At 38.9% G+C, this 72,089-nt stretch overlaps 1 protein-coding gene across 7 annotated transcripts; it reads right to left on the bottom strand.

Annotated features, from left to right (window-relative positions):
• Positions 1 to 12,145: 12,145 nt before the first annotated feature.
• On the bottom strand, positions 12,146 to 63,732 carry pcdh19 (protocadherin 19). 7 transcript variants are annotated; one of them, XM_086157734.1, is made up of 5 exons: positions 60,468 to 63,732; positions 57,680 to 58,025; positions 37,111 to 37,169; positions 34,142 to 34,314; positions 12,146 to 14,922 (listed from the first exon to the last, which is right to left on the bottom strand). In XM_086157734.1, the coding sequence occupies exons 1-5, from the start codon at positions 62,603 to 62,605 to the stop codon at positions 14,363 to 14,365; spliced, it is 3,276 nt and encodes a 1,091-aa protein (XP_086013860.1). In that variant the 5' UTR covers positions 62,606 to 63,732; the 3' UTR covers positions 12,146 to 14,362. The 7 variants fall into 7 exon arrangements, with proteins under 7 accessions (XP_086013860.1, XP_086013859.1, XP_086013865.1 ...); XM_086157733.1 differs by having other exon boundaries at positions 34,142 to 34,327; positions 37,112 to 37,169; XM_086157739.1 differs by having other exon boundaries at positions 57,893 to 58,025.
• Between the last annotated feature and the right edge of the window lie 8,357 nt (positions 63,733 to 72,089).

Raw genomic sequence — 72,089 nt, 5'->3', positions numbered from 1 at the left:
ACGTGTAGGATAAGAAGCAGATAATGAACGAAAATGGAAACCCCCCCCAAATTCTAGGACATATAGAAAGCTTCATCATGGGAGAAAAAAAAATGTTTTTATTTCTAAAACTTGCTACAAATGCAACTTATTCATCAGCATTGTTTATTGCAATACAAGGTCTTGAAGGTGAAAGAAATTAAAAAAAATCAAAGAAAACCCTTTCATTTGTTGTCCAGCTCTTTACAGCCAGATTATTAATTATATTCCCAATATTTATGATTTGTAATAATTCCTAAAACATAGAGAAGAACACTTTATTGCCCCAATAAAGTGTTCTTCTCTGGGAGAAATCATATCTTGTCACATAAAATGTGACTGACCAGAATGTTGTTTTGTCTGTTATTTATGTATAGAATTCTAACTTGTGTACTACAATGCTTGAAAACTTTCATTTTATAACTAGATAACCGTACAGTTTTTTATTAATCATGGCTAAGCCTTTAGTAGATTTTATTTTATGTCCAAACATTGCAGCAGTTTTTACTCATCAAACTTTACTCATCAGTTTTTATGATCTGTTGAACTATTTGTCATATATCCTAGTACTAATCTGTGCCAATGAGAGACAGAGAATACACACATACTGTAGATTTGACAATTCTAATATTCACAATAAAACCTTTGTATCGCACGCTTTGCAAGGAGGCATAGAATTTTGGTAGTGCCAAGCCAGACTCTTCCGTTTGATACAAGCATGATAAAAACTTTGTGCTGAGCAAAAACAAACCAAATAAAAAAAGACTTTGAAAACATGTTGTCTATGATGATTATAGATTATATATTTTTCAAACTGTTACCATACTGAAAATTTGTTGATCAAACTCGCCCATGTGATATTCAATCCCACTTAAACAAATTAGAAGTGTACGTTTGATTTTTTTTTTTTCGAAGCAGGTCATGACGGACATGACTGTTGTCTTTGAGGTCTTTGTGATTAGGAAAAAAATCTGACTCTATTAGACTGAGGCATAATATTGTTATTCCAATTTTTAACAGCAGTTTCAAATGTCACTTTTTGTTTTTGCGCAGCTATTTTCCTTTTCAGTTATCTAAACACCATCAAAAATGGCTCTTTGATAACAGTGGTTCCTGTACTAATCTTTGAAAACCAGAGAGGAAATATGGAGTGGAGCAGCATGCTGCTCAAGTCAATAAATTGGATGTGTTATTTAAAAGATTGTTACTTCACTTGGCTTTCAGAGTACCAAAATGAGAAATTTCTTGTACTTCAATTGATTGTCTGGGTAAGACATTGATACTTGGACATACATTTGCTGTAAACTGCTAATCATTAATTAATATGTTTAAAGAAATCTGGTTGAACCATACACAATAGCACATACAACAGAAATACAATCCTTTACAGAAAGTTATCTAATTTTCCAAAGTGGCATCAAGGGGGATCTTTCAGCTCCAACTGCGGGAGGGTGACAATATATTCTCTTTGACCTTGACTTGTCCTCTTTTCACATCCTGTTCCTGAGGTGATTCGGGTCATAAATTACGTTCCTACATGTTCTCACTCCCAAGCCTGCATCACTTGGAGAAGTATTGCTTAGTAATCCCCGGAATTTTCTCCTCAGAATTGTGAATGCAATTCAACTCTTTTCTCCCTGCCTATTGTAGACTACAATAGCAGTGATTTAAAAACAATTCGAAATAAATATTATCCCTGTGTTCAATTTCTTTATGAGGTTTAATGTGGAATTCTAAGTTAGCGCAAAATGAATGCCCTAACAAAAATGTATATAATGGCAACCCAGTTTATTCATTCATTTATTGTCCGTACCTCATATCTTGGATTCAGGGTCATGATGGGTCTATGGGCTTTCCTATCAGTTATTGGGAGGGAGGCGGGTTCATCTTGGACTAGTTGCCAGTCAATCACAGAGCCACATCCAGAGAAATGACCATTCACACATTTAGAGTATTCAATCGAGTTACGACAGGATTTTGTTGCATGGGAGGGAACCAGAGAAACTGGACAAAAATCATACAAACACGGGAAAATATTCATACTCCTAACAGAAAAACTTTAGTCTTCAGTGAGGCAGAAGCACTAATCACTAATCACCGCTAATTTATTTTGCAATGAAATTCAGACAACTGATTTCAGACGGATAATATTCTGGATATTCAGTGGATTTAAATCAGCACTGATGGAAAATTCTACCCCTGCGAATGACAACCCTCTACACTTAATAGATCTGTTTACTGTGGTAGGTAGTTAAAACAATTTGACAGTCTAAAATAAATATATAAATTGAAAATTATTATCACTGAAAGGTAATTAACGGCAGAAGCTGTATCGTTTCCAATTGTTCCAGAGGTGCTGATGAAGTGCCCATTAGAAACAATGATGATTCTTCACAAACGTCTCTTCATCTTTGTAACTAGTAAATCTTCATCTTTTGCAACTAGTTAATCACTAAAAGGAATAAATGATATTCACTACTTGATCACACAGCCGGGGAGTTTGCTGACCCATTTTCAGACAGTGTGCCCCAGTAATAAATAAAATAAAATTTGGCGGAAATGAACGTATTAGGAGAAGTTGGGGGCTTAAAGTAAAACAATTTAGAACGGTTTGATGTCTGTTAATGAATCAGAAAGGATTCCTCAGCCCTGGTTCTTATAAATTGTGTACAGTCAACAGCATTTGAACAAATGTCATCAGCATACATGTTGTTTTGATAGATTATAAAAATGTTTCATGTGGAAAAAAATACAACTCATCCAGAAATTGATTGGGATATGACTATAATTCATCTCAAAGAATGACGAAATAAGGATATATGCTTTTCAGTTCAGGATCGCCAGAGGCAAAAGCTCGATTGTTTGGTTTTTGTACAGCTTTGGTAATCACAACTCATTTTACATTATGCGTGTCCAAAAAGGTTTGAGTCAGCTATTTCTGCAGGCTCTCCCAGGAAATGGAGATGTTCTTTTTTGGTGTTTAACACACTGGGACTCCAAGCAAGAGATTTATATTAAAAAAGTAATTTAATAGAAGTTTAATTATTTATATTTGATTGCAGGGTTATTGTGCCGGACAAGCGAAAGGAAAAGTGCCCATTAGATTAAGCAATTGAAGATTATTCAAACAATCCTGAGGTGTCAGTTATAGATTCTTGTGAAACCATGGATGCAAATTTCTGTGTATGAATGTTCGACATCAAGCACTTCACTATGGCGCAAAGCTTCGGACAACCATTACTCAAACAAAAAATAAATGAATTATAAAATTGACAGCAGCTTAATGCCAGTGGGGCCAATTTAACAAGCAAACATTGTAAATCACAGTTTTCACTTAATTGTGTTGCACACAGATTGAAACAAGATCCTAAAACAGATCACTAATTATGTTTTGACATTATGGTTTCCAAACCACTCTTTTTTTTTCTTTTTTTTTTTAACAGAAAAAAACAGCGAAATTATACTTTAAGCAAGACTTTCTGTCCTCCAGTCAGACATCAGCTCCCCAGTGTGCCAATGGAAACACACACACACACACACACGCAAATTCCCACTGCATGATCCCTAGGAACCTTTACCTACTACACTTATTAGCAAGTAACAAACTACTTCGAGTCCAGATCAACGGTCATATTAATGAAATTAATGAGCATGACAGATGCCACAGTTGATGTCACAGTAATTTTGTAAATGTTAAACTAATTTGTATTCAGCCTTTTGTTTTCAATGCATTATCCAGACAGTATTGCTCATACACCAACATATATAGTAAATAGGTAATCTTAACATTTTGCAGCTGCCATGTAATTCCCTTATGATTTGTAGTATGAGCTTTTAAACCAGTAACTCAATCAAAATCGAATATGGTGCAAAAAAGTATTTAAGTATTTTTAGACACTGTCCAGTAATAATGAAAATGAGTGCTAAATAGTAGATATCGTTGAGGACAAATAAACTATTTTCAGTTTTTCTGAAAGTAGTTTTTCTGTTGTACTGTTTAAATGACCCGATTGTGTTGTCTGGATCAAATTATAGTTGATATTTCTCATAAGAAAAACAAACAAACAAATAAATTAAAAAAAAAAAATCACCATTTGGATAATTTTTGGTCACATTTTATCATTTCTGGACAGCTATGTAACTATACTAATTTCAAAGAACTACATGTACTCTGAGATCAACAGAATTAAGTCAAGCATGTTTGAAAAAGAGATTTGGTACGACAAAAGGGCCTTGACAAACTAACCCTCACTTCTCCAAATATTTCAATTAAATGTCCCTTGAACAATTTGAACCTTTTATGGCAAATGTCAAAATGATTTGGGAAAAAAATAAGTAACTTGTCCATGCTCTAAGTGAATATTTTTAAATTTGAACCGGTATTATTTTGCTCCGAGGGAAATCAAATATGTAGAAAATAATTATATTAAGGTGAAAATGTCAGTGGATAAAAGAAAAAAAAGTTGGAGAAACCGTTCTGAATGTTTATTGAGCTGAACAGTTACTAAGGAGGCTCCCAGATTTACACTTTGTAAGGAATTTGATGGATGATAGAGGATGTAGTTTGCTTTACAGCTACATTGTCATTGCAAAAAGGAAAAAAATAGGTTGTCACAGCCTTGGGAGGTGATCGTCATTTAATGTATACAGCGCTTGCTGTATTGCGCCTTTTTTTCTATACTGAGTCTCATACTCCAGAATTTTTCTCCTACTCAGTCATAACTACTGAACATCACGTCTCATGGAGGTCATACCTTTAAACACCATTAAAAAAAAAAAAAAAACTAAAAAGTCAAACATGGCACCCTCCATGGCAGATGTGTTTGCTCGCATGTCGGCTTTTTCTCAATTAGAGCGGACTCCTCCACCCTAAGGACAACTTTTCCCATCCTTGCACCTGCACTTTGAGTTGCACACCAAGCTGCACTCAACTGTCTTACTGTACTGCTGCTGTTCCATTGCACTGCTCATTTTCATATCTATAGCCATATTTATAATAATGTTTACATGGTTCCTACCAGCACATATCCACATATAAATAAAGTTGTTCTCATTCACTCTCTCTCATATCCAAATACACCGCGGACAGCAATTGAGAATTTCACTGTACAGGGAAACAGGTTTCTACACTCTGCATGTGACATTAAACACTTTGAATCTTGAATAAACACAATGTATTGTATTTTTGTTGGACTAAACAGTGCATTCGAACAATAGAGGTAGCAATAGACTAAAAAACGTATTGTCGCCCTCCAAAATTTCAAGCAATACTGGCTTGTATGTCCGCTGGAAAAACAATTCAAACTCCTCCTTGGTATTCCACCCAGGATCCTTGACGGATGACATTGCTAAACCAATCAATCGATCAATCAGTCAGCAAGAGAAAGTCAAGCACGATCCAGTTTTCCTGGTCTGAACCTTTCCTGGGCCACCTTAGATTTTAGCCATCTTTTTTTTTCATTTATAAACTAATATGTGGCCCATTTCATTCACAACTTTGGCAGCAGCAGCAGCTATTTTGTGTTAATAAAAACACCTGTAAAATGACACACAAGGAAGTTGCTTTCGTCCAGTTTTCAGACCAAACTTGTCATGCTTGAAATAACTTATAACCTGTCAATATTTGGTAATGCTCTAGACTAAAATCAACGGTAACCATGGTGTCAAGTTTAAGATACTAACAGTCTGTTAAAACAAACCCATCTTTTCAGTCTGATTGTCTCTGCAATTAATCATCAACAAACATCCTCTAGAAAAACAATGAACAAATAAATAACATCATATTCAAAACACATAAAGTCATTTATATGACCACATAATACCAATCTTCTCCCAATAAAGTACTTGTAACATGATTTCATATTTCAGAGGATTTTACCAGAGCAACGAAAACTTCAATGTAGAAAGAGGGAAAGAATTCAAGATTAGACAAAAGATAAAAATAACAGACCAGATAAAATTGTGTTTGTCGTCTGTTGGATGAAGAAACAAGTAACAAGCTATAAATGCATACAGCTTGATCAGTTGTTACAGTATGCTCATAAAGTTACACTTTGAAAAACTCCAAAGTTTGATGATACTTGACTTTTTACATGAAAATATTAGAACATAAAAAGTTTATAGCAATAACTTAAAGAGAAAGTAAATTTTACAGTCAGTTCCCAGGACCACAATAATGTAGCGGCATCAGAACATCTAAACTGTTTATCAGCTTTTTTTGGTTAAGGCTTCATTTCAAAACACCCAAGACCAACAGATTTGTTTTGTTTTCTCTGCTTGGATTTACATTCTTCCTTTGAAATTCTAGATACCACTTTCTACCACTTATGGTCCTAAGTCTGAAACAGTTCACCCACACACTGTGCACCTTTAGTTGAAAGGGCACAGAGGTCAGGTGATGTACTGTGCCAGGGTAAAAGAAATCACTACCAAACAGAGAGTGTAGGTCAAATAATCACCCTTTCGATAATGCATGCCCATGGAGAGGGCTGGTGAGATTCATTGCTTTGCTCCTACCAACAATAATGGAGGCTTTCAAAGGCCATAGTCTTTAATTTCTAGTCTCTGCTATCAGCGTTTTTATCCTCCAGAGAGGGAGGTCAACTGCCCCTGCTGCACAGTCCCCAAGCCAGCATCCTGGGCATTAAGGGCTGAGTGAGGTGGCCGAGGTCAGACTGTGATTGCTGTTGGAGATGGCAGACTGAGGGGTCCTGGGACTCATCGAACCCTATTTCGACAAAGAAGCCTTATGAAGCTGCTCCCAGGTCAGTTTTATCGGGGCATCACTAATGGTTATGATATGATCTGTCTAGCATCACTTCCAATTAAAGATTGCTGGGGGAATGTTGCAGTCACAGCTCTCCATTTCACCGAAGTCTCAATAGTGCTTCATGAATGTAGACTATTGTTTGAGTCTCTCATTTCACTGCTGAGAATAGTCCCTTTGTGGCTCTGACAAAGGGAAGTAGCCACTGACCAACCCTGATAAATAGTTGAGGTAAGGAGATGGGGGAGGCTAATCAGTCTTCTCACTGATAGTAATGACTGGACCAGGTCTCATTGTGAGAAAGACACGCCTCTTCGATAGAACAGAAAGCTATGACAAAAGGTAATTCCTCGCATTCCTTTTTTTTCTTTGATAGAATTGCCTTTCAAACAGAAGAAACCCTTCCAGGAGAAATTTTATAATCAATATGAACTTCACTTGTTATCATAATTTGATAACTCCTCGAGGTTGTGAGACTACACACAACTGATGCGAATAGTTGGAAAGGTCTGAACAATCAAATCCCCATCCTGGCTCAGTCAGAGAGCTGCACAGATGTGGGGAGAAGACTCACCCCACCTTTTGGTAGATTTGAAAATCTGGCTTTGGTGATAATTATCTCAATGAAAGGTGTAACAAGCTCGAGCAGACATCTGTCTTTGAAAAATGTAATTGTAATAAAAAATTCCAAGGCTTTGCAATCGTGTATATATAGTCAGATAGCGATTAATGATGGACAGTTCAAATGAATTTAAAATAGAGTAGCCCACCTATTCGGTGACTCTTAACTATCCCTCCTTCCCTTTCAGCTGCTCTCTTCAGGGGTTGCCACGGCGAATAGTGTACCCTAATCTAACCATATCCTCAGCTCTTCTTACACCAACTTACTCCATGTCCATTTACTTGGTAATTCCTACTTCAGCATCCTTCAAGCCAGGTACTCACTATCCCTCCGCTTATTGTCCAGAGGATCTCAGTCTGAACTTTATCTCCACAACATCTAAAAAGTGCTGTCTCGCTGATCGACTAATTTCAGATCCTATCACTTTTCAGCCTTCACCATATTAAGCAAAGCTAAACTATCCATACAGAAATTTCACAGATCAAAACAACCTGTGGGATTTGAAAACAAAAAATAGGGCACTTATCAAATGCAAGCAAAGCAGTAAAGACAACACAACAAGGTAACCAAGGCAAATGCAATGAGCAGTAACTAGTATAGACAAACCATTTTTGCAGCTCCCAGTCTTAAGTGAGCTTTGACCAACCACACAAACATTAAAAACAATAATCCATACTGCCTCGGCAGTATATTCTAAGACTCCATATGGAGTGTGTTCTCATCGATTGCTGAGCAGTTTTTCTTGATAATTTTCCATCACTTGTGTGTTGTGGCCATACTGGATAAGGAAATAATTCTTGATATTGAATCTATATTTTGTGATGTTCAGACAAAGAGATGAAATTTGAACAATTGCCTTTTTAACCCCAGTAACCAGTGACATGATCTGAGATCAGGACTCTTTTTCTTATTAAAACTGTGAGCCAGCTTTAAATAAATGCCAAAAGGAGTCTAATTTTGCATTTCCGATACGAGAAACTGGCAAGTCGTATCATCAAGAAAGGAGAAAAAAAAAACAGAGAAAACAGAAAAAGTAAAATAATTCAACACAAACATTTCACAGTATATAGTATCAGTGTAGTCACCAACATGCTAGCCAATTTGGCTTTCAAACTTATAACCTATATAAATTCGCAGTGACTCATTTAACTTAAGTGGGCAAAGTTTCATTTGGTAGTGATGGTAAAAATAAAAGTCTAAGAAGTGAGTCATTTTGAATTTTACCTCAATGTTTAGAACATTCTGTCAGCTGTCACCTAAATCCACGTTGAACCTTCACCAGAGGTTAGTGAATAGGAGTAGTTGGTCATAATGAGGAGCAGCTGCAAGCCATTCTGATAGAATGAGGTCACCGGGGAGACAGAGATCAGTGTGCCTGATTGGGCATTTGTTAGGGGGTGGGGGGGCTCATTCAAAAGAACAAGCAACTATCTATTTTGAAGGCATGCAAGGCTGCAGGTCCCCTTTGTGCGTTTTTCATTGAATGCCTTTGTCAGAAATAAATCATTTTAATTGTTCTCTGATTCTTTCTCACACCATTTTGTGCAATGATAATTGAAACATTAATAGGATGCTAATAGGATATGCGCCCGGATAACCTTTGATATAAATCTTGCCGTAATGGAGACTATTCTCCATGACCACTGTGAATCTGATGTCGTTAAGTACGCAGGAACAAGCATTATTTGGGAGATTAACAACTTTAATTCCTGCATTACAAATAGACATTTTGAAAATGAAGAATATGATTCCATGAAACTTTGAACATTTTCCAGCCCAGCAACAAGTTTTTTTGTTTTTTCCTTGTTTTTGAAACACATATGTTGTTGCCCTTAATATGGAAAGTCGGCTGGGTCTTCAATTCACACCAGTTTGTTATGGAAACCCAGGGGTCTAAATATTACTTTGAAAAGGTATGGTTAATTCATCTGACTGGGGTGAGGCGAGAATAGTTGTATTGCCCAAGAGAGGGGAACTTAGCTGAAAGAAACAAGATCCTACTCATAGACTAATGGATGTGTTAGCAAGTGCACTTTCAGCCCAGCTTTCATGTTGGCTTCACCAGAGGGTATGGAGGGAATGGCAAATTAATTATAGAAATGAAGCCAACCTCCTTTTCTTATCATACAGGGCAGCTGTGTGCTTCCTGTTGCTCATTTCCCTCCTCTTTCACCAGTGTTGGAATGTGTTCTGTTATTCATCTGTTTCCCCTTTATCTTCATCACTCCACATAAGCGTGTTCATTTATGCTCTATACTTCATACCCCAAATAAAGGGTCATCGGGTCTTCAGACCAGTCCCAGTTGACACTGGGGGATGGGATGTTTTACCCAAGCTTGGTGACCAGTCAGTCACAGGGCAACATATAGAGACATTAACTAATCACTCACATTCACACCTATGAAAAATTGGCAATCTGAAATTAACCTGTTGCATTGGTGTGACCGGTTTGTGGACTGAAACAAGAGAAACCAAATGAAAACATGGAAACTTAATTGAACCAGCAACTTTTTTTTGCTTCGAAGTGGTCATGTGAACCATTGCAACAACTTTGCTCAAGAGAAATGATTTTGGAAATAAAACATGGAGTCATTGAAAAAAAAAGAGCTATAGAAAGTCCAAAAGACTATTTTCTTTTTTAAATTTAGACCTTTCCACTTAAAGTAAAAAAAAAAAAAAAAATTTGCCAAGTGGGATATTGTGTTGCATCATCGGCCATGGCATCATCGCTGTGAAAGAACCCCAGTGGCCAGGGAGTCTTAAATCACTGTATTTCAAATGACATTTAGGGATCTTAAATATTTAAAAAGAGGCATTTGTGACCCCCTATTGGTATTGAAATGTCAAAATACAGCAATCAAAACTTGTGCAGACCCCTTTCACTTTCTTACTTCCAATACATACTTTTTAAATTGTGGAAATTAGCAAAAATGAATGTTAATGACAGTCCCAGCTCTATACTTATTACTTCAGCCATAGTCTACTCATCAAATTACTGTTAAACATAGTAATAACAACACAGGTTTGTTTTTTCTTTATCCTGGGGTCACTTCCTATTTTGCTTGAAGAGCTGGACTGACATTTTGGATTAACAAGGGAGAGTAGTGAAAAGCTACTCAGGAGGGAGCAGAATTGAGAATATACACAGAGACCTATATTAAGGCATTTGTGCAGGAAAAAAAGTTGAACAAGAATCTAATTTGTCACAAACAGAAATAACTGTTTAATTTAAACAATAAGGTGGACCACACAGATTAATCTGCTGATAGTTAAGATTGAAATAAAGTGGAACACCATCAATAAAATATCCTGTTGATGGAATGAAATATGTTGCAGGTCATTATAATCCAAATTTTAGTCACTCACTAATGGAATAAACAGGTGTACTGCATAGTGTAATCGTTAAAGCAGACATTTCTTTCTGTCTTTCCACGTGTTTTATTTTATTCTATTTTATGGTTCTTTGTCCTAGATCCTTTGTAGCCTGTGAATCACTTCAAACTTAATGTCTCCACGTTACACTCCTTCAGCTCTGTGGCTACTTATCATAAACTGTACTGTTCAATATACATGTGCTATTGCTGATGAGTTTTTACCATCTTTTTACCACCAATCTGATTATATAGCAGAGAAGTAAAACATTACCACACAGTCTGAAAAATAAGAACCAGCCAAATAATCCAGAATGTAATACCTGACAGTGAAAAGCAAACATGCAAAATAAAATGATACAACTAATAAAGAATATTCTGCCAAGTCCCATGAACACCTATTTACGTTAGAACTTGAAATTTTTAAATGTCATTCGTTTTGGAACAGAATGTAATAATGATGCAACAGTTACATGATGCTGCGTAACATGTCGAACATGCCATTTTCATCCATTATTTTCTTGAAAGAATCCTAATACATGTAATAAATAAATGCCTTGACAAAATTGTGTAATGAAAACTCTTAGTTGCTTACCTTTATTTCACTTTTTTAAACATATGGTAACCAGTCAGCATCTGAGTTGGTGCTGAGTGATGTACTCATTAGTCAATGGCTGAGGTGACATTTAAGATGTGTCTTCTTTTGGTTGAGGAGTTCAACCTTGCTGTGTATGAGGCTTCCAGTTACAGATTGCATCAGAATAAAATAAGATTGTGCATAGCTCAGTTCACACTTCAGTTCACAAGGTTTAGAATTAATATTTGTTTTCCTGACTACACTAGGGGAATAATTCCACCCAGCCTACCACTTTAGATGACAGATGACAAAAACATCCACTAAAAGTTTTGAACTGAGACCTCCAAAAACATTAAGCCAACTAAACTTGAAAAAAAAAATAATGAAGTACAAAAAGTAAGCATACAATAAACTGACAGTGAGTTGCAGACACTAAAAATAAATTGGTGGTAAGATGTGTCATTAGACTAGAGTATAGACAGGTCTGTTCTCCACTGTGACAAGTAATCTCTAAAGACATAATGTTCCTATCAAATTGGTGTAAGATTTTATCAAGGCAAATAAAGTTGAAATAATTTCATGTTGTGATTGGATTATGCCAAAGAAAAATATTTTTAAAACTCTAAGAAGACTGAGATATTTGATCTTTTTTGTTAAACCAGTAAAAGGGAACATGAAAACATTGATGTGTTTCCGACTGTTGCTTATTTGAGCAGTCAGCCCAGGAAGAACTCAAAAGTTCACGTTGAATGATGACTTGTGTTGAGTAAAAACAAGGCAACAAACGAGAGCACATTTAATAGTTTAATCATAAACTGCTGTATACATTCAGTGATTATTCTGATTTTCATTTTGCCAGAAGCCAAGGGTGAGACCAGCAAAACATTCAGTTACAAGATCTAGTTTGTTGAATGCAATTTGTCAATTTTCATTCATATTTTCCCATATTGAACACAGTTAACCTGAAAGCAAAAAAGTACCCAAATTGCTGATGTGCAAAATGACTCCCACAAGACCTCAGTTAATTCAACATATTCCACCAAGTCTTTTGTATGCGGCTTGGAAGAGAGCCTGCTTATATTACTCTGGTCCAACCTTTTGTTTGAGATCGACTGAACACAAACGGTATTGGGTGAAAACAGTGTGGAGCAAAGCTAGTCTGTTCTCCTCTCTACCCTCCAGTGAAGCTGAAATAGTACTGTCTAAACTTGACTGGGGCCAATAAGGAACAAGGTGGGAACCTGCATGTAGAGCCCCTTGAGTGATAATTTCTCCCCTCTGTCGATACAAAGATTATGCAACGTTCTGCAATCCTTAAGATTTTGTTTGCATGTTTTTTGGTTTCCTTTGCTATCTCCCTCTATGCTCATTGAACTGACACACTAAGGTTGTGAACTTGTTCTTTTGTTTTTGTTTTTTTGCTTTTTTCCTTCCTTTTTTAACATTTTTATTTGTTTTTTTTTACTTTTATTTTATTTTTTTTAACATATTTTCTGGTAGCCCACACAGAAACTTGATGGCACAAGAACTGACCAATAAGAAACTCTTTACAACAAAGTAGACTGCAAGTCAACAGTTGCCAGGGGTAACACAGTAAGCAAAAAAATAACAATCCAAGTTCAATTTGAAATCATAATAAAAAAAGTTTGAAAAAAATCCAAATCAGATTCTATGTCATAACAAAAGACAAATGAACAAAAGCAAGTTAATTTCAAGTATAACTTACTCAAAAAATAACTACACAGCATTAAATATTCTCATTATACATTTTTAAATTATTTATAAAATATATTTTGGCATATATATTTTTTTATTTTTTTTTTATTTTGTGTTTGTGTAACAAACGCTACTGTAGCTTCAGTTGAACACCAATGTTTATTTTCTTTTTCTTTTTTTTTTCTGTTGAAACCAAACATTAAAGGGATTGTCACAGAACAACAGGTTAATAAAAATGATAATAGTAAACCCTATACAGAGTTTCACATAGCAAGACAAGAGTGACGATCCCTTCTATCCTAGCCCCATAATCAGTAGTCATAAAAGTACAAGACCAGAACACAAAATTCTAATTTGTGCTCCACGGGCTACAATCAATTATGGGCACAGGAGATTTCAAAAGCAAGTCTTTTTTTTCTCATACAACTCAATTTGAACACAAAGATCTACGTGTCCCACTTCCAGTTTTCGTGGCGGATGGGCTGATAGCAAGAGTTCACTTATCTTGATCCATGATAAAGTATAAATACTGTAAAGACCTTACAGTCTGATGACACTTGGATGTCCTCTGGGATATGCAGAGAAAGTCTTAGGGCGGAAGGAAAAAGACTGAAAGATCTCCTTTCTCCTGATTTTTCAGAAAACTGTTGAATAAGTGAGGATAAGTTAAGATGAATCCCATGTACACCTGTTTATTACAACCGCATTATTAACAGAGTTCACTATACAAAAAAAAAAAAAAAAAAGAGTGATTTTGACAGTTGGACCAAACTGCAAAACCAATGAAGGCAGATATCCATTTGTGATACAAAGGTAGTTTAAAAGGCATAACTGTACTTTGGCACCACAGGTGTCCAGAAATTTAGTGGTTGGCTTTGGCTCAAGGGCTGAAGAGCTCCACGGGCCATGTCCTTGCAGTCAACGGTATCCTACCTGTCCACTCAATGCCGATTGGTATATAGAAATAGAGCGAACGAGGAGAAAACACTTCGACTACAATCACAACAACCCACATCTGTTAGCACACAAGTAGCTGCAGCATAATACAGTCCATTGTCCTCATTGTCCAAGCCGAGTGAGGAATATTGTATACTGCAAATAAGTGTGCCCCTAGTTCCAAAGACTTGCTCTTTTGTGAACATACAGCTAAAGCACACACACACACATATATCTGTATATATATACACATATGTATGTATGTATATAAACACACATATATATTCATATATATGTATATATATATAAAGCTTCTTACTGTATAAGCATGTCGATGTGGGTCATTGAGAAGCTTGCTAAAGCACAATGTCCTTCAAGCGCTTGCTGCTCGGAGACTCCTTTACACGGCCATCATGGAGAAGTGTGTTGATCTCCCGTACAGCGGGCTCACTGTCTTTTCCTTCTGGCTGCCGCAACAGACTGTGGTTGGCAATTCGCTCTGCATCGCGGCACTTCAGTGTGTTGTAGGTAGATGAAGGCTTGGACAGTGGGCTCCTAAGGTGCACAGGAGAAGTAATGGGGCTGGCTACCTCACGCCCATTACCAGCTTCACGGATAGCGCCCCCATTGGCCTTGGGGCTACACACCTGAGACTCCTGAGTCCGCTTTCCCTTAATCTCTCCTCGTTCCACATCCTCAGGCCCATCTTTGCCAAAAGTGGCAAAAGTCCTCTTGGTGGTGCCATCCTCATAGTGTGGCACATCCACTGTGGTGGCCTCGATAGACAATGCGATGACATTACGAGCATGCTCGGGTGACTTGGCACGTGCTGGGATAGGGACACGAGGCATCCAACAGCGGTCCGAATGGCCTAGGATACGGCACTCATCTTGGCAGTGAAAGCCTTCAGTGGGATCTGTGGGTGGCAAAACATAGAAAAAAAGGGATGGTTTTCAGGTTGGAAGTCTGTGCTGAAATGAATAAAATATGAAATAGAAAAATAACAGTAAAAAGGTTTTTTAAGGTAGCCCAAGATGTAAATTGTTATGTAAATTACACAGCCCCTGTGTGCCACAAATTGTGAGCTTTCCTATGAGCTTGATTTAAAGTTGTAAAGATAAATAAATACTTTAGGCTAAGACTAGGTATGAAAATCCATTTATCCTATTGAAGTGACGCACACGTTTAAATTGATATTGTCTGCAGTTTCCACACACCATCACCAACTAACATTGTATTCTTTGATGTTTTCAGTAGTGCTGATATACCTTCTTAAAAAAATGTTGTTTTTTTTTTCGAAAAGAAATGAAGCACAGAGCCACACTACCAGCTAGTGATGCAGCAGTATTATTGCAGGAGAATATACTTCTACACATAGCTGACTATAATTAGATAGAAGCATAAAGGACTCAACACAAAATTGCACAAGTTGTTGAACCAAACCATTGATCAGCCTTTACGCTTTGTTCCTCCAGGTCCTTCAAACCTCAGCTCAGTTTAATCTGCTGGCTACACCTGAGTGTTTTGGACACTTCTTGTATGTTAATTACATACATTACATGTTTTGGAAAGTCAAAAGTCAATTTGCAGTTCCTCTATGATTGGGTTTCTTGCTGCAAACCAAAATGAAGTGGGTTGCAACAGTACAATCAGTACAATATTGCAGGAAGAGACACCGGGCATGTTCCTGTGTTGCAGTTCCTCTCCCTTTCTCTGCCTTTGTCATCTCGCACCAGATTATAAATATGTAATGATGTTTGATGTTGGAGTGAAAATTAGATTTGTCTCTTGTCTGTAGAACCGCATTTTTTGGGTGTTTGTTATGTTCAAGGGAAAGGACTTTGAAAACAAGCATCGTATCACATTAACCACCAGTTGTTATGATCTATTCCTTAAACTGTTTTTAATGGCATTTTTAGAATGCTTTGATTAAAACATTTAAAATCAATCTAGTATTTTTTTATTCAAATTGAGACAAATAATCTTGGTTACAACGCATGTATTTCACTTTAAAAATAAGTGACCAATATGAAATAAATTCTCTGCTTCTGTTCTGAAGTGTTTTTTCCAACAACTCCAAGGAAGAGAAAAATAAACAACCTGCAACAGACGTGCGCAATGACACATTCATGAACTTTCCTCTGCTTGCCTCTATATGAGTGCGTGACAGTCTGGATACCAGTGGCTCAAGGTGACAAGAGGGAATTGTGAGGGGTATTGCTATCGACCCAAATGCATACGCCTACATCTGGCAATCGCAGCTTGACAGATCACCTAATTAAAATCACTAATGATCTGTTTTTCTCCATCCTTTCACAGCATTCATGAGAGGCTTCTCTGCTTGGGCCCAGGGGATCGATATTTAAAGATTCGAGACTAGCTTTTCAGTGGCAGGTATGCCAGAGCTGTCTCTCATAAACTATAATCTGATAAAACTGAAAACACAGTCAGTAAATGATTGAATGAATAAGCAATGGGTGTCATAGTCTGTCTGATTCCAAATAGGAGACATTTAGGCTGTGGAGTAGTCACCTTGCCTGTGGGCACAAAACATGAACACCAGCACCAAGAATGCAGATAATAAGTGACCGAAGTCCAAAATGAGACCGGGGTAGCACAAAATTAGTTTCTTTTGATTGTGTGTTTATGATGCACTCTGTGACACTGAAAGATGAAGTCTGCATCAGCGAATGCAAATTTAATCACGCTCTTGCTTAATTGGTAATATAATGTACCACACAGACTGGAAATGTCTAGTCCACAGATTAATTATCACCTAGGAGAATTCAAAACTGGTAGGATTTTTTTTCTTAATTCATACTTTCAAAAGATGGAGAACCATTGCTGTAAAAATTGCAAATATCATAAAGTGAGTAAGTGATAAACATAAATATTTTTTTTTTAACATTGACACATAACTTGATAATGATTTACTTTCAATACATCTTAATATACAAATAATGTTTTTTAAAACTCGTAATATACACATAAGCTTGTATGCTTCAGAACAGCTCTATTTTAGTAATCTCAAGTTTCTCCAAAGCATCTCGTGATGAATGCAAGTTCCTCTAAATTCTTAAGCTTTTTCAGCAGCCTGAAGCACATTCAAAACATGAAAAGCCTTGAGGCACAAAGAAATATACACATGGTTTATGCTCTTTACTTTGCAGTGCATGCATATGCAGTGAATACCGATTTGGCGCCTTCCTTTCAAAGGTCTATGGCAGAGCAACTGGGTTGTAAATGGTATTGTCATGAAAGCCAAGCACAATTAACACTGACACATCCTGCCTCTGCTTAGAGATTCATAAAACGCAGATGTTGCTCTAAAAGGCCACAACAAACAGAAGCAACTAAATTTAAATAAAAATGTGACAGGCCATCGACCTTCAATAAACCACAATCTGTAAAAAGAAAAAAGCTAACTGTAATTCAACAGATGAATGACAGGCCATTCCAGCAGTGAGTCAAGTACTGAACAAAAGGGCACCTCCTGATGTCAACATGAATTCCAAGTCATCAAGAAAACAAGTTTACTGATCAGTCAGGGGAACAGTCTTCAAGTAGGCTAAAATATAGAGCAAAATATCACTGGGGATATTTGCTATTTATGATTTCATACCAAGCAATTAGTGAGGGAGATCTTATTGAAAGAGAACAATTACTGTTACTGTAATTGTTACACATATGCTACATAATGTTACACAATAATGTCTTATCACACTGCCAATAATGTTTACACTACCATTATTTCTTATCAATGTATATCCAAATGGAATTTCACTGTACATGGAAACACGTGCACACTGTGCATGTGACAATCAACAACTTGAATCTTAAAATGCAAGAATGCTGAAAAAAAAAAAAATCAATAAACAAATCAACACATCACACATCAAATTGATATATTTTGCTGTGAAATCAGGCACATTCAATTTTATTGTGGAATTCATCCCTCAAGATTTATAAATGCACTAAGCGGCACTTTGAAAATGGATTGGAAAATAATGAATACTGACAATTTTCAGAATAGGCCGAATACCATTAGTATTGTTGGGCATTTTTTGGTTTTTACAATGATTTTAAAGGGTGTCACTTTTATAAGATATGGGATGGAATATCTTATAAGAGATATAGTAGGAAATGAGTTCTAAGAACCTATAAGACAAAGGTGGTTAACAGGTGAGATGATTCAAAGTTGCTGACCATCCAGGGTGGCCATATAAATCATCTTATAACAGAACGTTTTTGTATTTTTCTTTGTATATGTTGACATTTTTGTTGAACTATTAACAATAGATTTCATGATTCCTTTGGTAACACAAAAATAGATACACCTGAACACAGAGAAAATGTAAAGAGGATATATTTGGTGTGACAGAAAGGAAAAAAAGGTGCAACTGAAACCCTGAAGTATTTTAGTTGTGGTCTGCAAAAGTTTTGACTGTGAGTGACTTTTAATTAACCAGTATATCTCAACTTTAACTAACTTTGAAATGAAAAGCTACCCTCTTCTTTTCCCTTCAGGGGTCGCCACAGCAAATCTACCTTCTCCATCTAACCTAATTCTCTGTATCCTCCTCTCTCACACCAACTACCTTCATATCCTCTGTCACTATGTCCATAAATCTTCTCTTTGGTCTTCCTCTAGACCTCCTGCCTGGCAGCTCCAATTCCAGCATCTGTCTGCCAATATATACACTATCCCTCCTCTGTACATGACCAAGCCTTCTCAGTCTGGCTTCTCTGACCGTCTCTCCAAAACATCTAACATGCGCCATTCCTCTGATGGACTCATTCCTGATCCTATCCATCATTGTCAATCCCAAAAAAAACGTCAACATTTTCATCTCTGCGACCTCTAGCTCTGCCGCCTGTCTTTTCGTCATTGTCACTGATTTTAGATCCATACAGTATCACTGGTCTCACTGCTGTCTTGTACGTTGACAAAGCTATCGAACAAGCCTTTTTCAAAAGGCTATTATTCAAGTCTAGCCATTGGGTGGAAAACGTTGTACCTCTGTGTCGATAAATACAGGAAAATTGACCGCTTTTATAGGACATATTTTTAGTCACATCTCCTATACACAGCATAGACACCCACATTTCCATATACAGTTGCAAGATCAATTCATAGCAAATGTTCTTGCATGTACTTAGGCACACAGGGTGATGTGGTGTTGTATTATGGACAAGTCTGTTATTGGTGCCTTAACAACACTGCACCTGATAATGTCACGCCTACACAGATTTTCGCATGAAGCATGACGATGTATGTTCAATAAGAATTTAAGTTTCTCACAGGACAAGACCACTGAATATTTGCCAAGAGATGTTCTTAATAGTGTTATATTATACATTCTTTAACATTTAACTTCAAAGATTTGAGGCTGCTTTCATTCACTGAAAACACTTCAGTGCACAAATATCGTGAGATGTTGCAGCAAGACCACTAAATATGGTGATTACTTCCAGTGGAAGGACTAAGCATTTAAATTCCGAAATTTTATTTCAGCTACATGAGGCTCAAGTGGGTTGCACAGTATGTCTTTTTAATAAAGAAAAGTGCAGCAATTTAAATTCTCCTGGCTATCTGCAGGAAGGTAAATCCTTTTAAACCCAAAACACACATTATTGACTTAGAAGCAAAAAAAGTCTCTGTCCTTTGCACTTGATTCTATACCTAGATTATGCATTACTAGACTAATTTGAAAGGATTGGACACACCCCAAAGGCTTTTGAACCATACGCTCTAGATCACCCTTGAGCATTTTACAACCAATTAGCATTCCCATTCACAGACTGGTGGATAAGGGCGGCATTTGTGAGCAAACCTGCTCACAAAGAGAGCTAAGTTCATCATGTCTGATCTTTACAAGTCAACCAATCCCACTTCCCTTTCTTCTGTTCAGAACATCTGTTTGGATTGATATGAATTTTTTCAAACTGCCTTTCAGAAAAATCACATGTGGCACAGTCAATAGGCAAGCTTATGCTAATAGTGTAAGCTACCAACTTCAAATGTTGTACACTTTGCTTTCATCTTTGAAATTAATTGTTTTTTTTGACAGTAAAATGTTTCTAAATCTCCTCAATATTAATTTTCTAATGTGGCAGTCACAGATTGATTAAATCTTAATTGCCACTTCAGGGCCAAAATAACACCTGTGAAGCAGAAGCTGATTGTAATATCACAGGGGATGATGTTTCATAAAATATGGCAGCAGCGGTAAAGAGGGTGTGTATCTACTGGTGGCTAATGCTAAAGACCGAGCAGGCTTTGCGTTACCCGGACCTGACAATGGAGATGAGGAAGCCTTTAGAACAGTAGGAGATATCTACGGTCAGCAGAGGTCTGGTCAAGCAGCATCATGCACTTCTCACAAAAGGAGAGTCCAAGCACTGCTGTCATCCCAGCCAGCCAATTCAGTCTGTGGGTCATAAATCAGCCTAGAGGCTTGGCTCCTGTGGGAGTGGCAAGATGGAGTGTGATGGTCTTGTTTTTACAAACAGTAGAGGGGTACCCTTACTGTGCCATCATTCTCTTTACAGCACTGAGTCCTCTCCTTCTCCCCAAAGCATCTGGTTCAGCCTCATCATGCTGCACCCCCCAGCCTGACGCCCTGATATTCATCCATTGCAGTCCCCCCCCCCAAAAAAAAATAATCACTCATATGTCTACTCCTCCCTTCTTCCTTTTTCATCTCATCAGTACTGCTCACACAGTGTAAAGTGATGTAATTAAATATATCATCCATCCAAAGATCTTTTCCTCCCATTTATGTCCATCTGACCAGTCATCCTCTGACTCTTGTTGTCAAATACTACTTGCCAAGGAAATTGGAATCACTAGGCGAGCTGTTTTTGTATGCCTGGTGAAGCAAGAGGTTCATAAGCATTAGCACCACTCAATTTGTAAAGAACTGATTCAATGTCTAATCCATTGAGCCCCAGAGAGAGTGTCTGACAGCTTGGCAGTTACAACATGCCAGCCTGTGCCCTCACAAAAGCTACTACAAAATGTCACTTCAACTTATTTTTTAGCTTGAGTCACACTTGTTATTCTATGCGCTTGCCAATAATTGTTTTAAAAGATGCAAGTTCAAGGAAAATATTTACTTTGGCTATCCCTGTTGTCTTCCTTGCTGCAGGCTCACCCAGCCCAGTGTCTGCATTCTTTAGCAGGAATAAAGAATGCATTTTCAAAGTCATGTTGACAAACAATGCACTGTCTTTTAAATTGGTACAAACAGCATCTGTTAAACAGATGTGCAACAGCAGAGGGAAAAGGAAAAAAAAAAACACATCACAGCTTATAAATCACTGTATCATTGTGGAACTCTCTTGTGCACAAAGCATAGTTTCTGGCCATTGGACTGTATGTTATAGTAGAAATGCACTGTGGATTGGATTATCTCACATTATTACCTCATTGTGTATTATAAATAAAGTATAAACATATACACACATATACATCTATCTCAGCCTCTCTTTCCATTGCCACACTATGCCTGCATCCACCAACTGGGACACCCACATGTTACAGAACCATACTGTCATATTGTGACATGTTCTCTGCTGGAAGGGTAAAGCTTCATACTGATCAGATCTGGGGTGATCTGTAAGGTTTAGAACCGCCAAAATCATTAATCATCTTCATGTATGACAGCACCTCACAGGGCATCATCGCTCCAAACATTCTGAACTAATTTAACCTTACTGGACACAAAGGACTGGGTTACAGAAAACCATGGTCACATAGTCGAGAGCAGCTTTAATACCCTGGTTCAAGGAAGACATCTGGCTGAGGGTCCCAAATCAAACTGAAAGGAATTCATCTATTAAATTACAGTGCAAAAGCTGCAGCATATTGAGACTTGGGAGAAATATGCACTCTCCAATGAAATCCAATATATATGTGGATGACAGAAATGTAACCAAAGGCAAAAATGATGGTTAAGCTCTTACTACGAGGCATTAATTGCAACAATTTTTTTATAATCAATTTCGCTGCAATCAAGAAACGTTTAAAAAGTCACCACTTGATCACTCTAATAATTTGAAAATAAGATATCAAATAACAGCAGCATGAATATCCACCAACTACCGTGTAAGTCAAATGATTTTTATTTTGATTATTTTTACTTTTCTGTAGATCAAAAAAAAAAAGTCAACTTAATATCGATGAAAAAGTCTGCTCTTTGCCCGCAAGTATATTTAATACAATACTATTTTGGTCTTATCAACTGACTGAATTCTTGACATGGATCACAATAAATATATTAGCGTAACCATGATGAAACATCCATGAAATGTCTTTTTTCAAGATAGAAAATATCATAATGTAGTGATATTCTCTGTAGTCTTCCTTTTTATGATTTGAAGTCAGAGCAGAGAAGCACAGATACAAAATGATATGGAGTGATTCAGGGCTAGTGTCAAAGAAGAAACAAAAAATCTACATTTAATTCAGCGTTTGATTTAATGTCCAGCTTTTTTATTGGTATTTTATGAAGACAGTAACCAGGGACTAGCTGAGCCTGTCAAACTGAACCGAAATATTCCCCATATCCAAACTTCCGTTTAAGTGATGGGCTTCAAATTAACCTGTGTTCCGATGCTCCACTTCCAGGTTCATAATTGTATGCACCTTTGAAACACAGCACAGCAGGCAGTTGGCATTCTAGTTGTAGACATGCCGACTCTTAATATTGGCCAGGCAGGCTGCTTGCCTTTGTGTACTTGCCTCATTTCCCCCACAATACATTGGTAGAGGACATCTTTAAATATACTGGAACAAATGCAGCAATACTGTGTTTAAGCTTGACCGAGCTAACAACCTAATTTGCTCCCAAACCCCTGGGTCTAAAGCAAGAAATGGGGGCGATGGGATGGGTGGAATTCTTAAATTACAAATGTGAATGGGGTTGGGTTGTGGATGAAAGCTACAGGGGGGCTTGGAATAGTGGGGAAAAGATTTCCTTAGCCTGGTGAAAGACAACAATATGAATATGACTGACAATTGTCAATGAGAAAAAAAAATCGTATAATATTATAATATTTTATATTATATTATATCATATGATTCTATATTATATTATATTATATCATATTATATTATATGTTTATATTTTATTAACTAGATATTTTAGGGAACATGATCGAAAAGATAAAGGTAAATTATGCTTCAAAATCAAGGTGTATATCTAAAAGAATACATCCTTGCTGAGGCATTCTATTCTGTTTTTTTGCATTTTGTGCTTCTATTTATCATCTCAAACCTTCAGTGTCTGTCAACATATCTAGATCCAAAAAAACGGGGACTGCACACAAGGCCAGCATACCAATTCTTAGTAATTCCTCTTTCTGTGAGCCTCAGTCATGCCTCAAAAGTACAGCCTTACATAATTAATATAACATGCCATCTCATTCAGTCACATTCACTTTGTGTCAGAAAGGACTATGTGTTTTATATTCCATTTTATCTTTTCACAGGAGCAACAGCATGATTTCCTTACCATCTCATTTCCTTCCTTTTCTCCTTCCATACTGTTTCAGCAACCTCTTAGAGCAAGAAGTGGTGCGCAAAGGTATAATATGAAGTGTGAGTGGAAGGTTATCTCACTGTGCAAAACACGAATTCATAGGGACAGAGTCATTAAAGCAGTAATCATTATCTAAAAGACAGTTCACCCGTTTCTCACTTAGTGTTGAGGCAAACATTTTAACATTCAGATAACAAAAGGCTCTTGTTCTGTACAGATGCAGGGGGCGGTTTAAAGCAATCAGATTTATAATCTGGGTTAAGATGATATATTCTAGAGCAATTGTCCCCTACCTTTTTTGTACCAGGGACCAGTTTTATGTGTGAAAATGTTTTCAAAGACCGGTTAGAGGCATTGTCGTTCAAATGATAAAAACTTTTGTCAGTTCACAGTATTTAATCTGAATATAGAAATTACACTTTATATCTGACAGTTATTATCATTATTATTATTACTATTATGGTTATCATTATTATTATTACTATTACTATTATTATGATTATTGTTATTAAGTGCAGCAGTAAGGCGAAGGCGGATACAGTTGTTTTTCAAAACATGATGCGGGAGATCTAACGAAAAAAATATAATTTGTTCCAAGAAAGATTTTTTCTTTGTGGACCCTGGGGACCACTGTTCTAGAGTCTTGATTATTCCCTATGATGCAGTTTTCACTTTTATACTACTTTAAATCACAGTCTAGTCCCATCATCCACCAATTCACTATATAGAGCACTGACAGCAGACTGCTAATCCATGAGAAGTGCTGCAGATTGTATCAAACACAGATATTGACATGGAAGTGGGAGACTAGTCGAAAAAAGGAAAAGAAACTAAAAGGCATATCTTCTCTGATTTGAGGAACATAACTATAGCATACATAAGGATGATGGCAGGGGTCTGACACAGTGGAAGTAATTGGATTGCTCAGGCCCTGTGCCCACTCATGATAACATGCTGAGCTGTGACATGAAAAGTCCTTATGTGTGGCAGGGAAGCAAGGTGCAGCAGAGTGGAAGTGACAGGTGTCAAAGATCCAATTCTCTCACTTTCCTCGAATCTCGAGTTTCTTTTCTCCAGAGACAGCCGAGGAACAACCTGGCCCGTGGTAAAGCCAAACACCAAGCTTGACATTATGCTGCAGATCCAAGCTAGTTAGACCTACAGTATGTGCAGAGCAGGAGAGGAGGAGGAGGAGAAAGGTTGAAGAGGCTGGCAGCACCATGGCCTTGGGAGGTCATGGCCCGATTGCTTGCTTTATTTATTTTCTGATGTTAATTTGACCTGAGCATTGAAGGAGCATAGGGTATCCACGACGTGCTGCCTGACACACAAAAGAGCCCGAGACCACTGCTGGAGATCGTAAACGTTGGGGGGTTTGTAATATCTGGTCACAGTCCCCTCCCTACCCTCTGCATGCATTCTGGCCTCCACTTTAATGAGTACTGCATTAGAAAAGGCAGATCATTAACAAGAGCCCCCTCTGATACTTTCCTGAGTGCTATTAAACTTAACAGCCGACCTCTTGCATTACATTTTATCCTCCCCTTTAAGTAGGAAGGGGACAGTGGGGTTTGATAAGTCCAATTGGCAAGCCATACATAATTTTGAAGGAAAACAAGAAAGCTCCTCATTTAGTTGTGTGTGCTAGTATCAACAGACAAATGTGTAATGCATTTTCTATCCCTATTTTCACTTGTGATGATTATGATTATGTAAATAATACCATTAAAGTAATGATAGGTATATTATTAAAATGCCTGCATAACATATTAATGTGAAATTACAATTATGTTAATGCCCAGAAAGATTTCCGATAGCCCGAAGGAAACATATTGTGAGTAGATGTAGTACAAAACATATGGGCTTTGTGAATGTTTTCTATGGTGATGAATTAATTTGATTATCCACCTCCCCTAGACATGCCACAATGAAGAGACCTCCTTATATCCTCTTCAACTGCTGACCTTTTTCACACTTGAACGGACTAAATCAGGCATACGCTTCACAGCAACAAACTCTTCTTTTGTGTTAAATGCAGTACTTCAGAATGACTGTGTTCAAACAGTGAACCTACAGATTTTTATTCAAAGAGCATTCATCATTCAGATGTTAGAGAAGCAGATTGTCCATGTGGTTAAAGATTGTCACTTTTGAGAAAGTGTGTAAAGAAAATTCAAATGGCTTGTGCAGTGTTACGTCCAAGAAAAGGTCATGGAAGGCGCCACTGGTCAACATGCACTTTTCCAGGTCCTTCCTCTGTCACTCTGCATCATTTCTCTCATCAATAGTTTATTATGTGGGGCAGTAGCAGTCTCTCACTAGCGAGCCCCATTCGAAACGTTGAATTACAGCATAGTGAACTGGGTTCCACAAGGTCATTTAGAGGACAGCGAAGCAAGGCTGACACTAATTGATGAATGAAAAACAGGAGCGAGTCATGTCGTTTGGATGATTTCTGTTTGACCTTTATGATAATTCTCTTGAGCTGGAGTCCAAAGTGCACATCCCTCTATGATAAGCGTCATTGTGTTTGCATGGTCCCTAAAAAAATACAAGTAAATAAATAATAAAAAAAAAACATCACTCAACTGCTCAAAAATGTAGCGGATGAAAAAAAAATGTCTCACTGAATATACATGAGCAGAGAGAAATATGGAAATACAATGTCTGTATGCCTAAGGTAGTAACCTTTTGTTGCAACAGCGAAGACGGACAGAGAACTCTGCATATTCATGGTATATGTTCTAGTCAAAATGTTGATGAGAGAAAGAAGGTGAAAAGATCCAAGATAATAAACAGGATGTGTGGGGAAGATGATAAAGGCATCAGCGTAGACTAAAAATTGAAGAAAAAAAGTGTGGTAAAATCTAAAATCAATTAAAAAAGAAGGTGGGCATGTGCTTTTCCAACAGAGAGGAAGCAGCAGGGGTTAAAAATGCACATTGCTGCAGCAAAGGAGCCCCCCTCCTCTCTTCTTCCCATACCCCAGCTGCAGTGATAAATGTCTCTTTGTATTCTGAACAGAAAACTGCCAGCTACAATGTTCTTGTCAGGAGACAGCTGATTTTCCCCTTAAACAGAGCAGTGTATATATATTCGTAATCTGCCCTTTCACAGAAGCAGAAGTTAAAACAAATGCCTTCTGCCAAGATACATAATGCCCAGAAAATGCCTCCCAAAAGACTACACGCAAGCGGGGTGTGCAAACTACGACCGTGTGCCTGTGTTTACAATCTATGTCTCCGCAGCAGGTGCAGCTATAGCTTTTCAACCCATGCTATTTGCAGTTTTCTCAAACTCTACAGTATCCTGCATATCTGCAGCATAGCCATGGTTCCACTATGAGGGCTCCTAAATGGGAGTTGGTGCTACAGGTAATGGAGCTGATTATAGCTATCTGGGCTGCAGGCCAGCTGCCAGACTCTGCCCTGCCTGGGGGGCGCACAGGCCGCTTGGTGTCTGATATCCTGGGATCCCTGTAATACAAGCCTTGCTTTGGCAGCCTCTCTGTGACTATCCTGCCCACTTACAGCCACAGACAGAGTCTCTGTTGAGTTAGTCAATGTGTATAGTATGTCTTGATCAGGTTGTTTACTCTACAACAGTCCAAAGTCATATCATCACAACAAGGATGTGGTAAGTCATGCTGTTATGAAGGCGTGAGAGGATATCCAGTTGTCCTAAGATCAACAGCACATACTATGAAATGTTTTTAAGTCCGGAGAACCAGCAGCTACTGGCATTCGACTTTTTTAAGTCGAGATGCAAATTGAAAGTTTTATTTAATCAGTTCAGTGACAAAGCATCAGATTCAAATGCCAGGACCATTGTTTTTCTCATAAGAAAAAATTGCTTGGGGCCCTTTTTATTACCATTGCACATGTGCAAGCACAAGCGTCTGCTCTGTAAATTGGCTAGAAGGAGATAAATGAAGAACTGAGCAGCAAAGGTTGCACTTTTACCTTCTCATTAAGTTGGATTTACATCCAACAGACAAAAGTGTAGAAATAAAGAAAATGTCTTGAGCCATGCAAGAATCCTCATGAAGGGCAAGGTAGATAATCACAAATGTTCAAAATAACATAGATGATGTTTTAGGAGAGCAGATTATTAAGCAGATAACAAAACACAATTCCCTCAGGGGTGAGATATTCTAATAGTAGGTAAAAAAAAGTGTAACATAATTATTGAGTCTTTTTTCTATTCAACTTTGTAGTTCATTTAATATGAGATGTAACTACAAATAGGGCTGTGGGCTGCCCAGACTGAAACACTTCCAATCTTATAACCGCTTGCTTTATATTGCAGCGGAGAAGGGGTTGTGCACACGCTTTAACCTCAAATAATTAAAAACACAATGGTGCGGTAAAAATGGCCGCTGCCTCGAAGCCTCAGACAAGAACTGAAATCAATCGCAGCCACAATAGGCTGGTCGAGGCGAGAATGCGACAGCACTCCTTAGATTTCACACTATTTCCCACTTACCTGAAGAATTCATGACTGATGCCATCTCTTTATCTTCCCACCTCTGTCTCTTTGCTGATTAACCTTTTAAAGACACACACTTAAAGACCCAAGCTCGACAGTCAGATTTTAAATTCAGGTTCTCTCTGTTCTCTTACATAGCCCCCATCAATCTCAGCATATTACGTGCTCTTAATCTCTTTCCCACTGTCTGGGATCATTCTGATCCCCCTGTTTTCCCATCTGCTATTGACTTGGGCCCAGCTTGGCGAGGTGTTCAACAAACAACTGTGATTCGCTTGGTTTCTGTGGAGATTATTAACACACCTAGCATGCCACAGCATCATGAATAAGCAATGGAGATCCGGAGCCCTATTTTCTCTCTGTCTCTATGTTTCCTCCCTCTCTCTGTCTCCCTCTCTCTCTTGCCCTGCCGTGTTGTGAACTGAATGCCAGGATTGTCTAGAAAATGAGCTGTCAGTGGAGGGCCCGCAATGAGACACATCAGGCTCATTGTGAGCCCTAGAAAATAATGAACTATTCCCATTTCTCACTCTGATATGTTCAATGCGCTATCCGTGACAAGTGCAGCAAGATAAGCAGTTTCCTCTTGAGCTGATTAAATACACTGGGTGGGTAAATTCAGGGGAGCTTGGGTCCAGGTGATGTCATTATAGCATTAAAACGTAACAATATATTTTGTATCTTGGCCAAAGGTGCTGTTTTGTTTGTGTCTATTGCAAGAAGGGGGGGGGGACAAGGAAACTAGACATACTTGTAAAAACTTAGAGAAACAAAGCAAGCCTTTTTATGTATTTTTTTCATTTATTTATTTTGCCTCATTCCCCCTTCGAATTATATTAAAAAAGGGGAGGGGGTGAAGGAATGAACAGTGCAATTTAAAGCATGTGTTGATTTACTTATGCAAGTTCTGAAAAAACAAACACTACCAAGAGACAATGGCTATTTTTAAACATTTTGAACATAAAAGCAGTGTACAAACTTGTCTAACACACTGAGATGAATAACACAAAGATGGTGAAGAAAACAACATTCTTGTCTGTAACTGACAGCAGACTAGTATAAATTACCAGGGGAATAGAAATAATGGTCAGCTCCATTTGATACAAGTGATAATTTGAATACAACAGGGCCAACTTCTCTACTGTTTAACTTGATTTATTATTCAGCGAAGTAACTGTGATCAAAATAAATAAATAGAATTAAATAGAATTTAATAAACAAATAAATTGACAAATAAATAAAAAATAAATAAATAAATAAAGCATGAACAAAAATGTTCTCTTGAATCTTTTGATTCTCAATACTTTCCACTATTTCCTCTATATATCTTGCAGGCTAAATTGTGCCGTTGCCGTTAATCACATATTACTACACCTGCTTACAAGGATTCCCCGGTGGGTTTGTACAGGGACTGTGCACATTCTGTCTGACTTAATGCGTGTATTGCACTGAGCTATCTGTCACTGTCAGCCATTTTACTTCCATGGGTTCAACATTAGATTAGGGAAATGCAAATCAAAATGGATGGTTCCACTATAGAGTTTGTATGTTAATCTAGTAGTAAAACTTGACTGGGTAACATGTTTTGTGTTCAGCCTGAATCAAAAGCATAGTCTTGACTGATTCAATCAGATGTTTAGTCAAATCCTCTGACACACCTACCGTTAGTGAGAGAAAAAAAGAAAACAAAACAAAACAAAAAAAAAAAAAAAAACTAAAAACTTAACTGTCAGAGAGCTTGTTTTCTATTTTCCCTCACTAAGACTGCTTACTAGACTCTCACCTTATCTCTCCATCTCTGCCTCCCTCACACACTCTCTTCCCCCCTCTTGTGTTGTCAGCATACCCCTATTCCTGTTGCCTTCCTGATTTTGACACCTGTCAGCATTTTTGTTAGTAGATCAGAGAACTGCAAACTAGAAATGTACCTGTGTTGAATTTAGGGCAAGTTTGCAGCAGAAACACATGAGGTGCTTTTACTCTTTTCCCTTTTTTTAATAGGGAGAGGGAACTGCTTGACTGGCACAATGTTGGGGTATGTGGGTTTGAGATGTTTGCAGTCAGTAGATGAAACCGGAGAAGAAAGAAAGAAAGAGCAAGACATGCAGAGAAAGACAGAGAAAAGAGAGAGACAGGGGAGACACTGGGGGGAGTTGAAATCAATTAGGAACAGTGAAACCCTACGGATTGGCTGATGGAAGAAGGGAATATGGAAAAGCCTGTGGCCCACGGAGGGGCTTCCATTCCTGGGCACCAGCTTCAGGCACACACCCACAGGGAGCTAACAGATAGATGAAACCTAATCTCCAGAGGTGGAGGCCAAGGAAAATGTCAAAAATAAAAGATGCCTATACCCTGCTTTTGCTAATTGAGCAGTGGTGGATCCCTTTGAGTCTACCATACGACGAGGAGAAGCTTTTTTTGGTTAACTTTTACACATTGACCTGGAAATCCCTCCAATACCATAGGCCTCTAAACCAAGAAATCCGACATCTTTAAAACATCCCACTCACAAATCCCCTCCTGCGTAGATAACGCGAGTAATTTTAACAATACGTGATTTTTATTCCACAAAAAAATCATCGCACATCCATATCTGTGAGGAATTGAGTGTAATCAATGACAATCAAAAAAATGTGTGGAAAAATAGATTTTGTTCCCTTTGAAAGGAGCCTCCTCAGAGTCAGCTCCTTTTGCCTCTCCCTTGACACCAATGGTTCCAAAGAGCCAGGGCTAGACTGTCTCACTTTTCAACCAAATCCCCTGAACTTCATAGACATGCCTATAAAGATAAAGAAGAATTCATTTTTATGTAGTACTGCTTCACAGTTTATGAGAAGAGTGATATCATCCATTTATATTCTATTGGTAGATATGCAAGATTCATTACATATAAAAGATAGCCCTTCCTTTATAGATTTTTAACAGATTTAATGTAATTTGTTCTTCAAATTCCCCAGTCTAATCCACTCTGTGAGGATATTTCAGGTCAGGTTTTTCAAAGAGAGCAGACACTCTTTAGATTCTTGGCAGGGATTCAAAAGAGAGGTATTCACTGAGATTTAAGTCTAAAATCTTTTCACAATCACTTCTCTGAAAGTTACTTTGTAGCTGCTGCAAAGATTAATGAAGAGTGTTAAAAAGGCTCAATATTTATGGTTCAATGCCAACTATCAAAATTGTGAATTAATACAGAAACAAATCACCAATGCAATGCATAGTTTGAAAGCAGCTGACTCTTGCCATACAAATGTTGTTTCAAACAAGATTACAAGGATCCAGGGCTCTCTTGCAAAGGCAACAGCTTTCTCCTAAACAAACAATACCTTTACATGGTACTGGGAATGGTAAACATTTGCACTGTAAAAGCCTGAGTTGAAACCTTTCTCTTTCCAGTTCCCTTTGTTCTAAACACTTATCAACAGAAGAAAACAGAACAAAAAACAAGACACTTCCATCCCACAGTGTGTATGCTGTCCTTTGGCAATAGCGGTCTCTCAACATGTTTTCTGCTTTGGATGGCAGAGGAGAAAGACTATGGAACAGAGTCACTCCCAGAAGACATCTTAGAGTCCGTAGTAAACATCCAATTTGTTTTATGATGATTATTTCCTTTCACTCAACATAATGAGCACATGGTGTCCATTTTTGTCAATTAAGAGACATGAGTTCAAACTAGAATGACATAATCATGTCAGTTATAGCTTCTTTTCTAACTTACCAGCCTCAATTGTTGTATATTTATGTTCTCAAATTTCAAAGGAATAAAGGACATGAAATAGTAACATTCGAAAAACATTGCTCTGCGTGAAGCATCCACATGTGTTTCCGAATCTTTTCAACGCTGTCAGCTAACAACGCCACTGAACTATGAAGTTTGAGCATCGAGCTGGTATTAATAGAGGCATGATTAAAAATCCCAAAATATATTAGAACTACATTTAAATAGAAAGTGGAGTTACACGTGCAAAATGGACCAAAAACGTATCGTGTGAATATTTGGCTATTTTTAGGACAATTTATGAACAAATACTGGCACGTCAGCTGTTGTGAACTTCTCAAGTTAAGTGCTTGGCAGAAAATGTTGTGACGTTAACATCACATCCGCCATTAAAAAAAAATATCAACATCCGCATAATGTTGGCCTCCTGATGATACCTGCTGAAAATATCTGTACAACTGAATGAAAGGACTTTCATATATAACATGTTGATCTGAAAATTTGATACCAGCAGATATGTAAGTCATTACCACTTTATCTGTAGAATTAATATATTATCTATAATTACCGGCAATATCATCTGCCGGTAATTAAAACTTGTTGGAAGATGAATGTTGGGGATTTATAATGAATGGTTAGTTTCATTTGTTGTACTGTTGCCCCAGTGAGGATGTTTAGTTGATGCATTTGAGAATTAGGAACAAGCCTTCATTACTATCTCAGCGAACATTGCCACTGAAGCACTTTAAAAACAAAGAAGTAAAAATACAATCATAAAAAGAAAGAAGGTAAAATACAATCAAAACTATTGTCCTTCAGCCTTATTGAAGAGAATTTGCGGCCAAAAAATGAATTTGTCTACAGTCGCAGACAAAAAAAAGAAGAAACTGAAAGAGCACCAAATTTAAATTCCAAACTAATAGTTGTTGTTATCCATTCCTACTGGTAAAACAAAATGGGCTGCATTGTGAAACTGCCTATTGTTGTTTACCAGCAATGTGGTGCTGCTTTAAACATTTAAGAGGCATGTGTATCTAATTGCAGCAGATGCAATCATTGCGGGCATTAAAGGAAAAGGGAATATACAACTTTCTGTGTTTTTCCACTTGAAATAGCCTTCAAATCTATCTCTTTTAACTTTCCTCCAATATAGATATCTCAAAAGTAGATCATCAGCATGTATTGTTAGAGGAAAGATTTTTGCAGAAAAAACGCTAGAGCTAGCTTAAACAATCTGCATATTTATTATCTGCTGTTCATTATCAAGTTGGTCTATGTGAGATGTCGGACATTAAAAAAAGTACAAGGTACAAAACTGACAAAGCCCTACACGTTTAATGCTTCTTCAAATACACCCACACAACATTCATGAAAATAGTCAAATGTTAAAAAAGAAATGATGAAAATAAGGACGTGTTTTGTTATCTCATGCTCATTAAAATTTAGTTTCTGTGAGAGCTGAGGAGGAGTGACAAAGTCACATTACTGAAGCAGCAGAATTTTATTAAAAATTCTGCATTAAATGGGGGAAGATAATTTGGCACAGGCTCCAAAACAGGAGCATAAAAAAAAAAAAAAAACTTATATGCATTTCAGACACAATAAATGATATTAAACACTGAGTACTTACATACAGGTTTTTAAAACCATACTTTCAGTTTTTTCTCTCCTTTATTGAGGGTAGGATCATGTTTCATCCAAAAATATTTGCAATTTTCACATAAATGCTCATGCTCTGCTGAGCCGTTGCACCTGTGGTGTTTCCTTTGAGATTTCTAAATACCCTCAGATGAATAAAAACATCTGGATCTGCTCCAGATAGCTTTATTTTTTCCATTCTGCTCTCTCCCACTTACTGACCCACTCTCTTCTCAGTCTTACTGGCAGTAGTTGAGATGAACATGACACATTCTCTGACATCTGCCAGAAATGTGGATGTCCTTTTAAATGGTTAGGCAGAAATGAAACATCAACATTAATTCCTTGCTAAATGATACCCCTGAATAATAGATGAGGGCAAGTAGAAATATGTTGATTTCTACCTTCTACCTTTGTGAGTCTAATCGCTGCCATTCAAACTCATCTAAGTCAGTCTTCCTTTGAGAGCGGACATCAACATCAACACAATCAGTCAATAATAGTAAGTGTGTAGCCTTAGCTACATCAGTAGGGCATTCTAGATGAAATACACTGCATTAATCATCTTTCCTAATGGGCACCGTGGGGAGACTGCACTTTGAAAGAAAGATGCTTTTGGAACATAAACAGAGTGCTGAATGTGATACAATACACAAAGGTCTCCCCTTGTCATTGACAAAAATATTCCAGGTGATGCAATCTTTCAATCACAGCCCACAAAGAGCGAACACACACATTCTTACCTTGGTCTGGCAGCTGGCAAACATTGGGTGGGACGGTCATGTTCAGCACATCATTGACAGCTGTGTCAACATAGTGTCCTCTCTGGACATCATGTTCACTGTCGGTCTGGTCGCTCTCCTCGTGCCCACTGTCCTTCAGACTGTTCCCCTCCAGGTCCTTGAATGTCGATGTACTACATGGGGGCCAGAAGGGGAAGAAAAAAAAAAGTTGATTAACTACCACCTTCTCTCGCATGGTCATCCCTGTTTACAGTAAGTTTTACAAGTTTTTCTTTGTGTCCCCTTTAGGTCCTCCTTGGACCCTCTTGTTACAGTTATAGTTAAATATACAGTTGAGAACCGGTAAGAAGTCATTTATTTGTGGATATGTCCTGGCTAAATGCTTGAGCTTTGCAGACAACGGTCCTATTTTACACTTGTTGTCAACTCCAGTAAAGAGCTTCAAGTCTATGGAAATATCCTACTCCATGGACAGCATGCAAGCAATGGAATTTCAGACAGGGACATTTTGGATGGATGCACTGACTTCAAGGGCATCTTGTGCAAACAGGAGGTACTCACACACTTCTATCAAACAAATACTGCAGTAATCAGGAATTCCTGGAAGGAAGATGGATGTCGGAAATGCTGGAAGCATGCAAACTGAGCATCTGTCTTGTTTGGGCTCACAGTCAATAAAGAGGGTGGGGAACAATCAACAGCTGCACAATAACAGTGTGATTTCCCTTCATTTGATATCCATCCCATCGGAACAAATTCCCCCTTACAAACAACACTAAATAGTCGTGCATGTATGAACATGTGTTCTTTGAGCAGAAGGAAATATGAGGAATGTTTCATGCAGGGGGAGAATTTGGGTTACACAGGAGAAAAAAAAAATGTTACAGAATGTAGAGAAAACTATGAGATAAACAAGCATGTATAAAAAAAAAAAGGAAGGGAGTATATGTGAAGGACAATACTGCATTCCCTAGCGCAAGCCTAGCATTCTCCATCCGGGGAGGGAGGACTGCAGTGGAGGGAAATGCTGGCTCTATGATGTTATCACTGTAATTGCACCTGTCCCAGACCATAGGCTCAGTGGCTCCTGAGGGGGATTTCTTTGTAGTGTGCTGCAAAGGCCCACACTTGAATGCTCTTTATTTACATTAAAGGGAGGAATCTTTTGGGGAAAATTGCCATAATGGGGTTTCAAAAGGCAAGGATGGCTTCAAACTAAAATAAAAGCCTGGATTGGTCCACACCTGCAGGTAAAAAGACCTCAGAAGAAAGCCAGGCTTAAACAGCTCTGCGGTTGGAGGGAATTAATATGACCCTGTGCCTTCCAGTTTGCCTTCATCCCCACAAATCTATCTATTTCAGTGTGTATGTAAGTCTACTCTCATGTAACACCTCTCACAAATTCATAAAAAAAGTAAAACATGATTATTTTTCAAGAAATCTTAGATTGTAATTTCAGATCATCTTTAGAAAAAGATAATCAATAAATAAATAAATGCATCTGGTGTGACTGCTCACACATTTGAACATGGAGGTGGTTAGTTTCTATAAAAGCAATAAGCAGTTATTTACAGAGCACATTAATTTCCTCAACTTTAATCTAAGAGATTTGAGCTCAGATTTGCTCACTATGACCTTCATTAATATTGAATGATACCTCGGTCATTTTTCCTGGCCTAACACTCTGAGGATTTAAAGCCAGACAATATGTTCTGTTGCAATAGCTAGTTACATTTCAAACTGTTATCATTTTCACACATTCATTCATTATCTGCCTCTTATCCTGCTCTTGGGGCTGTGGAGGGCCAGAGCCTCTTCCAGCTGTCATCGGACGAGAGTCGGCGGTCGATGGCAGGGCCACATATCAAGACAACCATTCTCTCTCTCGTTCACACATCTGGACAATTTTCCAAATTTTTCCAATTACAGCTCTGCATGTAGCATGCTGGCGAGCCCGGAGGAAACCCACACAGACAGGAGAACATACAAACTCCACAGAAAGACCCACTGTGGACAATAAACCAGGGTCCTACGTGTTGTGAGGTTGAAGCGCTGATCACAGCGTGCCACCTGGTATTGTCATTTTAATTATTAAACTTAGAATGATCTTCCCATAAATTGGGGCAGCACAGTGGCGCAGTAGTTAGTGTTCTGCCACACATTAAGAAGGTCCCGGTTGGATTTCAGCAGGGGACCTTTCTGTGTGGAGTTTGCAAATTTTCCCCGTGTCAGCGGGGAGTTTCCTCCAGTCCAAAACGTGGGTTCATTAGAGACCCAAAATTGCCTATATGTGCGTATGAGAGCGTGAATAATTGTTTGCCTCTATATGTGGACTGGCTTACAGTCCATGGTGAACCCCACCTTCCGCCCATTGACAGCTGGGAGAGACTACAGCCTCCCCCGACTCTGGCTGCTGGATAAGCAGTACAGAGGATGAATGAACGCATCTCATACATTTTTATGCATTACTCTTTATCTGAATTCATATGTATCATATGAATTATTCCAGATGTACGATTTGTATAATATTCATTTCCCTATATATTTCATCAAGCTTTTCCAAACATAAACCCATGTATTGATTTTTTTGGAAAATGGGTCTCATTAAAAACAATGGGAGTACCGGTAGATGAGTTGAAATTCAATAATCGTGAAATGGTTGCGTTTAGCTATAAATAACTGCAGCTCCAGTAATGAGTGCCCTATCTGAACATTATTACAAATTACTTTGAAGGTTTTCTGTAGTTACAATGAGGATTTTTCCTGCTCTAAATATGCAGTTTTAGATTGTTTTAAAGTATCTAATCAGTCTAATCAGATTATTGTGTTTTCTCCCCAAATTATTATCCTCACATTTCATTTAACTGGATCAGAACAAGAAAGTGATCATGCAAACTGCTCATTAGATAAAATACCTACAAATAACAATGGTAACAAGTAGTTTATGAAAAATCCTAATCAAGACATACCTTTTAATGAGGTGGGCTCGGCTGTTCACGTAACTAGAGTCAATTGAATAATTCTCCGTCTGTAACAGAGAAAAGAAGGGCGGGGGAAATATGGGTGGGGGTTGTGATTGAGGGATAATGTGGGGCAACAGAGAGAGGTACTTTTAATAGCAGAAGAAACTAAAATAATGTTACTAGTAATTGGCTTTCAGTAAAAATGTTATTTCACACAAAGGAACCAGTGAGCAGCCTCAGCCTTACAGGGCTGAATCCTATTCTCTTTCAAAGCACACACACAGAGCGGCTGGCTGGGAGTTGAGAGCTGAGGAGAGTGCTGCAGCGAGAGCAGCCTCTCTTCTCCTCTTTACCCTCCCGCTTTCTATCCCTTGCACCCTCCCTCCATTGCTGGTTAGCCCATCTTTAAAATGGAGTCATTAGGGAGGACAGACTATCACGCAGATGGGGGCAGAAGAAAAGTTTCCCTTTTTTCTGCTCTGAACTCTTTACTTTTACCATGTTTGAGGAGACATTAATGTAGAATTATTAAATAAATAACTGCAAGAGAAGTATATGAAATTAAGAGAGTACCAAGGGAATCTTAACTCTGCAATTGCAGATGAAAAGACTTTCAAAATATGCATACGATAGATCTCTGACCCACATTAGAGAATACAGTTCAAAGGCATCCTACATTCAATTTTTTTTCCAACATTTATCTGGAAAAAAGAATGTCTGACAAGTACACATGGATAGGGTAGTCGATACACACTGACCAGGTAGACACTCTTGTTTCTGCCAAGTATTAACTCACATAAGGCAAGATGTGAGCAGGTCAAAGGGTATCGCATCCTCTAAGAATGACTTTCGCAGCCCCTGTGAAATACAGGATATGACCCTTTCAAAAAGTTTGATAAGATGCAGGTGTTTTCCGTAGAAAGAAAGCATAGCCTCCACTTGAAATTCTAAACCCTCAGATTATGTATCCTGATAAACTAACTTCCAAGGGAAGTCTGCAGTACCAATATCAAAGTCCTGTTGAAAGAAAAAAAAAAGAAAAGAAAAGAAAAATCAACCTAAGATAAGAAAGGTTAGCACAGGCGCTGGAAAGCTGTTGTTGATTGTGAAGTGAGCTGCAATTTGAAAACAGCCCTGCTGCGGAGGGTACTGGTTCCCAGCTACATAAAGAGAACAAAAGGATTGGATTGAATTAGGTGCTAATTACATGTTAATAAGACACAACATTCTGAAAATGCTCAAGAAATCACAATGCAGGGGGAACAATATCCAAATGTTACTATGGGAGATTTAAAAATAGATACGCAAGTAAGTAAGTGGTTGCTGCATATAAGGCCATCTAATCTGTAAACCACTAGCTAACAGGTCAATTTACCAATGAAAACAATCTGAAAGCAAGATTCATTTTATCATAGTGTTCATGTCATTTTGAGTCTTGTTATTTTTCAGATACTATGACATTCAGACATGTTATCTGATTCAATGAGTCCATCCATCCATTTTTTTCTTTAATAAGTCAGTTTTCGAAAAAAAAAAAAAACATAAGCAAGTACTCTCATCATTGCACAAAACAAACGAGATGTTTTGTATTTAAACACAGATACTATGATGGGTTACGTACTGCCTTTGCACTGAAGGTTATATTCATTCAATTCAATATATTTTTTTTTCCATTTAACCATTATACTTGATTAAACTTCTCATTATTACAAAAGAGCAGACCCATAATTTCAATTATGTATTATGTACTGTTTTACTGACTTCTTTCCTTGTTGAAATTCACTGCTAAAAGGCAAAAAAGGTAACAAAAGTCGGAACACACATTAATTTCATTAATCATAATGAAAGATAAATTCACAAATGATGCTGCGTTAAGTTGAAAGCAGCAGTGACTTATCGGTGACTCTTATCGAAATCACGGATGCTAAGAACTTCAGTGTGTTTGATTACGCTGCAACATTCACCGAGCCCCGATGGACACGCTTTAAACCACTATGTCTTTTACAAGTGCCTTGTTCCCTGCTAGTGAATAATGAAAATGCAGGGCATGAGAATCATGCAGGGAAACTACATTTGATAGACGAGATAAAAAAATAATCGTGTTAAAATCACTGTGGTTGAAGCTGATAATTGGAAGGTTATCAAGAAAGGACAGAAGTTTAGCACGCTCTTGAGTAAGTTTGGCATTATAAACAAGCATGTATCCACCAAAGAATTTCAAAGCCTGTATATTATAGTAATTAACAATATAAGACTAATAAAAGACAAGTATTTCTATCTTTTCAAAATGTCATGCCTTAAGTGAATGTAGAATGCTTTCAATGTCACATTATGCTTTACTATCTTCTCCGCTACAGCTCATCTTCCAGCAAAACAGTTGGTCATTAATCAAATGATTCAACAAAGATGACCACATTTTCCCTATTTATGAAAATGTTGACAGAAATAAGTAGTCAAAAAATGAATAACCTTGGGGCACAGATGAGTCACTCTGCATGTTTATTCTAAGGAACGAATGGAAGCATTTGCCCTGGCTTCCTGTAAAGAAATGTAATGTCTGCCCCCACATTTCTGACTGACCTCAAATTGGAGGACATGTCAATATATCTTGCCTTGGGGGTCAAGTTTCAGGCAAGAGCATGAGCGCTGCTTGGCTACACCGAGGACACCGCAAATGGCTACTTAATCAGGTTGGACAATGAGTTGTTGTGATCTGAGCGGCCCCAGTTTGGCGGCCAGAGCCACTCTATTCCAATAATTATTGTTCCATTTCATCTGAAGGATTGAAAAGAGGAATGTAGTCTCTGGTGTCACAAGGTAGATGAGAGGAAATGGGTGAGACCTGATCTGCAGGAGTCGTGTGGTTCAACAGCAGCCAAGTTACTTCCCCCTAAACACCCTTTGAACCTCTCTCACTAGAAAAACCTGGGGCACAGGGACAATGGACTTGCTCTTTTGCTGCTGTGAGGAAAAGCAATCTCCTTGCCTAGTAGTTGCTGTAAGATTTGATTTGCCTTCCTCCCAGCGTGACAATTGGTTCTGCAGTCTGGATGCAAGTTTATTCGTTTTGCAGGGGCATGGGGAGCATCAGAAAAAGAAGAAGGGTGGGGAAGTGAAGACACCAGTTGTTACACCAGTAAACAACCTACAAGCTCAGCAGATGTCACACAGATCGTAGGAAAGGGGAGAGAAAAAACTGTCACAGCTGCAACAAAGTAAAACATTTTAGCGCGGAAGTAAGCTAAAAAATATATGGATGGAAAGAGGGATATATGCTAATAGGGTGCTATTTTGGGATAAAAGGAATGCATAGAATAGTGTCACATCATTCTACTTTCAGCTTGATTAATGGAAGAGTTTGTTTGTTTGCATGTGTTTATGTGTCCTTGTATGTGTGGTGTATTTTTTTTTTTTTTTGTATGTTTTAATGTTTCTACTGCTTCTCCTTTCCCTGACAAGAGGTATCTTTACTCAGGATAATTGCTGAAAAGCTATGATTGTAGCTCAGCATATGGCAACCATTTAGTTTAAAGACAGACGCATACTGGCAATGTTTTCACGGAATTTAACATTTGAGATTCAAAATTGCTCACTGGAAGATAACTGGGCAGAGTCGGTTGGATTGTAATGATAATTTAGCATCAAAAAGAAGGAACAACTGCAAAAGGGACTGTTTCATGGGCTTGACTGGTGCATTTTGTTAAAATCATTTGTTGAGCAAACATACACCACAGATCCACATCATTTAAGGTTCAAGATTAATAGACAGAATAAATTAAGTCAATCAGATCAACCTGCTGTATCACTCAGGTTTGAAAGAGCCAAGGTTCATCCTGTCTTTGTTTATTGTTGCTGTTCCCTCATGTACTCCCCTTAGTCCTGAAAGGAAATGTGAAACATAATATTCCTTGTTATTGGTATCCCATTGCAAAAGGAAAGGATGAGAAGAAAAACAAAGGGGATTTACGGGGCGAACTAAATGCAATGACACTATTTTTTCCTCAATGTTCCATGATCTAATTTTGTATGTCTTTTGTTCTCTGCTCTGAGGCTTATTAAGAACAACTGTCTCCATCTGCAAGTTTTATTATTTGGGAAAAAAAAGGCCCAAGCATTACTAAATGGGAATATCATTTCATTCTATGTTCACATCCTTCAACTCGTACATTATTAATTCAAAATAACTTTTTCAACATTTCCTCTCTTGCAAAGACATAGTGAATACTGACCACCAAATCTCTTGGTCAGTACCCAGCAGACCCTCAGGGCAACTGACATAGTCTGTGTGTCACCCCTGAGGAAGACAAAGAAACTCCAACGCATCTCTTTCAAGTGAGTTTATTTTGTTTATACTGTGTGAGGGAAAAGACCATTATCTGCCTCAGAGCAACCATAATCCAGCATCTCTTACCCCCTGCCCTTGGCACCAGAGACTGTGGCACCTTCTTCCCGATCACAGACTTTCCCATGGCTTTTCCACCATCTGCTAAATTATAGATTTCCCTCTTCCTTTAGAGAGGGCAAGGCCTTGAGGGAGGATCAGTGGTAAAAAGGGTGAAAGAGAGCCTCAGGCAAAGCTATAGTTGTGGATAAGATTATATTTTCTATTTTTCTCTGCTTGCGGGATGCCATGATGAACATGAAGAGTTATTACCATTTAATGTTAACTGGCTACCCTGCAAACTCAAATTATAAATAATCAATTGTAGTATGTATAAGTGACAAATAACCTGTCACTTTCTGTGAGCCATTTCACTTTATCACCCATCAATTCACCCCAAACCCTGTAGCCAATTTGGGAATCAATCATGTTATGAAGGTGAATTATGCTGTGGCATGTGTGTGTTAAAAGGGTTTCCTGCACATCTGTAGTAAGTCGATTTTTGCAGAGAGTGCATTTTAGGATAACACACACGCACACACACACACACACACACACACAATGGTAAATCAATCAATTATTCTAAGCTGTGTGCTCAAATAACTTGTTTACAAAATTTCACCAGGCAAACGAAATAACACATTTTTAAAAAAAAACAATGAAAACAATAGGCACACTCAACACAACTTCCCGCTTGCTATTGCCTTTTGATTTTTTTTGCTTTTCCTTTTGAAATCACACCAACAAATACCTTCACCAAAACAGAAATGCCATACACTCATAAAGTGTTAAAAAGGCAGGAGTCCTCAGGATATTGCTCGGATCCATTTGTCTTCTATACTGAAACACATAATTGTCCAGACATGTCTCCATGTCACTTAGGCCTAGAGGCACCAGTTAGTAGAGATGTGATTAATTATACATACATTGATAGAAACAGCATTCATTATTCATGAGCTCCTCAACGTCAGAGCCATTTCCCTCCTTTTCAGCATGATGAAAATATTTTAAATAATAGGCTCCCTTTGCAGACGTCTACATTCCATCATAGCCTACTGACACTTAAGAGGCTTAAGTCAGAGCTGTTGTCTTACCAGGCTATCACGGTTCAACCCTGACATGTTTCAAACTTTGGTGCTCATGTGACTTTCAGGGTCAGCGTTTTTGTTTTGTCTTTGTCTTACGGAGACAAGGCAGGTGCTTTTCAGCCTTTCAGATGGAGTTCTAGCGTCCACTCAGACACAATCAGTGAATAGGGGTCTACCGCATCCCCCAACACATTGGGCTGGATCGAGTTTCATTTAACACCTGTTTGGTGCTTGTGTGCTTTCTGACTTTTACTATCCTCAAGTCAGAAAGAAAAACCTGAGGACTGCAATGAGATTAAGATTAATGGTTTTACATAGTAAAAAGGGAGGATGGAAGAAAATGACTATCTTCACTGATTCCTAAAAGAAATAGACTTACTTTTCTTAAAGCCTGTAGAGCCTAATCAAACTCAGAAAGCAGGACCTTCCCCTTTGGGCAAGTCGTGAGGGATTTTCTTTAATATAGATGTCAGACCAAAAACTTTTTGCTCCTCTTATCCCGCAGTGCGTTTATATGCGTTCGCCATGAAATGAGAGATAGGTAGTAATCGTTTTAAAACACTCCAGGAAGGTTGAGGTTAACATCTTATCTCAACAGATACTGAGGTTTCAAGGCCCCTGGGGAATAAGCATTAAAAGCATATCATTATTAGAGGGTGTTTATTCTTCCTTAGACAATTACTAGATATGTGTTTATCCTTAGTTGTGCCTGTTAATGATGAGCTACATAGAAGAAAAACAAATGTAGAGCACAAGAAATTCTCTTAGGTTTCAACCACCTCCCCTGGGTTATAACTTACATATTACACATTCATGAATTATGGGGTTTAAGTAAACACATACCCCCTATGTGCTAACAGAGCATAGACAGAACAACAAAACTTTGAGTGTTTTTTTAAAGCCATCAAGCAAAAAGTTATCATATAACAAAATAAATATTTCATTAAAGTATTCTACAAGAGAATGACAAATATCAACTATCTAGAGAATGACATGTTAGAGCAGAGCTTCCTAAATTTGCTACCAATTACTTAAAGGTGTTGGAATTCACATTCCTACAGCGTTAGTCTATCCGTCTTTCTTTCCCTTCCTCTTATTTCTCTTGTTCACTGTGACAAGGCATCTTTCCAGACATTTTAGTTGGATGGAGATTTGCAGCAGCTCATTACAGACTGGGAGGCTCTGTGAACGGATGCAGTCACTCGGAGATGGATTGAGTGAGTCTGTTTATTGACATGCCTTAATCTGACACTGGGTAAAGGGAATGAGTCACCGCCTCCAGACACAATACAACATCATCGTCACTCCAGCAAATAGGGAGGCAGCACCGAAGAAACAAGTGGAACTTCATCAGTGCTCATTAATCCAGCTACCCCAGGCCATTCGCTCAAACAAGCAATGTTTACACATGCTGGCTGGATAGAGAGGTGATAAGGCTTTTCAAAAAGGCATGGGTGCAGGTCCTCTTGCTTCACAGAACCCGTCCCACACACACACACACACACACACACATAATGTCATGATCACGTCTCATCGAAACCCCGAACACCCCACATCTTATCAAAACCCCCAACACCCCACCCTTGCAGTTCCCATTAAACAAAACTTGCGTGTACCAGCTGCTCCGAAAAAATGTCACTGCATTTTGTCACATTATTCAGAGTAAGCGCTCAGATCCAGATTGGATGATAACACTTGGTGCCTAAGCATGAACCATTTTTATTACACCAATGGACAAATGAGTTCTTTTAGATGCAGACACGACAACACTCCAGTCAGTTACTAAAGTAGTCAGCTTGTTGATTTCGGTGCACCAATGCAATGCACATCTGGTGGCCCTATTTAGAATGGTCTCTAATGGCAGCTGTCAGCATTGCGAATGACAACATAGTATTAGCTGCTCACACATCATTGCTGCATCAGTAAATCTAGCTTGTTAACAGGAATGGGCAGGGTCGCAACAAAATAACCCCTGCACTATGACATCAAATCAACACTTAGTATCAATATGAGATATGTGTGTGTGTGCAAAAATTTAAAATTTTATATTTCAAAGTTGTTGAAAATATATTAAAACTATCAGCAAAATGTGAAGGCCAACTGACAACAAAATAAGTCTTGGGAATAAAAAAAACAAGAAAAGCACACGCAACAGAGGACGGAAAACAAGAGAATAAGCACTTCCCTGCCTCCACAGTGAGTCACAGAGGGAATAACACAATATGAATTTACAGTGAAACACGTGTTCATAGACAAACACATACACAGTCGCAGTGGGGCAGAAAGTTGGAATGAGGCCTGCTGTCATCTCCACAAGGGACTGGGAGCCTAGCAGCTTGAGAGCAGGGCCAGTAGAGAGAGGGCCAGATGCAGCGGGCTTGACCCACTCATTCATGGGGGAGTGGGCAGAGGGGAGTTCAGCAGCTGAAACACAGAAGGATTAGCCAAACTGACTTCATTTAATTGAATTTGTATTAGGGCAAACATCGTTTTTCACTGTGGGGGGGGGGGATATACAGGGTCATGGAAAACAGGAACAGACGGTGGATCTGTCTCCTGCCCCTGCAGTGTATGGGGGGAGCGCTATATTCTGAAACCAAATGCACAAACACACAAGTGCATATCTTCTCTGTAATCATGTTTATGTTATGAAGTCAAATCTATTCTACTGAAAAGCATCTTACGCTCATCTTTCCACAGCTTTATTTCCTGAAATGAAGTGGATGAATCCTTTTGTTCTGCCATAACAACATGTTTTAATTTTTGTTATTATCCAAGCTTTACTTGGTACACTTTTTTCTGTGTTTGAGTGTCTTTATGTGTATTAAGCTGCTATCTAACAAGGACATATCTTTGGGGTGGATTTTATCTGGGCTGATGCAGATTTAAGGGGTTATCTTTGTCCCAATTCAGAAGTACACAGTATTACTTGTCTTTTGTTTTTCATCATGTCTTCTAGGCTGATATAGTTTGATATTCTATAGTGGAAAAATCCTTTTACTTGCCCCAGGCACCTAATGTGCTTTTACTTGTAATCTCAGAATTTAATAAATGAAAGGAGAGGAAACAATCGGTACTCAATCGAATAATTCGACTCCCTTTTGTATTCAGCAGAACATGACAGTTGCTGTTAAGCTGAACAGAAACAGATGCAGCGTGTGAGTGAGTACCTAACATGCCTCCTCACGATTTATAATGGCTCTACAAAAAATGTCACAGCACTCAGCCATTAAGTCAACTGTAGCCAAAGCCTGTGGTCATGTAAAAGCTCTCTTTTTGTCTTGTGCCAGGGCTCAGTGTCTGAGGGAACCTTAATGTACCATGCACTGGGAAAAGTAGTTTTTTTACAAATACATAGTAACCGCGCAAAAAAAAAAAAAAGACAGGAGCCGCAAAAGCATTGATTTGTCTCTGCTCAACAGAGGACGGTACTGCTGGAGTCTGTTCAAGACTATCAGGCGCTCACTAGCAGTCCTTTTTATCCTCTCTCCCCAGCCCATATCAAAAGATGTTACTGTGTAAAATGTCAAAGAAAAAAAGGGGCAAGAGAAGTAAACTCCTTCTCCTTTTTGATCGCAAGTGGTATAATTGGAGCCCTCTTAGGCTCATTACATGAGTTGCCCATCATCCAATAGTTGACCCCAGATGTCCACATTTATTTATCTATGAGCTTTGAAAAATATTGTTTCCTGTAGTAAGTAAGTAAGTCTTTATGAGATGCAATCACAAAAGGTCATGGCATCTAATGTACCAGTTAACAGGACTTCTACTCACTGCTTATCCCACATCTGAGATGCATAACTACATGAACAGATAGAAGGCATTTCAAAATGTATCCCACTACTAACAATGTCGATTCAGACGTATGACAAGGCAAAGTAAAATAAATGGTGCATTGGACAATAATTACTCAATCATATACCCAACCTCACAATAGCATTCTTAAGTACATTGCTGTATACGTTTCGCAAATGAATACTGGTCCCTATTACTAACAGCATGATCTCCTCTATCATTAAACCTATATTTGCAATTACTGTAATACTAATTACTATTACTGCTGCCAGAATTAACCTTATCCCAAGTTTGCATCACCTGCACTGATGTAACCAAGACACGCCGGTGAAGAAATGCGCCAATGTCCCTTCAGATACGTCCAGTATAATTAGCTGTATGCCTTACAGGGCCTATGTGATGGTAATAATTAGAACTACTGTAGTAAAGGTCAAGCAAAACAATTTGCAGGGGATGCAGGCTGCATGATAATGGGAGGAGAGCGGACGACTTGAATGACTAAAGAGATTTGTCTTTTTTTCCATTTTTCAAATCAGAAGGGTTATGAGTGTCACTTTACCTTCAAATTTGATTCATTTTCAACCCATGCACTGGAAATTATAGGAGTTAAAACACAATTTAACAGCAAGTTGCTTTGCAACTAACAAACTTTAAACAGATCCATTATTAGATTTGAAAAAAGTGCTATAGGATGTATTTGTGAACTTGTATCAGCTGAAGTCGATTTGATGACTTTCAGGCATGACAGCTTACCCATTAACCTGCATTTGATCATTAGCTCGAGTATGTGTTTATGTATGCTCAATCATCACACTAATAACTGTGGAAGAGGAAAAGAAGGAGTCATTTGTATCTCAAACAACGTACACAGAATAATAAGCGCAGACAAAAAATGTTGAACCAATGGAAAACAAGTACTCATACCAAGGTGCATTTCTGATAGATAGATAGATAGATGGATAGATGGATAGATGGATAGATAGATAGATAGATAGATAGATAGATAGATAGATAGATAGATAGATAGATAGATAGATAGATAGATAGATAGATAGATAGATAGATAGATAGATAGATAGATAGATAGATAGATAGATGCATAGATACATAGAGAGATTTGTCACAGCAGCTTTGATGCGTTTATCAGCGTCATAGCCCAGATAATTTCTAACTTTCCAGTTGCATGAAACCCAAGCAACTATGGGGTTTCTGTTACAAACAGTGCATAATTGCCCCGGGGAAAGTTATGAAATGTAATATATATCTTAATCATAAAGCTAAAGCGGACAACTGATTCAACTTCTTAAATCAATTATATTCCACTGATGAAATTCATTTGGATGGGAGTGGAAACATATGCTTAGATCTGTGTGCCTTTGTGTCTTAGGGGCTTTGAAAACCATGAATTGTGATTATCATTGATCTCAGTCATCAGATTCCTAATCTCTGACTCATATCCTCACTGGCTACATTGGATGATGATGAACCATCCACCCCACATCTAAAGTGCCAAACAAGTGTTGAAGGAAGCAGCGATAAGGTCCTTATCCTTTTAAAGACACTCCCGTAATCCAACAGTGGTGGGAGGAGAGAGGGGGCTTCAGCTTTAAGAGACTTAGTCTGGATTATAGCTAGTACTCCAAATTAAACCAAAAGTCAGCTTTCTGCAGTTGCTCAAGAAAGCTGCCGACTGGCTTGTTACCAATGCTCCTAACAAGGCAAATGATGGAGGTCTATAATTAGAAAATGTTCTCATTCAGCCAGCAGGCTGCAAACATGTTGAAACAACAGCCAGCTCTCTCTGCCTGCACCTAAACTGATTATTCTGCTCTTCTTTCCTCTTTTCCCATCCTAGCTGACCTCCAATGACTATCATCAAGATGTCTTCCATGCTCTGTACCTGACTCTTTGCCAACCAGCTTAACCACACAAGCTTCTCAGCCAGACTGTCCCCACGGACACTGCTTGGCATCAAAAGACAAGGCCAAATCTAGGGCTTAGAGGCTAAAATAATCATTACTGTGCCGTGAGCAAATGAAAAGACAGAACACAACTTCCATTTCTCTCCTCCCAAATCAGTATTGGTATTATGGCTGCTCTGGTATTTTACACAAACATGTCAAGAACGTCAAATGAAACTTTTAGTCAAGCACCACTGTGCCTTACAAATCTGCACTCTATTTTGCTTGATCGTGATGGGATTTTCTTTTTTTTTTTCTGAAAAAAAAAAAAACAATTTTATAACTTTCCAAGATTAGTTTATTCATTTGTCTTTCTAATATAAAATCAAATTACTTAAAGTGGCTAACTATTTCCCAATCTTTCTGCTAAGCTTAACGCTTCACTCAGCAGTTTCCCTTCTAATTCCTGTTAAGAAAGCACATGATTCATTTTCTAAAAGGTCAGATTCTCTGTCACGATTAATTTTGATACATCTGAAAAATAAAAAAATAAAAGTTTCTAGTAATTAAAAAATCTTGAACTGTCACCACAATAATATAGTTATAATTTTTCATTAAAATCCAAGTGTGCTTTGCTTATTTATATTTTTCTACAACAAGCAAAGAGAATGGTCTTGTAACCTCTATGCAGATGGGTAATCCATGGACAGTATACCCGGATGCAAATATCTGCGTTTTCATTGCATATAGATAAAAACACAGCACATTGGATATCTGTAATTTAACAAAAACATTTTTATTTATTCTACTGTTCCAATAGAACAAACTCACATTTTAAACTTTAAACTTATAACAATGAGGCAGGGCAAGGAATTGCAGGAATGATGCAATAAATGTAAATGGTATTGAAATGCTGATAAATCCCAATAGGACAAGGCAACCTGCTTTGAGAAAATCCCTCTATATTGTCAGAATAATTTGAGACTAAACTATTATTGATCAACGATTCAAAACAAGCTATTTTCTGGTCTGAATGAGTAAGTTTATGAGTAGCTTGGTAATGGAGTTTGATAATGAGAAGAGGGCCACAGTTTTCGCTGAACTTGGTCCCTCACAAAGGACTATTGAGATCAAGTTACAACTCTCTGGGGCAGATCTGCATATGCTGAAGTATACTGACTGCAAATACGCCTAGTCAGTCCCAAAAGACCACACCATGTACCTATTTACTGTTCACTGATAGATTCAAACCTCTGGTCAGTCATGTGTTTAGCACCTGATATTAACTCAATGATATTCATAGCTCCCACAGTTGACTGAAACCAAAAGAAAACATGAAATAACATTTCCAGATGACATTTATACAATGAAACAGATAATGCATTCCTCCTGCCCATCCTCTCTCATGTTTTTGCTTGACAAAACATCCATCCTCCCATGAGTACATATGCATGAGTAGGAAGAATACAACTAGCCATTCTGCGATACTAAGGAAAGTAGAGTGTTTTTTCAACATCCTGCAGTCTGTACATGGCACGCCAAATTTTCGGTTACAGCTTGAACTGTTCCCTATCTTTTTGCTCCATCTGCCTTGTCTGTTTTAATACATACTGATACAATGACTTTCTTTTATTTTGACAAAATAAGACTGTTTCCTTTATTATGTCATTAGAGGGGTAAAACTCCTTTTCTACTCCAAATGCTGTTCTTTTTCGTTCTCTTTTTCATGTTGTTTGTCGCGGTGACGTCCATGTGCATCGTAAACTCTAATAAACATTTCAATAAAGGGTTAATTATTAGCAGCCACTCTCATCATAGCTTTGCTATGTATGTCAAAACTTAGAACAGGTGCGGCAGAGTGATATGGAACTAAGAAGAAGAAAAGTACTACACTTGGAGAAATCTTGGAGCCAAGTGCTTTTTTTCATTAACTTTGCTGTCTGGATTGCTGTATGTCAAATGTTGGACGTGAGGGGAAATTCAAAGCCGATGTCCCATTGTGCTGTACAACCAGAGACTGACTCAATTCTGAATATTGTTTTTTTGAAGCACTAAGAGAGCACAAAGGAGCAAAAGAAGTCATTATCAATTCCCTTGCAAGTCACTCATAACTATTATCATTAGAAGAGTTTTCATCTTCTGAGTTCAGCCCATAGAAACCATCAAATCGAATCCCTGTCACACACACAGTCAACTTGACCCTGTATTACTCAAGCAAAATAAATAAATATTTTAGAAAAAAGAAAAGAAAAAGTTTCTAACCCCACTGAAACTACTATGTGAGGAAATAATATGTCTGCGTCCTTTCTAGGAACCCCAAATCCCAGAGAGACTTGTGTGAAGAAAACATGCTGACCTGACTGATTTCAGACAACCGGAATAAAGAAAAATGCTAAATGGCCTTTGATAGAATAATGAGAGCACTTGGAACATCAAATCTTCGACACCTGGGATCAACAAATTCCCCTGCTGAACTTTCATTTGTTATATGTGTTTGGTTTTTGTCAATGCAATCACAATGCTTCCCGACCTCTATCAATAAGTTATTCTGATTTGTGTCGGGCTGAATCAGACTGACTGCTTAGAGCTTCATAGACATCATGAATGAGAAACGGAGCCAGACATTGAACACATTAGGGGTCCCACCATCTTCTCAGACAAGGGGACAATGGATATGAGAAAAAAGATAAAGGAGAGAGGATAACAGGGGTGAAGGAATGGTTGACACAGAAAAAAGGAGAGAATGGCACAAAAGGAAAGAGAAGAAAAGCCCCAAGACACCCGCAACACAGAGCAGAGGGAATGTGAGGTCTCTGTGAGGCCTACTCTTGGTCATAGCCCATTAAGCTGGCTGGGTGAAAATGCTACAGCTCATTACATGCTCTACCTCTGTTCTGTGGATGAACAATGCACAATTACGCCACCCTGCTGCTCTTCGAGCCACGCTGCTGTGTGCTTCTGAGGCAGCCAATAGTGTTGCTATAGAAGCTTGACTGCCAATCGCCATGGTGTTCATCAAACATCACATACATTACTCCCCGATGTAAACCAGATCTAGGTGCAGGAAACAAAGGCGCGATAAGAATTTGCTCGAATGAAAGGGCAGGAAAAACGTGTTTCTCCCCCACTGGAGCAAACAAAATGACAATGTACTATTTGTGTGTGTGTGTGTATGTATGTGTGCGTGTGTGTGTGTGTGTGTGTGCATGCACATGAGCACAATACATTGATGTTGGCACTCTTTTCCTCTTCTTTCAAATTCCTGCTCTATTCACACAGGCAAGTAAAACAAGACCAATTATTTATATTTAAACTGATATATGTATAGGCTGCGTATTGATGAATACATTTTGATGTTTTTAATAGATATAGAAATAGATGACAATGAACAGTTGTATATGCAAGTGAGATATAAAGTGCTACGTAGAATCTACAATGCAGTAAGCTTAAGATGCATCTATCCACTAGTAAATTGGTTCACTTCTCTTCACCACACCATTGTACAATTATGCATGCAGAAGTTGACATTTAATCTAGTGGGGGGAATACTAACTAACATCCTCCTGCTCCCTCTTTGTTTAAGAGTTTTGTGAAAGGTCATTCTTCCTGAGTTTAAAAAACTGGCTACTCGCAATAGTTTCTGGTTAAAATATCCCCCTGACCATTTCTTCTGATACTACTAATGATGATGATTATGAGAAAGAAAGAGAAGAGACACTGCCGAGGCATGGATCAACTATGCTAAGATCCTTCAAAATACATTTTACAAGCCTTTATCAACTGAACTAATTTGTTTCTACTTGCTCCCTCTTTCTGCAAGTTAATGCCATAATCAAAGATTAGATTACATTTCTTGAAAATTCCTGGGAAACATTTTCTATATATATATATTCTCTCTCTCTCTCTCTCTCTCTCTCTCTCTCTATATATATATATATATATATATATATATATATATATTTGTTCATTTGAAGCATGAGAAATGTAGACATATAATTTGTTCATACTTTAAAGATTCAAAGTATTCTCATGAAGCAAAACACAATGTGGCATGTTTGTGCCAAGAGCTAAATTTGAAAAGAAAAACATTGCTAGAAACTCATTTAAATGGGTAATTATGTTGACACTTGCAAGGCTTAACAAGGTGGGTAATGATGTTCCATCTTCAATGATAAGCATCATCACCATGTCCGTTTCCATTGCTACCTTGCTTCTCTAATTTGCATTTGGACATCAACTTTGTGCCAAATGCCATAGCCTACTCTTTTACCCTTTTAGTGTTTCTTAACAAAAAAAAAAAAAAAAAAAAAAAAAAAGAATCCAAAAACTAAAACACTTAGGGGTTGATTTACACAAAAGGTTAATTATTTTCAAAAAATGTTTTAAAATTAAAAAGATAGTAAGAATTATAATTTCCTTTGCAGGAATTGTATCTGTCTGCTTTGCTAATTTAATGGTTCTCTTTGTGTTACATGTATTTCTCACATGCAAACATTGATGGTAGAAATATAGCTGTGTATCCCCAATATCTTCCTTGAAGATTAAGTGTTTAATTCTTTTGGGATGAGGACACTGTAATGGTCATATTATAAGCTGGGGTTTAAACTACTGGTTCTGCAATTGCTTGACAGCGATTCTTCAAGTACAAATGAAAATAGAATTCAAATATGCTTTGCAAGAAAAAGAATGTTTACTTTACTAACACTATAAATGCAAAAAGTATTGCTTTCATTGGCAGTTTTATAAGTTTGATTAAATAAAATCTCATTCAAAACATAATTTGCTGTATAAAAAAAAAAAAAATTAAAGAATCAGGGAACAATGGGTTGCACAAAATCTGTGAAAATCTATAAATAAGTCTCACTCCACACTTCTGTCTCTCTCTTTCTCTCTCAATATCTCTCTCCCATGCTACTTGTATGTTTCAGGACATGAACAGTTACTCGGACATCAGACATCATCACCCTTGTTTGGATACTTAAGCTTTTTGCCTGGAAGCTGTAATTCCAACACGATGGTGCCAGCCTTGTGTACTTGGATATTTCTGCATTGCTGCCAGGGGTCATCGTGTCATTTCATTGTACCTTAACAACATCAACACTGATGCTTAGTAAAGATGGTACAGATTTGGATCAAGAACAAACACGTGTCTGAATTAAATAAAAAAACGTATGATTTAACATAGCTGCCCTTTGGCTTGACCATTTTTTCTACTGCATAATAAGTAGAAATAGGTTCCCTCCCTCCCCAGACACACACACACAGCATCTGTAAAAATACACTCTAAAGTATGCTATATTGGATTCTTCATGATTCCATACGTTATATTTTATCCTCACTGAATTACCGACAATAACATACAATATAACACATAATAATGTCACAAAGTTTAATTGTTTGTAAATACAAACTGCAGCAACTATATATTTTCTCAATAACGGAAATTCCAGTAAAACTATCCACACGACTAAGATTATGAAAGATTATGAAAGATATGTGATAAGAAACGGGATGAATGCATCTTGTAAACAAACAGCGGCAGCAGGGGATGATGACAACGTCACTGAGGGAATAATTTAAATGAAGAATCACAACGATATTGGACAATTGAAAATCTTGGATGATGTCTTTCTTCTCTCTTTCAAGAGTTCAGAGAAATTTCTAGAGATGTAAATGATAATTTGACAGCCTATACTTCAAATAAATGTGACAGGCCGTAGGAAATATTATACGTACATGGAAAATTCTCAGTGGGTGCCTAAGGAGGGTTGCCGTTTCAACAGATGCTGTTATACACTGACAGCATTATATCTACTTGAGACTGTCAATATGACACCTTTGAGTGTCCTCATACACTTTTCCCTGTTGTGAAATCAACAGTCTTGCTGAAACAACTTCATCTAGTCACTGACACCAATACACAAACTTAATTCCGTAATTCCAAGGGTAAGCTGGACTAAGGAAAGATCTCTTTTATTAATTCTTTTCTTATCTCTAGGACCTTTTTTTAATCAAAACTTGAAAATGATGATGAAACAATGCAGCTCATATGCCACAATATCTGTGGCAAAACATTGGTAGAATTTGGGGAATTATTGCAATGAGTGCAATTCAAATTGTGAGGTCCTTTCACTATATTAAATATCTAACAATGTGCAGTGCCCTTCCTCCCATTGTCACTCATTTAAACACATCATTCAGAGTAATGTCACAAATGTATCAGAAAAAAAGTGATTATGACTAATCAGTAGTGTAAGATAATGCACGCGCGCACAGACAAACAGACACACACACAGACACACAGACACACAGACACACACACACACACACACACACACACACACACAAAAACAAAAACAAAACGCATAACAAAACACTGAAGGACGGCTATGAACCACATTTCTGTTTGGCTGATTTCACTTTTGTCCTTGACTTTCAGTGGATATTTGTTTCCAAATAAATTCATCTACCTTAATTACTTCAGTTATTTATATTTATATTATATCATATTATATATTTATATTATATTTCAGCTGAACAGAATGAACTCTAAGGAATGGTCACTTTCCACAGAACCTGCTACATGACTGGCATCTATGCTGCCACATAATGAAGCGTTACGTGAAGAAAGAAGCATCTTTGTTTTACTTTGTGCACCCACTTTTCTTTCTTTTTTAATTCTTGTTTAAACTTGAAATCTTTATTTCATATTCAGATTCTGTCCTCTTGAAAGAATTACGTATATTGCAATCACAAATAAGAGGGGACCTGATGACTCATTACCTATTTAAAATCATATTCTAAATAAAGGCTAGTCCTTTACTACCTAATTGTCTCCCTTTCCAAGAGATTCACAATAATTTAGCTGGGATAGACAACACTTGTCTCTTGTGAGTTTTAAATGCAACTATAGGCAGGTCTGACAAACAACTTGCAGCTGATACTTTTCAAATCAAAGGACATTCGTGTTCAGGGAGGAATACTGGTTCGCATTTTCACAGGGGAGAATACAATACATACAATCCTATTGCAGCTAGAGGCCTTCAGGGAGCCCTGTCACTTCTGTCTTAGCGGTGTGTTTGTTTGTGTGTGTGTGTGTGTGTGTGTGTGTGTGTGTGTTCCTGCATGCTTTGTCTGAAGCAGGAAAAGCTTCCCTTTGGATGCTTTGTCATAAGCAGGATGCGTCACTAACAACAGAGTAGAACTTTGAATTAGCTAGAGTCACAAATTACAAATAGACAAAACTTCATACACTCTGCTGGCAAACAAAAGGTGATGAATTATCTGCATTAAGACGCCCATCATCATTCTAAACAAACAACTGATAAATAAATGCAGGCCTGTTGTGCCCTGGTGTAAAAACCACTGCATTTTTCCACAGAGGATAAATTAATCATGGGTAATTATGAGATTGCCCTCTGGACAAAAACATTTTCTGGGACAAAAAAAATTGTCTTTGTAATCACAACACTGTAGCCACGCTTGTGTCCTAGCCAGTCGAGGGGAAATAGGTTGGGGACTTCTGGAGTCAAGTGGTTTCAAGCCCAAGCTTGTTCATTGTAACAAAACAATTACCATTCATTTCACTGCTGCTTGTTTGTGCTATAAATGACTTGGCAATTATATCAAAAACATGTTTAATTTAACAATGATATTTGTATGTACTGGAGGGCATCTTCCTTTGCAAATGTGAAAATGAGGCGGAAAGAAAACAATGATTGCTGCTGTAAGTTGATTTTACTATGATTGCTCAGAATTGTTTTTTTCTATTTTCACACACAGACTTCTGGCTATCACTCCAAGGGTCGAAGAGATGGTATCAAAACCATAAAGTCATATAATATCATACAGTCACATGTAGAATATTAAAAAGGCACAGCCATTTCAAAGTCAATCATCAGCTTATGCATTTTCTCATTTCTTAGATCAGGTCCAAGAATAAGACAATTCATCCTTGCTTCTTCGTTCGCAAACAATATATATCAAGACAACTCCAAGCTTTGCATTTGAGATAATTAAAAATCTTCAACCGTATTTGTCTGTCTTTGCATTTTTTCAGAGATTTTGCTGATGCTGATTGACTTTCCCTTGCATCCAGGCCCAGATGTTTAGAGGGAGAAATGTGGAATTAACCTGCATATGTTCTTACAGATTCTCCCGCCTCTGACACCGAACTGAAAACAACACAAGGAAAAATCACACAGCCTTTCTTATCCTTTTCTTTCATGTTATTCAGACTCACAAACACTCTGAACCAGCTCAGACAGGCCCAGTAAATCAGCATGCCTGTAAGTAGGTCTCATTGACCTCTTAGGATCCATTGGTGCCTGAATATCTCTGGATCATCCAGTCAATACATCAATATCCAGCTTGTGTTTCTTGTTTTAAGACCCCTGTTCCCAACCCCACCTTCCCCTTTGTGAATGTCAAAAGCAGATTGGAGTCATCAATTACAACTGCTGCCGATGGTGTGTGTGTGTGTGTGTGTGTGTGTGTGTGTGTGTGTGTGTGTGTGTGTGTGTGTGTGTGTGTGTGTGTGTGTGTATATACGGGCTGTGTTTGTTGGTGTCTTTTAAACATCCTTAAGCACACACATACATTTTATGAATTTGCACGCTTGCATAAAACAACACAAAAACAGTAATGTACCCTTTTCCTGTGGGATCTCAAAGAAGTGGGTCATGGAGAAATCCAGGGAGGTTGCATAAGGAATTCAATTGACTAGTTTGCACATACAAGAATCTATAAACTTAAGATCAACTAGACTGCACACACACTGTCAGCTTGAATAGTCTTTCTCGTCAAGCCGTCACTGCTCTGCTGGAGCCATGCATGGTATGTCAGGATAATTCAATGGCTGGCTGCGCAGAGCGGCCATGCAGTATTACTGCATGGCCGCTCTGCCAAATGGACGACCCAGAGATAAACCATTTATGCAATGATTATTCTTTCTACTAGCGTCTGAAATGACGTGTGGTGGAGCTGATTAGCTGGGTCAATACATCTGGCAGGTGTGCGTGTTCTTTTTGCAATAGCTCAGTACACATAGCAAGGCAAACAAACAAAAACAGGAGGAGTGAAAGACACAATAATCCACACTGTCAGACCCCAGCTTCTGCTCACAAATACATTCTAAGTCCCAGGTCATCCTTTGAGTCTTTGAAAATGCCTTACAAGATTCTACTGAGATTAACTAATTTAATTTCACATATGCCATTGCAACAGCTTAACCAACTATCAGGTTGAGAAAGACATTCTGTTGACTTCCAGTCAACATGTTTTCTTTGGTAACAAAACTTCACGTTCACTTGTGGCATATGCTTTGATATCCAACATGTTTTCATTCAACCACTTAGCTCAAAGCACCCCAGCCAAAGATTTAAAACAGAGCGCAGCAGATTGTATCTCACCTCTGGTAGTGGCATTCCATTGATGATGAGGTCTGGCTGCTGATGACCCTGCCCTGGGAATGGGTGTTGATAACCATGGTTGGGGGCGACATTGCGTGAGTTCTGATTCTCCACGTTGAGAAAGGTGCTCTCTGAACGCCTGCAGCCCAGGGGCAGGCTCTGCTGGTGATAGTCGAAGTAGTTGAGCGAGGAGGTGAGTGACGAGCAACTCACCACATTCATCTTGTCTGTCTCTTCAACATCACGTGGCACCAGTCGAATGTCGTTCTTGCTAAGTTTCTTCTTCTTGCTGGTCTTCTTCTGGTTGCCATATGAGTACTCCGCCACCCTGCGTAAGTAGAAGAAACTGAACAGACTCAATAAAGCAGTGCTCTGTCTTCCTACTAGACATTGTCAAACAATTCTCCTTCCATGCGAGCTAGGACGATGTTCGACCATGGGTGCATGACAAAACTATTGGCCATGTCCACGGGGCAAATGGCCCACTCAAGTTACTGTCCGCTCTCATCTTGCAATGGAGTGGTCATTCCCTATTTGTCTGTATTTGCATGCCGAACAATCAAAATGTCACAAACAGGCAGAAAATATGCAAACATGCAAGTACCACAGGAGCGATGCAAAATATCACACTGGTACTGAGCTGCACTAAACACAGAATCCATACCCACTTCTTTTTAAAATATTAAACAAGCACAGTAGCAATAAGGAGTGCAGGGGAGCTGCGGACTCAAATCCATTTAGCTGGTCTCAGTGGCTGCAAACTTTGCTGGGTATTTTGACTTAAATAAGAGCAAATGAGCAAAACAGCCATTTTCATCAAATAATTTCCAGATTTTGGAAAGTATCCTACTTTGCACAGCATTTAAATTTTCTTCTGACAAACAGATGCTGTTTACACTATAATGATGAACAGCAACCTAAGGAGAAATATTCTGAAAATATCTTAATTTATCGTTGTTGTTTTTTTCATAGGCATAAGACTACTTTAGCCTTGCTTGAAGCATGCGTCTTAGTTCCTGCAATGGCTTTAGCTAGTTCACATCAAACTGCAATATCTGGAATGTGTCTTCTTTTGTCTTGTCTGAAATATCTCAGCTATACCACCCCCCCCTGGCCTCTGTTTCTAACTAAAATGCAGCTCTAATCCTCTGTCACGTCTACATCACACGGGCTAAGAAGCACCATTGTAGTTTGTCTCTTTCATTTTTCTTTTAGATTGCATCTTGAAAACAGCTCCCGCCCCCATTCTGCTCTCCCTTGATTTAGAGGAAAGAAAATGGGCAGCTGCAAGGGAAGAAAATACTCCCATCTCTTTTTCATTTATCATTTTAACATGTTGTCTCTCCACTCTGAAATTGAAATCTAGGAGGGAAAATCTTCAGTCAGACAGACTGACAGAGGACAAGCAATAAATTGGAGATAACTGCTCCTCATACTTGAGGTGGTGACTGAGAAGAAGGGCATATCAGTGCTAATTAAAGCACACAGCAGGAAGAGTGCCTCACACTTAGGGATTAAATAGTGAGAGCAGTTTCAAATTTAGAAATTGTTGTGTGTCTATTTCTTAGAACAGATTTTTTTTCTGTCTGGCACTTAATACAATAAGCAGCAAACTGACAGAGATATTACTACGTGGAGAAATCATATTACAAGTCTAAAAACACACACTCATTCCCAGTTATTCCTCTTTCCTAAAGGTAGCGTTTCTAGTGAAGTGAAGCTGCAGCGGTTTTCTGCCAAAATCTTCCTCGGAACAAAATGTAAAAAAAATGAAAAGGCCGTTTCACTACAAGATGTAGGATTTGCAGAACAAAAATTACCATAAGTTCTCATAATCTGGGCATAGTACAAAGAAAGAATATAGAACGTGTTCTGAGAGCGTGATGAGAGCAAAAAGCGGACCAATACTGGCTATTATTTTTTTTAATACTACATACTTGAAAAATTACCTAACTTAACTTCAAATCAACAAAATTATGTTTGGAGCGAAATATGATTATAGCTTCAGGTTAAAGTCTCGAATCCAATCTATATGTAAATTTTAAGTGGTAATGGGGCAGAGGGAAATCAAAAACAGAGATGATATTCAGATTGATGAACACAACAGAACGTTCAATATTACGGGCCTGTTTAAATTAATAATGTGTTGCTTTCCAAGAAATTGATTAATGATGTGGTCATGTTGATTTAGACTGATCTGAACTGAACTGAACAAATCAATATAACTTGTATTGTATTTCCTCTTCTTTTGGTGCAGAGATAAGGTCGGTAAGTCTGATGATGCCATAATCAGAGTAGATTGAAGTTGATAACAGTCAATCAGCCACGGCAGACGTTAAATAATAAATGTCTGCTGAAACTATTGGACCAGCGAGACGTTAATTGTCCTGCAACACATTGGCAAATTGAACATGACAGTTGAACCGTCATATTTATGAGTCAATTGGTTACAATGGAAGGACTAAATCATCCAATCACTTTTTCTGCACCACAGGGCAGTGGACCTCAGAGGAATGAGTTAAAGCAGTCAGGTTTATTATCTCAAATCACTTCCAGCTTAATAAATAAATAGATAAATAAACTGGCGCTACGCTGACCTGAAGTCGTGCGTCCGGCGGCCCCCACATGCAGCATGACTATACACTTACACAGTAGCCGTATGCTGTATAAGGCGCACACACACACACACACACACACACACACACACACACACACACACACACACACTCTCAGTCACTCTCTGTCTCTTACACACACACACACACACACACACAGTATTCATCAGTACCTGCAGTTGTATGTTCGGATTTCCTTGTTGTCCCGCTTGCACTTGACAGCCACAAAAATCATGGTGACAAACAGGATGGCTGCAATGGAGCCCAGCGCTATGATGAAGATGAGGGAGAGGTTGACAGGTCCGATTGATTCCTGGGCGTTCAGGTCTGGGGAGAGATACACCACTATGTAGGCCGAGGCGGACAGGGAGGGCTTGCCGTGGTCTCTCGCTACCACTGTGACTTCGTAGTTGGATTTGGCATTTTCCCCGAACATTCTTGTGGAGCGAACTTCCCCGTTGACCTGGTCGATTTCAAAAAAAGCCCTGTCCCCCTCAGAGATGGTGTAAGTCAGCCGGCCGTTCTCGCCCTCGTCGTAGTCGTCCGCTTTAACCTGAGTCACCATGTAACCCACGCCGGCATTCCTGGGGATGGACACCTCCGCCGTGCCGTTGACAAGAGGGGGGTTCGTCATGATCGGCGTGTTATCGTTGACGTCCAGCACCACGATGCGCACGGTCGCGTTGCTTGACAGGGACGGGTTGCCGTTGTCTCTGGCCAAAACTTTAAAATCAAAAGTCCTTGTGTATTCATGATCAAACGATCTCATGGAGTAGATGCGGCCCGATGGGTTTATGCTGACATACGTGTTTACATCCATATGCTTAATCTCACCGGGGACGATGGAATAGGAAACCGTGCCGTTCATTCCCAGGTCCGGGTCTTCTGCTGACACAGCCAGCAGACAGGAACCCGGCAGGTTGTTCTCCATCACCATCTCTTGATAGTGTGGCTTAAGAAAATGTGGCGGGTTGTCATTTTCATCCGTCACTTTGACTACCAAAGACTTTGTGGCACGCAAGGGAGGGATGCCGCTGTCCTCCGCCTGAATTGTGAGGTTGTATGTGTCCTTTTGCTCTCTGTCCAGCCTGCCATCTACAAGTATTGTGGAGAAACTCTCATATTCTTGCAGTCTGAACGGGACGTTGCCCTGCAGCCTGCACTGAACTTTTCCGTTCGCCCCGGCATCCTTGTCAGACACCCTCACGAGGGCAATGACGTATCCGCGGAGCGCGTTCTCACTAACTTCAACCATCTCGGTGTTCAGGGAGAGCAGACTGATGACGGGCGGGTTGTCGTTGGTATCCATCACGTTCACTGTGACTTTGCAGTGCGCTGGTATGGAGTTCGGGCCGAGATCTTTGGCCTGAACGTCGATCTCGTATATTTGCGTGGTTTCATAATCCAGCGCTCCGTTGACGGTGATCACGCCTGTCCGAGGGTCAATTTTGAACGCGTCCCTCGTTTTCTCTGTGACGTAACTGTTGAACGAGTACACGACCTCTCCATTGGTGCCCTCGTCGGGATCCGTCGCGTTCAAGTCGATCACTAAGGTGTTGATGGGCGAATTCTCCATCACATTGACCGTATACACCGGCTCATCGAAAACCGGATTGTTGTCGTTCGAGTCAATCACCTTGATGTTTAACTGCACCGCACCTATCTTTGGGGGGTCTCCTCCGTCCTCTGCGCTGATTTCGTACATATAGCGAGCCTGCGTCTCTCTGTCTAAGGATTTCTGCACGACGAGCTCAGCAATTTTGGAGCCATCTCCCCTGGTCTTTATTTCGAGCCCGAACAGCTCATTTGGAGTGATGGAGTAGGACTGCACCCCGAAGATCCCGGAGTCCGGATCGCTTGCCCCCTCTAGGGGAAACCTGGTACCGGGGGAGGCGTTCTCCGAAATTTCTATGTCTATGTGACTTGTGGGGAACCTCGGTGCGTTATCGTTCAGATCCTCTATTTCAACTTTGATGACACAGATCTCCATGGAATTTGACATCACTTCCAGAGAAATAATGCACTTTGGGTTCTGACGGCAAACTACATCCCGATCTATTTTCATCTGGGTTGTGAGGATTCCCGCTGGACTGAGTTCCACCCATCTCGGTTCTGAATTGGAAATGACTCTTAAGTAAGGGGGCTGCGGTGCGATTTCAAATCCTTGCTTTTTCGCGTCCTTTGTCACGTTTCCGATCACGGATCCGGGCTTCATTTCCTCGTTTATTCCATATTTAAGGTTGATAACAGCCTCGGCCCCGACCCAAAACAAAAAAAGCACGCACATTAATTCCATTTCCTTGGCTTGCATTGTACCTGTTGAGTGTTCTCTGCTTCTGACCCGAATAACTAGGAGCGCAAATGCACGTCAGGAAACAGAAGCATTCCCCGCATCGTTTCACTGAAAATCTTTGCGAAGCCTTTCGGACGAGGAATAACTCTGCTATGTGCAAAAATTATATCATGCTGCAAAAAAAAGCTTGATTTCTTAACAAGTGCCTTGTCCTATTTCACTCTTCTCAGGCAGAGCACGTCCTCCGTTCTACAGCAGCGAACAAAACACCAGGAAAGACAGATCTGTGGAAACATGCTGGATCTTCTCACGGCAGTGATTTAGTCATGTAAATCCGTGCGGCTCTTATCAAGCGGCAAACTACTCTTGCACTTGGTTCAGAGTCCATTCAAGTGCACTGAGAGGAAAAGGAGGCTGAGCACACTGCATAGGCACAAAATGAAAATTCCTGTGAGCAAGTCCAGGGGGGAGGTATGTCTTCCCCGCAGATGAAGTAATGGGGTGCAAAAGTCAGTGTTTAATTATCCTCCTTAATGCCTGCGCATATTTCGGATCAACACATTTCCTGATGCGTTATGCTTCACCCAGTTGTCGAATTCCTTCGCAGGCTGGCAGCTATACGATTTTCAAACAGCACATCTTATTAAAAAAAAAAAAAAAGAAAATAATCTGCAGTCATAAAATCATTCAACAGCTTAACTCCCGACTATCTTTGCCTAAGAACAAGGCTGCAGTTGCAGTGATGCCTACATCAGGGAAGTCCCGATTTAGGCTATTTCTGTTAATTTCCAGCAGATTTAGTCTTTCATCCCCTTCAATTCTTGAAGCTTGTACTTACTAATTAATTTCCTCGTATCCCACTCGGAAAAAGGCAAAGCATATCCCGATGACAAGTCCGTGTATGGAGAAGACCCGCAAAAAAAGCAAAAAAAAAAAAAATTAAAAAATCCGTCGGAAATATATAGCCAGCGTGTGGAAATGATGCAAGAGTCGACAGAGTGAATTGAATGTATTTCTTCAAAGTGTCGCCTGTATCCAGCCCGATGGAGGCAGAGGCGGGGGGGGAGAATTGGGGTTTTGAGGAGGGGGGAATATAAATATATCACCGCTCGCTTGCTGGTTGACTCCAACGAGCGCTCCTTTCTCTCCACACTGACGGACCCGCTGCTCCAAAGCCGAGCGATCGGTCTGTGGACCCGCAATCCCCTCAGCCAATCAGGGGTTACACTGGAGGGCTGGAGCTGCTGGTGGGCGGGGCAAAGTAAGGCAGCGACACACGAACAGAAAGCTACCTGCTTCCCTGCAGATGGACGACTCAAACGGCAATTACAACCTACAAGTTGAAACACCGAGTGGGATATTAGGCGGTCGTTCGAGCTCCGTTTTCATAATCCGGGTGGGTGGGAATCCGATGGGACAGGTGGGCGCTTTTAGGAAATGTCCGAAGAGCCCTCGGGAGTAGCCTGAACAGATGAATTTATATTCAGGGAGAAAAAAAAAGATGCAAAGTAAATAAACAAAATACGCAAAGGTTGTTTGGCCGTTTAGGTATGAAAAGTAAATACTCGTCAAAAATTGGGTGCAGAATTGAAACATGTTTTCCGATGAGCGGCGTTAATCCGAGACCCAATATCTTGTTTGGTATACATGATTTATTTCGCTTTGCTGGACCTTCGAAGTTTAAAACCCAATCGTTATCCATCGACATGATGCTATTTTTGAGGACAAATATAGTAGACACACACGGTCTGAACTGTCGCAACTAGACGAGACTGACTTGACCTGGTTGAAGGAGAACCAAAATGATAAATCTTACTTTATAATAGCTCAAAGGAAAATGTCATAATACATGCAAATCAACGTCAAACAAAAACAGATCTGACTCTGACACGAAGATGGTAACACCACGACCAAGAAATCTGTACAAACCAGGATGCAGCGAGCATCGCCAAGGGTATACATTTGACTGGAATGGGAACAGGTGGAGACAATCAAGAAGGGACCGTGGAGGGGGAAACACATGCGGACAATTAACGCAATGAACACCCATGACAAAACACAATAATGTCAATCTAAAATGGGATGTCAGATCGTAGGAGGTTAAAAATACAACAAAACAAACAAGCCAAAAAAAAAGGCTATTGCCCTATGCTGGGGAATGCAATCGGTGTGGAAAACACATTGGAGTCACCGTTGCCATCCCTGCTACATACGGCACACAACAAGCACAGGTTTATGCCACGGTCGTTGCAACTCCACGCACGACATTACATCACTGAGAGTGTTACTCGCTGCAGGCAAATAAGCCTAGTTCCAGTTGTACATGACCAGCTGCACCAAGAGCCAGGGCTAGGAAACAAACAATATAAAAGGTTTCAATGCGGAAAGTCTCTCAGGAGGAATATGTATAATTTTAGATCAGTTTTATTTTCTTGTCTTGTTATCTCTATCTAACATATTAAAAATATAAAAAAATAGCCTTAAATACCCATTAAAAAAAGACAACTAGTTATTTCAAATGGAAGCCCTGCACAGACCAGGCTACATCAATACACTCTATCTATTTATGTCTCAGTGCCACACTTTGTCGAAAACTCTCACGTACACACACTCACACAGACGCCCCCCCCCCCCCCCCCCCGCCACACACACACTCACACTAACACTAACACACACACGGACACCTGCTCGTCGACATCTCGTCGAGGGCAGGCCAATTTCAAAGTCACAAGGGTGACACCTAGCGTCGGCAGCCTCCGCTCGATCCTACACACAAGTTTTTCTTTTTTTTTTTCTTTTTTAATATTTTTTTTTCTTCCCATTTCACCAACTGTAACACATCGAGTGTGCCAGAAGAATAACAATGAAACACACCGTCAAATCAATTTCCTCTTTTTAATAAGATAGAGGCCGACAGTTTGACCACTTTTAATTTTATTCCCAAGAGATGAATTAGTGCAAACTATAACCAATCATTCTTGATAAAGGAAAATGATTGAACTATATGAAAAGACAGATAAAGGTAATTGGGCTGGAATATGTTCCTATATTTAAGTGTTTATTTATGTACATTTTAAATGACAAATGAAAGGAAAAACTTGGCATAAAGAGCTAAAATGGGATAATGGTTTGATGAGTGTCAAAATATTGTTCTTGTTCTCTACGATGTAGGTTCTTACAGCAGGCAGATCTTAACCCATTTTGAAACTCTGAGAATGTTAGAAAATATTCTCCCGGTCTAATGTCATAATTTAAAAAATTATATGGGAACACGCTTTCAAATGCATACCACCAGCAGAATATCTCAAATTTATTGAATCTCTATCAAGCTTTTTTCTCCTTTAGACGAGACATGATTAATGAGAGGATATTTAGCAGATTTTAAAAGCAATCTTACTCACACCTTATTGGCATACATCACTGTTAAAATGAATACGAATAATAATAATAAAATAATTTCTCTCTCTTTAATAATTAAATGGTTAGAGATTTGGAAGGTAGGCTCGACATGCAGACACAGGACTCGGCTCGAAACAGCAAGTTTACTTGGACCGAGGAACAGATACACGCAGACCGGATGTGGGATGCGGGGTTCCGGGGCAGCAGCAGGCAGACCGGGTCGGGGGGACGCGGGGCAGCAACAGGCAACTAGCCGGGAGGCGCTAGCTGGCAGATACCACGGAGTGAGAGGCCGAGCCGGGGACAGGCGGACGGCGCAAGCATACCCCGACAAGGGAAGCTCGGTCGGGCGACGGGCGGCCAGGCAAGAGGCGCTGGCAGACGTGAGAGGAAACCTTGTCAGGAACATTCAGAGGGTCGCTGGCAGCAACTTGAAGCCCGGTCGGGAGCGGGTAGCTGGGTGGAAGGCGCCGGCATACACCGACGAGGGAGGGGGGGCGGCCCGGAAGGATGCTCAAGTTTACGCCGCCGGGGGGAGTGGCGGTGAGGTACAGGGGTTTACACCGGCGGGGAATGGGGGAGACCGAGGGGAATTGGCGAATGACCCGACAACCAGTGAGGCTCAAAGCTCTGGCTTTTAAGCCCACTGAGATTGCCGGGAACCAGAACCAGCCGTGCCCCCGATCGAATGACAATCCGAGGCAGGTTTCGCGCTCGCCGAGCTGACAGAAATCCCATATTCCAAAACAAGGGAGTAATGAAAGTAACTTGTTTGCTCTCCTGTAACGTTTCCTAAGATGTGCTGCAGTCACATCATGTTTACGTCAGAACAATCTTTAATCTAATTACATTTTAATGTCAGCAAGTTAAACAGCCACGGGCATCGGCAGGAGACTTTATTTTGGGGGGGATGTTCCTGGTGGCTGTATGCACATCATATTGCATAATAAATCTAGCATCTTCACCAGCCTGATTTTCTGAACAGTCTTCTTTTTTTGTTGAATAAAAAGCTTGTAGTTGTTCAAGGCAACAGTGCCAATTGATTGCTCTCTCACTCTTTCTCTCCCTCCATCTTTCAAAATCACCAAGCTGAAGCTCCTGCAGTTAACCAAATCATTTTTGAGTATTGTATCCTTGAGCCAACCGTGGACCAAAAGTTTTTGTCCGATCCGGAGAGCATGATGAGGGCCAAGCGGGTTGAAATGTTGCAGATATACTTACCCCTGCAGTTGAGTGCAGTGTGAAAAAAGGACAACCATATTGCCTCAAGCACCAGACTTGATCATAAACTATCACAGTTATAGGCACAATGTATCTCTTTCTCACAGACAGTGGTGGTATACTTCATTTATGAGCTACAATCTACCTCGGTCTACTGTCTGTTGGTGGTGTTCTTTTGTGTCCTCTATTGATTTTACCACTGGTTTAAAAATCCTAAATTTTCTCCTGTGAGTGGTGGCACATTGACTGCTCAGGATCACTGTTAAGGTTCAGCGCCATCATTCTGGTCCTGACAAAAACAGGAAAACTGATTGTAAGAGCACCTAAGAGCACCATGTATTAACTTGTCTACTGGTTTGTTTAACCTTCAGCCATTCCGGCTCACAAACATTTGGAAGTTTATTGCAAGTCAGACTTAAGAATAGGGTGAGGGTGTAAAGTATGTGGCATGCAACTGCAGCATATTTTGGCCTGAATAAATCGGAGGAACTTCCTAAATGTATACATTTGTATTGACCAGTCTGTGGGTTATGCTTGGATATGAACACAATTAAATTGAGAAGTAAATGCTTCCTATGTATTTGCACTATGCAAAATTATTGTGGAAAGCACTTGCTTTTGATAGTTTTGAAGTCACTGGTGTGATTATTCTTTTTCCACTGCTGCTAACTAAGTAATTGAACATCTATATTGAATATCCCTGCTGCTTGCTTTATAAAATATGTCTGAGCTACTCTGACAGATGCTGTGTTATCGCCTCAATGTACTGCAGAGCCCTGGACCACGCCTCATGCAAAAGACATTTACAGCAAAATCCACAGCATATCATTAAATGTGCAAGATGCCCAAGCTTATTTTGGCTAAAGCTGAATATGATATTGGTATTATTCTGGACTTTTCAAAACAGCAAATCATCCAGGACATTCTTCACAAGGGGCATAAAAAAGGAAGGGGAACTGACAGGTTTAATCTATGGACCTTCTGCCCTCCACTTCGTTCTACACCATTCCTGTCCATGATACATCAGTTAGTATCAGTCCTTGGCATCCCTTTGAAGGTTTACAGAGTCCCCTGGATTTATCAGAATGGTTGATATTTCAAATCTGGAGTAAATCATCCTTGTTTCTGCTCCCCAGCAACTGTTCTTGTGTTGCTAGTTGTGACTGTTGTTGTGCCACTTTTAATCCAAGCCTGATTTTAAAACGTCATTCACAAGCATTGCCTTGGGACTCCAATTGAGGTTGTGTTTATAAAGAAAATTTGTTGTAGGAACAGCTTGGCGTTGTGTTATGCAGTCCATGTTAATACCATTCACCAGCAGCTCTATCCCCCTACCTCTCCCTGCTTGGAACCAAGATTCTCTTGTTATCTTGAGAAAAAAATGTCTTGTGGCTCACATATTAGGAAACATTAATTTTCTTCCTCATTAGACCAGAAGCTTTTTTTAATTTTTCACATATTGTATTTCATCTGTTTTCATTAAATGGCATTAGAACAGATCAAGGATTTTCTAAAATATTGTATTTATGCGTTCACCTTTCTTTGCCTGACATTAGCAGTAAATGGATGTGGATGGCCTTGTATTGAATAGATGTGTCCTCTATTACATACAGATGCAAATGAATGAAAGAATGGTTGAATGCGGATGTTTGAAGTTGCACAGTTGGTGGGGTCCGTGATCATCAAAAGCTGCAGTGATTTAATATGCAGTTTGTTGATGTTTAAACAATTAATAATTAGTAACCAAATGACCCATTAGCTTCAAGAGAATCATGTTAAGGGGATGCTTGTTCTATTTTTTCACAGTTGGTTTAGCATTTCATGTGTTAGATGGCAATTATCAAACAATGTAACCAATTTTCTCATGTCTAGCAGCAAATGTCCTCATACTGTTCCTCTATGACTATCGGTAAATGGCATTTGTAAATTCTTGCTCGTAGCTGGTTTTGAAGTTTTTATATTTTAGTTCAGAAGGCTTTTATTAATTTTTTGGAATTTGAAATTTTAAACAATTTGTAACATTTGCAGGTTTATATATTTATTTTTAACTTGTCAGTAGAACTAACTAAATTTAAAAAAAAAGTATGTTCTGTTTTAGTTGATGAGTCCCTATCTTTAGTATTTCAGTTGGTTAAGGTGAGAAAAATAAATAAAATGTGAAAAATCCCAGCTCAAAATGAGCACCAATTAAGCAATATATGGGAAAATATGAGTTCCATGTACAGAGCATTACATAGGCAAAATAATTTTTGCATCAAAATGTATTCTTGACAAAATTAACGTGTTAATCCCAATTAATTAATGTGCATGATTAAATGTAATTAAAACTTCACTGTGTCAACACATGCACAGCTCACAATTGCTCAAATTCCCCAAATTAATGCTCCCTCTCACAGACTGGTACTCTAATGCTATCAGGTGACAACTCCATCAAGATGAGGAACTCTAAACAACATACTGGTCCTCCCGGTGGCAACTTTGATAAACATAAAGTAGTTTGCACACTCTGCAGGAGGAGGATCTCGTTTCACCGCAGCACGTCCAGTTTAAAGCACTACATCAACTCCAAGTAAATATTAGTTGGGGATTCCTCGGCAAGCACAATGGTGTCCTGGTGAGCACAATGCTTCAACAAACCTTTACAGAACCTACTATATTAATTGTTATCAATCTGAATTTATCCATAGTGGTCCTGTGATAAATCTGAATATTAATTTTTAATTGATTTACAGCCTTTATTTTTTCTCATGTCTGCATTGTTGGAAAAGTCACAAGTCCTTTGCTCAGTGGAGTCTCTTTTATGTTCATGTTTCCATTCTGTTTCAACGGAATTAGCTGTTTGCTATCGCGTTTATTCAGTGTGATTAATACAAACAACTTGGTATAAAAAGGACTTGACATCGTACAACAGTATCTGGGTGGGAAACGATTACCATCTGATACTATCACCACAACAGGGCTCATATCTTGATGCACCCTTGGGGTTGTTTACAGCTGTTTCCTTGTCAGGGTTTGTTTTTTCACCCCCAGAATGAAGCGATGGACTATGGCATCATGACCACTACATGTGGCCATTATACTGCTTTTTTAACCATTGATCAAGATTTGTCAATAGATCCCAATAATATAACAAGAGGACACAAAAATGTACAATTAACTGTTGGAATTAACCCTCATATCTGAATTAATACAGTATTCATACTATGTCATACAATTTCCTATTCTAAATCTTTTGACTGGTTGTGGCTGATTTATCAAGGATAATGCTCTTAAATCCTGTATAGCCAGATCAGGCTGTGTTCTGTAAAATGAGAAAACAAGGTTACATACAGAGAGGATAACTGCCCTCCACACAAAAAAAAAAACACACCCTATATCCACAGCTGCATATTTACTTTATCTATCTCTCAAACATTACAAGAAAAAAGCAGATGTTATTGTGTCAGTAAAACAATTATTCATTTACTATGTGAGGAAAAAAAGATTAGGTATTGTTTAGGATATTACATTATTTTTTACACTGACCAAGACAGTGTTGTTAGATCCCCACATAGTCTACATGATAGATGCAGCAGCAATGAGAAGGGGTCATGTTTATTGCTTTTCATAATGTGCCACCAGGGCATTCATGGTAATGAGGACTTTGCCCTATGATTGTCAGTTTAAAATGTTACACTTCATCACCTTAATGCTGGGCTCCAGCAAAATTTGATATAGCAGTGTCAGGCTACATAAGGCTAGCCACAAATTAGTGGGTCTTGTTATTTTACCATTAGCTTGTCAACACCTCATCTTAATTTCTCTGCTGAACCACATTTGAAACATATAAACACAGTGTCGAATGATTTGGCAGATTATGTTGTGGAGTAATAGGAGTTGAGAATGTATGTGGTTGTAAGTACATGGTCATATTTGTATCTATACCACTATGAACGAATGTGGGAGTCTGTGTGTGTTCTTCAGCATGTGTCGAAAAGCCATTCTCCTCCTCAGAGAGATGTGAATTTAAAATAACAGACACAGAGATGTGGTGAGAGAGAGAGAGAGAGAGAGAGAGAGAGAGAGAGAGAGAGAGAGAGACGGTGAGCATGAGTGAAAGAGCGAAAGAGTGAAAAAATAATCTCATGCTATGTTATCCCTGCAAAACCTGACAAACCACCCCCGAGACTGATCTGGCTTAGCATTCAGTGTGGTTAGGGTCTTGTTTGTGCTTCTATGATTGGAGCAGGCCGGCTAAGTTGGCCTCATAACAGTCCAGTCACAGTGAAGCCCCAGTGGAGTCGTATTGCCTGGGGATTGCAGGCCTGTCTCCATATGACCAGATATTAATAAAGGCTACAGTGCAGTCCTCTGGCTTGACAGTCCAAATTTTCCATCCTGAGAGGATGGTTACTGATTGTCATGATGTTGTATGTGGTGGGCTCAGAAACACTGTTTTTTTTTTTTTATACTTTTTTTTTAAATTTGATTTTCTTGTTGAACATACTAAATTCCAGGCATGTATTCCAGAAAGCAATTAGTCCTAGCCATTAGATCAAGCGACACATGTCTTCTCACTTCATGCCTGGTCTGAAATTACAGTCGGGATAGGGAGAAAAGAAAGAAATTAGTATGGAAATTAGGTCTCTTGGAAGCCTCCGGCGTTTCAGGTGTTGTAAGGTTCTACACGACGATGGCAGTTACTTTTTTCAAATGTCTTGAATAGGTGGGAAACATTGATAGATTCTTTGAGACGTATATCCCTGTATGTAATGTGGCATTGAGAGAATAAGGAAGGGAGATTTTTTTTTCTGTTGGAGATGAAGGTCTTTGACACTTTTGATGGTAGCTTTTATGATGATGATGATTATTATTATTATTATTATTATTATTATTATTATTA

The sequence above is a fragment of the Fistularia commersonii genome, chromosome 13, assembly GCF_037954325.1.
Source record: "Fistularia commersonii isolate RoL2024-O1a breed Wild chromosome 13, RoL_Fcom_v1.0, whole genome shotgun sequence".
NCBI classification, from domain to species: domain Eukaryota; kingdom Metazoa; phylum Chordata; class Actinopteri; order Syngnathiformes; family Fistulariidae; genus Fistularia; species Fistularia commersonii.
This window is presented reverse-complemented; position numbering and strand designations above follow the sequence as displayed.

Bases quoted from the DNA above. Each gene is read 5' to 3' on its own strand.
- pcdh19 (XM_086157733.1), bottom strand. From the start codon at position 62,605: ATGCAAGCCAAGGAAATGGAATTAATGTGCGTGCTTTTTTTGTTTTGG. The intron at 58,026-60,467 runs GTACTGATGAAT...GAGTCTGTTCAG, and splicing joins ATCCGAACATACAACTGCAG to TTTCTTCTACTTACGCAGGG. The intron at 37,170-57,679 runs GTGAGATACAAT...TCTCTGTTACAG, and splicing joins ATGGAATGCCACTACCAGAG to ACGGAGAATTATTCAATTGA.